Source organism: Phalaenopsis equestris, unplaced genomic scaffold, assembly GCF_001263595.1.
Source record: "Phalaenopsis equestris unplaced genomic scaffold, ASM126359v1 Scaffold000107, whole genome shotgun sequence".
Taxonomy (NCBI): Eukaryota; Viridiplantae; Streptophyta; class Magnoliopsida; order Asparagales; family Orchidaceae; genus Phalaenopsis; species Phalaenopsis equestris.
Window position 1 is genome coordinate 3,377,924 of NW_018164549.1, and position 72,089 is coordinate 3,450,012.

A 72,089-nucleotide genomic window follows, 5' to 3' on the forward strand; every position below is an offset into this window, starting at 1 on the left:
TCTTCTGTCGCGCGAGATGTAGTGACGTGATTTTATTGGCTACGCACGTACTCTACGTGCGCAGTAACACGGCTCGCATATAGCGCAATTTTGTTCGGCTTTTTAAGAAGCTCGTGTTCGGCTCGTTCGCTATGCCGGCCCGTTCGCTAGGTAAACGAGCCAAACTCAAACAAAACTAATTCGCTCGTGTTTGGATCGTTTTAACTCAAAGTACTACTCATTGATTATATATATATATAATTTATTTATAACTAGATGAGTACTATTTTTAAAAATTTTAATTGACTATAAGGTTACAAAGTTTTATAATGAATTAAAAACACTATTTAAGAAAATAGAATAAAAATTATTAAGGTAAATTCAAATGATGTTTTAATATAAACAATAATTTTTAAATATTGTCTCAACCTTTAGCATATTATGGCTACGCGATTAGGATTGTCAAAATGGCTCTTTATTTGTGAACAGCTCGAAATATAAGACAAACGAGCCGAACACGAACACACCTTTTGAGCTCGAAATATAAGACAAGATATAATTGATAAATTATTTAAGTTTTAGTTGAATTATATACATAACACAAAAAAACATTCGAATTTATATTTTCACACCTGAACTTCATCATTTACATATAAAACACTTTGTTGGCTATATTACCACCATCCATCACTATGACACTAAAGTCAGACTTTGAATAGTAATCTCGAGTTTGTGTCGGGCAGCGCAACGTATTTGTATAATTGAATCTAGCTATCGAAGCTTTGGATGGTGTCCTCAACGACGATAAGCTTCGTCAGAAACTGAGAAGGCAAGGATCAACCACTACTCTGGCTTTGAGATGCAAGATCAGCGAGATGTTCTCAAAAGAAAACCCCATTGTGGAAGGAACAAGTGGGAGATCATTTTTCATTGTTCGTCATTGGTTTCGATGGATTCAATGGGCGTAGATCACATTCATTGTCGGCGACAAGCCAGCTAAGCAACAAGATGTTGTAGAGGATCAGTATCTCCACCGCCTACATCATGTATTTGTTAGCGTCTCTTGGAGGTATGGTAGAGAGAGGTTGGAATAGGATATGGGAAAGAAAGTCATAAGAACAATCATTGCCCCCGCTAAGGTCATACCACAGAAAAATATTACATCAGAACTCCTAATGTAAAGCTACGTTTAGAGTCCACTGATATGCGGACACGTTGCTTCAAGGAACGCGCTTTCCTGTGATTCTACCCGACAACACAGGAGAATATTCCTCTTGTATTATTTTTCGTTATTCAAATGTTATTATGGTGGTATTGATGTGTTATTGTGAACACAATAACATATGAATACCACCACAATAACATCTGAATAATGTGGAAAGATACAGGAGGAATATTGTCCTGTGCTAAAATGATTTTTTTAAAATTTTTATGTCACCTCTATGTGTCCGTATATCAATGGACTCCAAACGTAGCTCTACATTTGGAGTCCTAATGTAATATTTTTCCCATTCTTAGGAGACACAATGACGAGAAGTGGGTCATCATTGGTAATAGAGTTAACAGAGAAGGGTTTGGCGGCAGAAGAAAGAGGCTCCAATGGGGGAATTTCTTTGACCATGGATGCTCCAATGGAGAAGAAGATGGCAAACCCAATGTGTGAAGGGATTGGGGGAGCTTTTGATGTGGTGGTTGGGTTCAAAAATGGTTTGACTTGACCCACCCATGAAGTGATTTGGGAGGCTTGGACATTGGTTCCATGTGGCAATCCCCCTTGATTAAAGGTTCATGCTTTGTCGTTTAGTGTTTGGATTAGGCTAAATTAGTTTAGTTTATTATTTTGTGTCACCCATGTGTCATGGTGGGTCATTAGGGTCAAATAATGTGGGCTCAAGTCATGAGTCTTATGGTTTGGGCTAAGGCCTCTCGTGATGGCTTGGGCTTTAGCTTGGGTTTAGGCTTTGGGATTTTTTGGTTAAGCTAAGCCTAAATGTCTTTAGGTTTAGCCCAAATGATTAGGTTTAATGGGCCCTTATAATTAGTCTAATTAAATAATTAGATTAATTATAAAAGGTTGCCTCCCTAATGATACTTTGATTCCTAAGTGGTTTTAGGTCTTAATCACCTTGAATTAAGTTAGGTTTTGTTTCAATGAGCTCAATCGTTCCATAATTAACTCAAGTTGATTTAGGTTCAATTCAATTTGGGTTACCCTAGGTGATTTCAATTTCTTAGGGCTGAGTTGATGGGTTTGGGGTTCATGTCAAATTTAGGGTTGATTGGTGTTGGGAAAGCATTAGGTTAGACCGGGGATTAACTTTGGTGAATCACTCCTCTCCCTTCAAATTTGGTTGTCATGGGATTTTTCAGGGCCTTTTTAGTGTAATGTGATAAGAACCTCTCATTGGCCTAGGCCTAAGCTCCTGTCTGATGGGCTCTTCCTAGGTCAATGAGAATCCCAGAGATATTCAAAGGGTCCTTAGGGGAATTCATAGGGTTTTGAGTTCCATAGGTAACCTAAGGCTTCTTCCACCTATAGAAAGTCAACTTGGGCTTTCATTAGGCTAGACCCTCAACCATCTCAACCAATGGTTGAGGATTTGGGCTTAACCTCAGTAAACCCTAAGTGAGTGAAAGACTCGTTAGAAGTCCTATATGGATGAGTTCCATCTTCAGTTATCTAAGAAGGTCACTAGGGAACACTAAGGCTAAATCCTAGGTTTCTATAGAGAGAGAAAGGAGGTCCTCACAAACATGAGGTCGATAATCTTTTAAATTTTATTATGTCATTGAAGTTAATCTTAACCACACCAATAACATAATTATATCACAAAGTACTTGCAATTTTTTAGTAATTTGCTATTTTTAATCTTGCTCACACCATTAATGTAATTATATATCAAAGTATTTGCAATTTGTTAGTAATTTCTTAATTTTCTTATGGAAGAATTACATACTACCACTCAATTCCTATGTATTTACATATACAACATCTCAACTTCATTTTTTTACATTCATATCAATTTACCTATACATGAAAATGTATGGTGGCAATTTTTATTTGATACCAAAGATTTGGATGATATAGAAAGCAAAATATTGGCCTTAAGTACATAAATACTTAAAAATTGAGCAGTTTGTTTGTAAAAGACCTTACTTAAAACATGCCCACACTGACTACTTAAATTGTTCAACATATGAAGCTCAACATCTGCATTTAATTTGATTTCATAAATTATAATCTGGCATAAACATAAATGATTGTGTCATGAAATTACAATTCCTCCCTCATCCAAAAGCTTATTTACACTTTTACCCCTTGACTTCATTAATGTGATGCATTTATAGCATAAACTTTCTCTATTAAGCTCTCATAGCAGACTCTCTTTAATTTCTAGCCCACGATCAGAAGTAAGCTTTGCCTAACAGCTGGTATTGAGCAAAGTAGGGAGCCTAATATTCCACTGAGCGAATAAGCAATCGCGCAGAATGGAAGAGCCTCTGGTTCTTTGGCTGATAAAGCTGCTGTCCCCAGTCCATGAGCACTGACCACAAACAAATAGTAAATCAAAAAAAACAAAAGCTCAAAGCAAAAGGTAGATTTATATATTCCTATGCATTTACATATTTATCACCTAAACTTCAGTTTTTACATACATACCGCTTACCCATGCATGAAAAGGTGTAATTCAACTTTTAAAAATTAGAAAAGTGGTAGTTTTTATGTGATAGGAATACCTTGGGTGGTATAAATGTAAACATCACAGTTTAGGTGTTGGATATGTCAATACATAGAAATTGGGAAGTATGCATGTAAATGTCACTACAAATAAAGCATGTGTTTTAGAAAGTAATGGTTTTATTGCCTCACATTTTGAACTTGAAAATGAAATCATTGTTATAAGAGAGTTTTTAGAAAGTTTGAGTTTGAAATTAATGTTAGAGTCTAAATACATCGAATAAAAAGAAGATGAATTTAACAAATTCCTTTGTTATTATTTTGAACTTCAAATTTGCTGTCTGCAGGCTTTTTTGCAATTTTGACATTGCTTTTTTTTTCGTTCTCTTTAACTAATTGCGTGTAAAAAAATGAAATATTTGTAGTTACGGATTTTGTGGAATTTAAGGCCATACTGAATTCTATCTACAATTGACAAAATGGTGGAATCTAGCAAAATTCATAAAAAAAAAAGCGCTTTATATCAACAAGCAACTAAATGGGAAATTAAATTTAACTTAAAAAATGACAATGGGAAAAAAATCATACCTAGAAGCTGTCGCTATTCCTCTAGCAATCGGATCATTCAAACCAAGCTTATCCATCATAGCCTGAACAAAATTAGCTCCAACCAGACCGGTGAGCACAACAACGGCAGCAGTAAGAGATGTATTTGCACCTAAACAAAACAAAAATAATGCATATGATATTCCATTTTAGTGTGGGTAACCCTTCATAATCAAATTAAAACCATTTCAGTCCTTCAGGGCATGTTTGGGAGCATTTTTTTTTGTTTTTTGTGGCATTTACATAAATACCACCCAGTTTCTATTTATTTACATATCTAACACCTAAACTTTAATTTTTTTACTTTTATACCAGCCAAATCTTTCATATCACATAAAAAAATATCACCATTTTAACTTTTAAAAAGTGAAATACACCTTTACAAGCATATGGTGTTATGTGTGTAAAAACTGATTTATGTATTAGATATGTAAATACATAAGAATTGAGTGCCATGTACGTGAATCTTCCTTTTATTTTTTGCTTTTGAAAACAAATTAACTTGTTTTTCAAAAGAGTCAAAAGAACATTTATATGTTTAGAGTCTTTTCAAAAACAACCACCATTAATAAACATGTTTTCAAAGTAAAACATAATCAAAATTATAAAATAAATAAATAAAAATAAAAGTAAAACAAAAAAAATAGAAGTGATCCCACACTGGCCCTTGGCTGTGATAAGAACAGTGGTTACAAAAGTATAGTATTTTACCTTCAAAGAAAGAAACAATGCTTAAGGCTAAAGCCACTGTAATGCATCTTGGCAAGATTGACACAGTTAAAGTTGGCTCAAGCCCAATAAGCCGCCCTATGGCAGCAGTAGAGTACAAAGAGAAGACTGTTGCGATGATCACTGATGAGAAAATCTCTGCTGCGTGCCGCTTAATAAGCTATAGATGAGAGAAAATAAGTCATATAGCTACATTTATGGATGCTCAACACAAAAAATTCAATGAGAACAAAAATGGGAAAATGATTATAAAGCCTGAAAATGCATGGACAACAAATTCCAGGATTGAAGAATTTATATGGTATGCATACCATGATTATAAAGACAAATTTTAAGTTACCTTTCTTTGTTTGAACATGGAAAAGGCAAATGTGATAATTACAGATCCTAGAAAACCCATGAGAATATCCCCAGCTCCAGGATTAGAAGACACTTTAGTAAGATAGTTACCTGCAAAGCAAGCATTGTAATTAATGATATGGGCATTTCCATAAATACAACTCAATTCTTATGTATTTTAATATTTAGAACCTGAACTTTAATTTTTAAATTTACAACTCCTAAATCACTCATATTTAAATATACAACTACTTTAACTTATAAAGTGAAATAGGCCTCTTTTAAAACAAGGTAACATGGCATATATGTAAAAAATGAAGTTTAAGTGTTCGATATGTAAATACATAAAAACTGAGTGGTAATGCATGTAAATCTTCCTTACTTATATATCCCCACCGGAAAGAACAGGAAGATGAGCAAAGTGTGCTGTGCAAAGACAAGTTCAGTAGCATGAGATGTAACATGGAAATACAGTTACATTGTCTAAAGAGTGTTCCACATCAGTTTCTTCTTGAAGTATCAATGCTTGCAGTGAGATACGCGAAATCTTATAAGCCAATAGCTTGACAGATTTATTACTAATAAGACTATATGCAGTGTTTCTAGCTTTCTGGCCAATAACTTGACAGCAACAAAAACTAGATTAATTCCAAAGATTCGATGAAAAAAAAACATTAAAAGCAAGGTTTTATGGTAGTTGCATACAATGTTTAAGTAAGGTCTAAAACTACCACCCATATAAGCGGGTTGTAACGTTATAACTTTCTTCAAGCTAATCGTGCAGCTTTAGCACTTTTTTTAGTGTTAAATCAACCTAACTTCCACACACCATGCTATACATTAAGAACACGAGAGAGAACAAGAATTCTAAAAGAGAAATTACAATTTCATTGCACTTAGGAGAAATCTACAACACTAAGAACTCCTGTGTTTTTCTTGGATGAATTGCAAATGAGAAGCAGTGGCTCATATTTATAGGACGCAATCTTTCGTATGGAAGATTCCGGATTACGATCTAATAATCATATGTATAGAGAATTAGAGAATACTTTAGACAGCTCCTAAGCATCCAAAATATTATAATGAGTTCCTGAGACTCCTAGAGTATTCCCGAAGCATCTATAGCACTTTGAGGCCTTCTAGATGTGTTTGAATTTTGATAGGCTCTTTTGGAACCTTCTAGAAGATGGCACCCTATTCTAAGCCATCCTCGATGAGTATGGACCATCTAGAATATTGTGGCTCTATTTCAAGCTGATTCTAGAAGATACTATTAATCACATCTGCCTTAACTTATTATGCTTAACCTCTTTGATCATCGGTGAAACGTGACAGTCTCCTAGCTTGTGATGCCCTCATGCATCTTCTTTCAGTGTAATATTTGATCTTATCATTGGATTGTCATATAACATCTTCAGACATCTAGCTAGCCTTAAAATTATGTAGACGATTCCCTCTAGCCCTTTTTGTCAGCAAACATCTGCTACTACTTTTGCGCCTCCTAGTGGCAGAAGCTCAATAAGCTCTATAAGTGGGATAACTTCGAGCAACTCAATAACTATCATTACACTCTCAGGCATGTCTACTTCAGTCTTTAGCTCCATATCTTTGTCAAGCAAAGCCAAGTGACCATCGCAGTCCTTCAAGGTGTTTTCCATGGGTTGTGATGTCCTTCCCTTGGGCTAGCTTAGCAAAGCCAACAATGTTTTGAAACTTTTTATTGTGGTTATAATCATGGGAATCAAACAAGCATTCTAAATGTTCATGACGCACAAGCTATTAAGGAAAAGTATAGGGGGCGTATTGGCTTGATCCAAGAAGTCCATCTCTAGGATGATTTGTCAGTTATGCATCAAGATGATGGACATATCCAACCAACTAACCACATACCCATGTTGGCTTTCACACCACTAGCTATGCTTTGGAAAGTTTTGTTGTTGATTTGACTGCCTTGGTGAAGCCCCCTTCATTATTTTCCCTAATACCCAACCTCTCTGCCTCTTCAATGGAGTGAAATTATTAGACACCAATATCCACAGTAGCTATCGTGGTGGTCTCCTTCCCCACTGTCATTTTCTCAAAAATTAACTCTTCAATGGAGATTGTATTAAGTATTTGTATTGCCCCTCACTTGTGCAACTTTTGCTTTCTCCTGGTTTGTAGCAAGGAGTGTGCTCAAAGCCCATTTATGAGAGCAGTCCCTCACCCAATAATGATTGTCGCAAAAGAAGCAGATAGTGGGGGGCGTACCTAGTTCTTTGCTATTTTTTGGCTAGTCCTTGCTCTTGATAAAGTCTTGCCGATGCTCATCCTTGCATTGACCTCTGTCTCCCCAGGAATTATTCCAGTCATCTTCCTTGGGTTTACTGCTAGAGCCCTTAGAGTAATCAACCAAGTTCTACACCATGGCTCTGGTGGTGACAAGATCTTGCACTCTACATCAACTTAATACCAACTTTGCCCAAGGTGGAACCATCCATGAAGTAGAAGAGAGGTTTCTTGTTAGATAAATTAGGGATATCTAAAACTAGACCAGTGAAATCCTTTATATATTGAAGGATTAATCTTGATTTCTTTAGTCTTGGCAAGCGAGCTTGAGCCTTTAGCATTCTCAAGATAGAATTGCCTTTTAAGTTCCCTTTTGAACTTGCTAAATGTATATATGGAGCACATACCCTTTTTAATGTCTCCCCTCTTTCTCTTCCACCATAACCTAGTGGTGTCAAAAAAATAAAGACCGTGAATTGAAGCTTAGCATCCTCCTCCGCAATGCCTCTGGCTCCAATGTATTTCTCCAGTTCCCACAAAATTGTCAACTTTTCGAGCATGGCATGCACCACTAGAACTCTTATGTTTTGAAACCTCAATGTGTCTAGCCTCAACTGCACACCAACTAGACCCTATCAATCATGTGAGCTTGCTTATAGTTATGACCCCACGCAAATCCTCGATATGTGTGAGCATATTATTTAGCTCTTTCTTGTGAGCTTGATGCATCATGTTGAGCTCCAATATAAATTCTTCATATAGCTTACCCATTTCGTCTCTCCAAAAATTCTTATAGTTGGGGTAGCTTGCCCCTTATCATAGAAAGGATAGCAATATCTTCCTCCTCTAAGCTATTAACTCATTTGCCTATATCTTTCATTTGGGCATACGTGCCACTGACAGCCTCCTCCACCTAAGTTTGGTGTGAGTCAAAACTATAGATCGCATCCTTGGAATTTGCTTGAGGTTTTGGTGTGATAGGATCTTGTTGTTCCTCATAACCTTGACTTTGTTGTGATATTTTCCATATTGGTGGTCTTAAATCCAACCACTTGATCCTCAACGCTCCTTTCATGCTTGAGACTAGCTCTAATATCAATTTTACAGAATAAATTTCCTCAGCCTAATCGTGTAGCCTTAGCACTTCTCTTAAGCGCTAAGTGAACTTCGCTTTCATGAACATTAGGCTCAACCCTTGGAGTAACATCGAGGGAAGAAGACATATACTGGTGGTAGTCACCGGAGAACTATCAAAGCCGTTAATCACTCTTCGTCGGAGGGATTCTTAGAAGAGGGTGAGAGTTTGTGAGAGTTATACCAAAAGAGAACAAGTGTGCATAATTGTTTGTACTCCAAGTGGCTGGAAACTCAAAAATTTTCTTGTAAATTCGTGTAATAGTAGAGAACACTGGTGAGATTGTTCTAACTCTTTTATTATTGAATCTATAATGAAATATTTGTGTTATCAATCTGTTATGTGTATGAATTAAATTTATTTCTCCCTAAATTAGATTTTATGCAAATTAGAATTGATTTTGCTATGTGATTGTGTAATTTGGATCTTAGGTTGATGGATTAACCTTTTGCTTATAATTTACTCATAAACTGATCACTTAGGAAGTTAAAATTGGTTGTGATATAGCATTATAGGAGTATGCTTAAAAAATAATTAGGTTAACCTATATTACTCTAAAAGATTAAAAATATTATTGTTATGGTGGTGCAATTGTATAGGGAATTTTGCAAACACTTGGATTGTATGGTTAGAGGACTGACTGTAATATGAAACCTTAATTTTCTTATGACTACTGGGTAGTACATAAGAAAATTATTTTTCTTAGTTGTCTAAATAAACTTGTAATTCTGCATGATTGCTTATGCACAAAACCAATTCAGGTTTTCTTTCACCGGTTCAAACTTAGAATAAGTTATAATTTTTTTCAAACTTAGAATAAGTTATAATTTTTTTACTTTTTGCAAGTATTAGAACTAAATACTTTAAAATTACTAAATTTTGAACATTAAAGGTGGACTTAAAACCAGTAGACTAGACCTTTTTTGGACTTTGGAAGTTCATTTGTTCCTCGTGGGACTGATACACTTCCTCAATTTCATATACTACTTGATTAACATACATAATTTTATACTCGTCGGTACTTCATAGCGTTTCAATCATATCAATTAGATGTGGAAGCGTGAAATTATTATATTCAATGTTGCTTCATCAAGTGGATTATGGAACTTTAGAATTGACTTTAATCCAAATTAGTTCGCGGTTTTAACAATGGCTCTATATCACTTACGAGATATAATTCCCCTTTTATTTTATTTAGAATAGCTTTATGTTAAACTGGCACTTATGACGTTTTCCGTCATGCTGAGACCATCAAATAATTTGAAGACTTATTTTGGGAGTGCTTAAAAGAGCAATTTAGTCATTTGTTATTTATAATTGCTTGGCATAAATAAGGTTTGATATGATTCGTGAATAGTATGTGATTGTTATATGGAGTCATAGGAGAGACTCGCCTACCTCACGAATTATAAGTCCATCTTTTATGTATTTGAGATTATATTGTTTTGTTTTGGTACTGGTGGAATAAAACTAATTATTTCTGCCCTAATTTCTGTGAAACCTGTCTCATTCCTATCAAATTGGTATCAGAACCATGCCTAGGAGTCCTAGCGGCCAAGAAATTTGATGTCATGGAGAAGAAATTAGATCAGCAATGGAGTGTTTCCCCTTCATGAAGATGTGGATCTCACCATGGAGGGGCGATTCATGACCTTTGAAGAAAGTCATGAAGAAGATCATGAATTTCCACACAAACCCTCCATTGCCTACCCCTGGATCAAACAACAACGTATGCAATGAACTTGAGCGGCAACAATCATAAGACATTGTGTGTATCAGGGATACACAATGGACCAAGTTGTTGTATTAGGCGGATCTAAGGCTGTGAGATTGAGTGAAGAAGTCAGAATTAGACTCGAGCTTTTGTACCTAAAAGAAAACATGTGATACCCAAACAGATGAAACAAGGCGGTCGACTGGAACGGGAGTGAAACTAAGTGACAATATATAAAAGGAAATGCATGAAGGAGTCGAGATTGAGTGATGTAGATAGAATGGGATAGATTTGGGCCCGGAGATGACCTTGTCGAAGAAATTTTACCGAGAAGGATAGCATGCCATCAAGAGGGCTGGAGCGAACTGTAGCAGGCAGAACAGGATGGTGGTGTGCGATTCGAGGCTGGACAAGATCAATTCGAAGGACTTTGGCTTGGAATAGGGAACCATGGTAGATGGAACCCCAACCGAGAGCTGCATCCAACCACGTTATTGCCTTCTGTTGCAGCAACTGTGGTAGCATCCCCGGTGAAAGGCGATTCAGTAGCCTATACGGAAGGACAAGCCAGATTTATGGAAGAAGATAAATCAATACGAGCCTAGGAAGAGAAATTAACCACATCTTCATGGGTGGAACGATCTTAGATCAAAGAATTTGGGGAGGAGACTCGCGCATAAGGAAGTTGAAGATGTTGATTTTGAAGGAGATGAGGACTATGATTAAGTTTATTGAGTGGAGAGATACTTTGTTATTAATGGGCCGATGGAGAAGAAAAATGATGGAGGCGGCCCTATGTTTGAAAGGAAAGGCTCTAATGTGGTTTCAATGGAGATAACAATGACAACCAATCAAAATATGAGAAGAATTTAATGATTGATTATTGAAGCATTTCATAACCACACAAGAAGAGGATTTGCATGAGCGCAATTTTTTGCATTGGTTCAAGAAGGATCAATAATAGATTATAGAGAGAAGTTTGAGATGTTATTCGGTCTTTTGAGAGAAAAATTGAAAACATAATTGGAAGGAAACTTCATGAAAGGGTTTGAGACTAGAAATTCAAGCAGTGCTTTGTTTGTTGAAACTATTAGGATTGGGAGAAAAAATGGAATAAGCGTGTCTGGTGTTGGGATGAAAACTTAATGATTTAATCGATTACAACTAAAACTACACCACGAAAAAAGTCACTAATTTGAGAGATCTAGAACAATAAATTGAACAGAAGCGTGTACCAATAAAATCAAGAAAAAACACACACAAAGATTTAACGTGAAAAAAAACCTGAGAACTAAAACCAATCAAGGAGCCACGCCACACCAAAAAATTTCACTATTAAAATAGAATAATACAGAATTACACCACTTAGATCCACTCCCTACTCTACTAAAACTTACATTAATTCACACTCCTTCCTCTCTTGGTCTCACAAGAGAGCACTCGCAGAAATCCACCTTCGACTCGCTCCACACAACTTCGCTCCTGTTACACGCCATTGAAAATACACAATGCAAGGGTTTGATCCTTCATGAAATGAGAGTTTAAATCCCTAACGACATAAAAACTGCTCCTGGCGCCTAGGCGCTACTCCCGGTGCTACCTTTGCAAGTGCTCTGGTTGAAGGCATGATTCAAGTGTTGTTGTGCCCTCTCCTAGGCGCTAGAATTGTAATCATTCTTTTTATGTCCCTGAAGATAGTAAAACCACGGTGCAGATTTCCTTTCACTGGGCGTTTATGCGCCTTACCTGGCACTTGGGCTCATTTTGGGTCGTAGGGGCACCCAGTTCTCTAAAATTGAGCACTAGGGTGCCCCCTGACACCTATGTGCCCCTTTGGGCGATTGACCACCCCCATTTGGGAAATGGTTCCTGTTGTACAACATTGATGTTGTTGTTGCAATATGTCAGGCTTCACAACAGTAATAATCTCTCACTTGAAAACTGATAGAACCCAAACATGCACTCTACATATGTAACATCTTTATGGTCATGTACCGCAGTGTGGCTCACCTTCGGTCTCAACCTTCGTGGAATCTTACTGAAGCCAAACATAGCTTCAGTTTTTCAAAAGTCATCACCTCAATTAACATATTTGCAAAATTTTGAGTTTTATGTATTTTCTCCAAAAATAATTGTCAATCTTCTTAAGAGAGAACAAATGAAGTGATACCTCAGCTGAATATATTTTGTCCTTACATGAAAAACAATATTCTTAACCAGATGAATAACACTCATATTGCCGCTATGAAGCTTTTCCATCTCCTCTTGTCAAGTTCTGTCATAAAGCTCTACGACCAAATGAACTTCTTGCTAGCCTCAGTGATAGTAATGTATTCGGCTTTTGTAATTGAAAGTTCAACAATCTTCTGCAATCTAGAAACTCAACTTACTGTTGTGTTTGCCAAAGTGAAGATATATTATGTTGTACTTCTTTTATCATCTATATCTTCTGCTATATTTGAATTGAAATATCCCTATAGATCAACCCCTACACTTCCAAAGCAAAGTGTCATGTCAACTGCTGTTCTCAAACATCTGAGAATTCACTTCACCGTCTCTGAATGATACTTATTAAGATTACACATGTATCTATTGATCACTCCCACTACATGTGCAATATCTGGTCTCATACATACAATAGTATATATTAGACTTCCAACTGTTGAAACATACAGAGTTCTCCTCATCTGTCATTGCTCTGCTTCAGACTTAGATGATAGTTCCTCAGATAGCTTGAAGTGATAGCCTAAGAGGGTGCAAATTGGTTTTGTCTCGCTTAAGTTGAAAATGTGTCAAGTCCACTCAGCACTCCGTCTGAGACAATTTCAATGTCCATGCACTCTAAACCCTACTGATTCTCAGCCCAAGAATCTTCTTGGTTGGACATAAATCTTTCATCTTAAACTCCATTGATAATTGCTCTTTTTAAGTCCCTAAATTTCTTCATATGTGCTTCTGCAATAATGTCATCCACATACAAAAAAACTAAAATATAACAATTACTAAAATTTTTTATAAAATAACATTGGTTTGTCTGACACTCATGTACTCACTCTCTGACATGAATCTCTAAAACCTCTTATTTATCTCGAGGCCAAAGTCAAGTCATGGAAACTCTTGTTCAACCTGCGGACCAAGTCTTCTTTATTGTAACTTTATACCCTTGTGGTTGCACCATATATGGTTCCTCTTCCAGATCTCTATGTAAGAAGATTGTCTTCAAATCAATCTACGACAGATATAGTTCTTCTGTTACTAAGCTCAACAAAATTTTGATAATTGTAATATTTATTACATGAGAGAAAATCTTAGTGTAGTCCCCTTCTTCCTTCTGTTGAAACCCTTTCACAACAACTTTTGCCTTATAGCGTTTGTTACCATTTGACTTCCCTTTCAGTCTGTAGACCCACTTATTGTGCAGTGCTCTTTTTCAACTGATAATTTTGGCAAATCCCAAGTCTAATAACCTCAATAACTGCATCTCATCATCTATGACAATATCTCACCCTCTTGAATCTTCAACTTGAGTAATCTCTTCATAGCACTTTAGTTCACCACTCTCAGTTAGCAATAAATAGGACAAAGGAGAATATATTCATGAAGGTCTATTGATTCTGTTAGACCTCATGACTTCAATTCCATGTGACCGAGAAACTTCTGCTTCATCAAATTGAGCAATTCTTCTTTCTTCATCTTCTTGATCACCAGTGTCTTCTATCTCAACATATTTGAACTCTTCAAGACTAAATGACGGGCAATCTAACATTTCTGTTCCTGATAAACTTTTGATTCTGATAATCCCAAAATTTTACCAAATTCATATAAACCATACTCAATGAAGGTGCACTTGATAGATTTCGAATTAAATTTACATATGGACCATGCATTAACATGAACATTTGCATAATAACAAAATACCTTCAAGTAGGATAGATTTATCTCTTTGTCACTCCATGCTTCTTCAGGTAAGACTTCTTTCAAAGATACTAAGGAATAAAAATTAATCAGATAAACAACAGTGTTCACTAGTTTGCCCAAAATTGTTTTAACAAGTATGCATGCAATCTTATACTCCTCGCATGCTTCGTGATGGTTATATTCATACGCCGATCACCAATGTCTTCTATCTCAACATATTTGGATTCTTCGGGACTAAATGACGGGCAATGTAGCATTTCTGCTCCTGATAAATTTCTGATTCTGATAATCCCAAAATTTATACCAAAATTCATCTGATCCACACCCAATGAAGGTGCATTTGATAGATTTCGAATTGAATTAACATTTGGACCCTGCATCAACATGAATACATGCAGAATAACAAAATACCTTCAGGTGAGATAGATTTATCTCTTTATCACTCCATGGTTCTTCATATAAGTCTTCTTTCAAAGATACTGCGGAACAATAATTGTTCAGATAAACAACAATGTTCACTACTTTTGCCTGGAATTATTTTAGCAAGTCTGCATGCAACCTTATACTTCTAGCATGCTTTGTGATGGTTCTATTCATACGCTCAACAAACCATTCTGTTGTGGTGTCTTTAGAACAGTGAACTCATGTCTGATCCCCTCTGAAGTCATTAACTCCTGAACCTCTTATCACGATAATCATCATCATTATATAATATGACACAATTCTACCTCAAGTCCGTCTCATTCTCTACTATGATATTCCACTTCATAGACACCTCAAATACATCAGATTTATGCTTTAAAAAGTAAGCTCATACATTTCTAGTGTGATCATATATGAATGTAATAAAATACTAGGAAGCACAAATGAAATGAACTAAAATAGAACTTCATAAATTTGTGTGCACTGACTCGAGCTTCTGGGACTTCACCATTGACCCACTTTTTGAGAAAAGAACCCTTTTTTTGTTTGTCATATACATAGCCTTCACAAAAATCTAACTCTATAGACTTCAAACCCTAAAACTAACTTTAGAAAGTATGGATTTTATATATTTTTCACTCATATGACCAAGTCTGCGGTACCAAAAAACTTTCATCAATCTTGGTTCCAGTCGCATCAATGGATTCTTTCATTTCATTGATCAGGTAAATGGTGCATTCAATGTTGCACCGAGCTATCACAATTGCCCTCTAATCACCTTCCATGAAAGTAGTCACATACACTGACTTTGTCAGCAAGCTCACTTAGACTAAATTTCTCTTCAAACTTAGAACTAACTTCATTGAGATTTTAGACAATTTCATTTAACAACCTGATATAAATATCATTCTTTACTATAATATTGTAGGGCTTGTTATCTTTCAAATATATCTTCCCTAAATCACTATAAGTGTAATTTTTAAACACCTCTTTGTTGGGGCATGCATCCTGAATCTAGAAAGATTCAATACTGACTACAGATTAAATCATAGTCGCCTTGGATTTCTCTTGTGGAGACAATTGTAGAGAGAACTCTATCTTGGCCTCCACCACTACCCTGCTTTGGAGCTTTGCAGCCCTTGAAATGACATTTCTTCCCACAATTCTAGCATTCACCTCTATTATTTCATTTTTTTGGCCTAGACTTTTCTCTTATGGATTTGAATCTATTTTGCATGTATTCCTATCTAGAATCATTTCTTTATTCTAATAATTTAACACGAAACTTGAAAATTCACGTTTGTTGCCTTCTCACAAACATCTTCATTTTACACTAAACTATGATGTCAAAGAAGTTTAACTTCATATTTTTCTAAAGAGTTGCTCACCGTAGTTAATTGCATAAGTGTCGCTGTGACATCCATCGTAGTTTTCTCATTCACTATATTGAAAGAAACAGACAAGAAAAGTGAAATATAAATCAAACCTAGGGTTGTTCAATAAAACACTTTCCATTCCTCCAGAGTCATTGATTCTGACTTCTTGGTGATTCTTTCTAGTGATAGATACAATTTCTTTTGATACATTAAATCTTCAACTTGCATTTTGCAGAATGCAAAGCTCAAACTATTGAATTTTTCCACCTTGTACCTTACTTTATCGGCCATTGCTCCCATTCGAGTCAATAATTTTTAGAAAATCTCGCTTTGATGCCACTTGTTAAGGTAGAAACTTGAAATGTGATCTATTGCAACCAAAGCTACACGAAAAAACAAGCAATTTGAGAGATCCGGAACAATAATTGAATAGAAGCACACAATAAAGAAATCCAAAAAAACACAAATATTTAACATGGAAAAAACCAAGAACAGTAAAAAATCATGAAGACGCACTACACCAAAAAATTATACTATGAAAGGAAAATAACCACTCAGATCAACTCTCTACATTACAATAATTCATGCATATTCCTCTTTCAATCTCATTAGAGAAAACCCTAGAAATAATCTACCCTTGACTAGTTCTATGCAACTTCTTTCCTATTATGTACTATCAAGAATACACCCGCAAAAGTTTGATTCTTTATGAAACGAGGGCTTAAATCTCTAACTATGTACAAAGCGCTCCTAGCGCCTAGGCGCAACTCCTGAGCACTACCTTACAAGCACTCAGGTTGAAGTCAAGATCCTGGTGCGCTGCACCCCCCTCCCCCGTGCGTTGGAATTTCAATCTCTATTTATGGACTTGAAATGAGCAAAATTGTGTCGCAGACTTCACTTCACTAGGCATCTATGTCGCCTATGCACCACTTTGGGGTTCAAAAGCACCCAATCCTCTGGATTGGAGAGTTGGGGCACCCCCATTGAGGAACTGGTTGATGTTTTACAGCATTGGTGGTGCTGCTGCTACTATGTATCAAGCTCTGCAACACTAACAACTGGTTGAAAATAAAAATGCAATTAAGAGACTAATAGGAGCAGCGCAAGTGGGGCATCATACATAAATACTACAACCACGACAATAACAAAAACTCAAACAGTGGGATTCCAAAAAAGGCTTCATGGGATAGGAATAATGGGCCACGATCAAGAGAAACATTTAAACACCTTACAGATATAGATCAAGGGTTATGTTTTCAATGTGATGAGAAGTTTGCTCAGGACACCGTTGCAAGGATCGAACTTTGTAGGTTCTCACAGTGTATCACAAGGGAGAAGGACATGAAGAAACATAGAAGGTTACGGTGGAGGAGAAACACACTTAGATGTCGCAGAAATCTCATTGAATTCAATGTTGGGGTTTACATTGAACCACACTAAAAAACTTCAGGGACATATTGAAGAGCAGGTCATAGTCGTGTTGGTAGATAGTGGGGCCACCCACAGCTTTATATTCGCTTAAGTAGAGAAGTAATTGAGGCATCAGATGGTTGATAGAAAATTTTTTTATGTAATGATGAGGATGTGATAGGTGGAGAAGAACAAGGGAGTTTGTAAAGAAGTAATTTTGATACTACAAAATATTTAAGTGACTGAGGATTTTCTTATCTTGGATTTAGGAAGGGCTGACGTAAATTGGGTATGAAATAACTACATCACTTACGGTAGACTAATATGAATTGAAAATTCAAACAATAGAATTTTAAGATGGAGACAAAACGATAGTGATCGATGTTTGTGCCCAAGATTGCACTTCAAGCTCATGAGGTTCACTATGAATTTCTAGTTATATTATTGGGGCTCACCAATGCATTGATTACATTTTAATCAATGATGAACAAGGTGTTTAAACATTTCAGAAGTGTGTTGGTATCCATTGAAGATATCCTAGCGTACAATCGTTCCTTGGAAGAACACATTTATCATTTAAAGAAGGTGTTGATAGCACTCAGTGAGTACCAACTCTACACTAACTAAAAGAAGTGTTCATTTGTCCAACTGAACGTAGAGTACTTTGGACATATGGTGTTTGTTGCAGGGGTGTCGGCAGATCCATCGAAGGAGGTGGCTATATTGGATTGGTCACACCTAAGAGCTTGAAGGGGCTAAGAGAATTTATGGGACTTACATGATACTACCAGAAGTTTGTGAAAGACGACAGCTTGATTGCGTAGTTATAGATGCAGTAATTGAAAAAGGATAACTTTCAGTGGGGTAATCAGTGACCCATACTTTTGAGAAGTTATGTATTCTAGAATGTTCCATTAGGTTTGGAGGAGGCTATAAATAGGAGCTCCTCCCCTCATTTGTAATCACCCATGCATTCAATCAAAGCTTCCAAGTATTCAAGTGTGAAGTATTTCTCTCATTTCTCTCTACTCTTCTTCTTAAGAGTGTTTGGTGCTCACAAATCCAAGCGTTGTGAGGATTAGGCTAATTTAGTGTTAAAGGAAAGCGCTAAAGCCGCATGGGTGACTTGGGGAAAGTTAGTCTGTGACATTTGGTATCAGAGCCTTGGTTCGAAGGAATGACGAAGAGTGTCAAAGAGCACGTGGAGTCAGAAGCCACGAATGTGGAGTCATCTCAAGGGCGAGGTCTCCAGGAGCAAAGAGATCACGTTGCACCCAAGCCACATGGGAGGTCCAAGGAGGTCATGCATGCCTTTGATTAGCGCCTTGCTCGGATGGAAGAGGCAATGAATAACATGGAGGGTCAAGTAGAGGATCTTGACCAAAGGGTTAATGGACTCGAGGAGGAGGACGTCACCATCCATTCAACGATCAGAGGTATGATGTTCCATTTTTCCAACTTGAGGAGACCTTAATGGGTCATATGGCTAAGTTGCAGAAGGATTTGTTGGAGAAGATCCAAGAGGTGTGAATAGCCTATGAGAAGGAGATGAGCGACATGCGTACTAGCTTGGAGGAGATGCGTGGAGACATTTTGTTTTGCAAGAGAGCACTAGCGACATCAACAAGCCATCCCACTTTTGAAGCCAAGAGAATTGAAGTTCGAAAACCTATGAGTTTTAGAGGGGTTCGCAACGCAAAGGAAGTAGACAACTTCTTTTGGGGAATAGAGCAATACTTTGGAGCGATGGGGATTGTCGATGAAGATGCAAAAATACAATTTGCCTCTCTTTATCTCTCGGGCATCACTATGTTTTGGTGGAGAAGAAGAAATGGAGATGTAGAGAAAAGTTTGTGCTCCATGTCTACTTTCAATGACTTCAAGAGAGCTAAAGAGGCAGTTTTACCCCGAAAATGTCGAGGATGAGGCTCGAGCCCAACTACGAAGGCTTAAGTAAGAGAGTTTGACTCAAGATTACATTAAGGTGTTTACGAGTCTGGTTCTTGAAATCCCAGATATGTCAGACAAGAATGCACTCTTCAACTTCATGGATGGGCTCCAAAATTGGGCAAAGACCGAGCTTAGGAGGCGAGGAGTGCAAGATCTTGCCACTGCCATCACGATTGTTGAAAGCTTGGTTGATTATTCAAAAGAGTCTAGAAAGCTTGAAGATAAGAAGAGTTGTGATGTCAAAGGTGGGGATGACAAGGGCAAAAATAAGGAGGAGAAACATCGCGAATCAACCCCAACAAAGGCGAGGGACAAGGGGAAGACTAACAAGCCATATCAAAACCGCAGCTTTCTTTGTGAAGGACCTCATTGGGCAAGGGATTGCCCTAAGAAGAAGTCCCTCAACTCTCTCCTTGCAAGCCATAAAAAGGAAGAAGAAAGTGATGGGGAAAATGACATGGAGGCACATGTGGGATCTCTTCAACTGCTAAATAAGATGCAAGCTCTGACAAAACCCTAAGGGAAGGGGTGACTCTTTGTGGAGATGGCAATAGGAGGAAAGACCACTAGGGCAATGGTGGATGCAGGTGCTTCCCACAACTTCATCTTCAGCGAGGAAGAAAAGAGGTTGGGGTTGCAAATGACTAAAGGAGGGGGCTCCATTAAAGTCGTCAACTCAGCAGAGATGACAATCGATGGAGTGGCTAAGGGAGTCAAGACCAATATTGGGGCATGGTTAGGTACTCTAGACTTCTTTGTCATTCCTTTGGATGATTACAAAGTTGTCCTAGAGATAAATTTCTTAGAGCAAGCAAGAGAATTTCCAATGTCATTCGCCAATAGTCTATGCATCATGGAAGGGAGTCAACCTTGCTCAGTACTAATAATGAGGTTAAGCAAGCAAGGATCCAAAACGCTATCAGCAATCCAGCTCAAGGAGGGCATTGACCAGAACAAGGGGAACAACTTGGCTATCCTTCACGATACCAATGAAGGAGAAAAGATCCAAGGAGATGAGATGCCAAGGAAAGTGGTGGAGGTTCTGCCAAGAAAGAAGAAAGATGGTTCAACAAGGTTAGAGGCAAGAAATAAGCCGCCAACCGAGAAGACTTGCTGCATGACACCCCTCTCCTGTAACACCAAGGAGAAACCAAACTTTGACAAGTCTGGGGGCAAACCAAGGAGGCAGTTTCAAAGGTGCAGGGGAAACCGCAATGAGGGCATTGTGAGTTTAAGTGGGGGAGAGTGCCACGCTCTACCACATAAGATAAATTGGCAAGACAATCATGGGATGGAAGATTCTCGAGAAGGCCAAAAGGTAGAGAGTCATCCAAGGGGTTCTAGAAAATTTCACCCAACTATAGAGAATAAGAGGAAAGTCTCCAAAGAGAAATTAAGAATAACCTAGAATGTTCTAGGGTTATGTATGTACATAAAAGAGAAATGTAGAACTCTCTAGAAGCTAGAATAATCTCATGTATTCTAGAATGTTCCATTAGGCTTGGAGGGGGCTATAAATAGGAGTCTCTCCCCTCATTTGTAATCATCCATGCATTCAATCAAAGTTCCAAGTATTCAAGTGTGAAGAATTCCTTTCTCTCTACTCTTCTTCTTAAGAGTGCTTGGTGTTCATAAGTCCAAGTGTTATGAGGATTAGATTGATTTAGTGCTAAAGAAGAGCGTTAAAGCCGCACGAGCGACTTTGGGAAAGTTAGTCTGTGACGGGGAGCTTATGAAAATTGCGTTTGCTATTCAAAATTGGCAACCTTATTTGTTGGGATGACCTTTTATAGTACCCACGGATCAACACAGCCTTAAATTTATGTTAAAATAATATATGGTGATCGAGGAACATCAGATGTTGCAATCTAAGACATTGGGGTAAGATTTTGATCTTCAATATCACCCGAGATTAGAGAATAAGGTTGTTGATGCCTTATTACGATGAATGGAGAAACCTCAATTATTGGTATTGTTGGTTCCTTTGGATTTAGATTAGGAGGTCCTAAGGCAAGAGAGTGAGGCAAATGAGAAATTGAGCAAAATCCAATCGGCTTTAGTGAATGGCGAGAACAATTATCCTAATTATTCACTGAATGACCAATATTTACTTTACCAGGGAAACTATGTATTACCTTGAAATTCAAGACATACCAAAATTATCACGGAAGTTTCACGGCAATACTAGTGAGGGTCACTACGTGCTCAAAACATATTCGAGAATAGCAGCAGAACTACATTGGGTAAGAATGAGAAAAAATGTGGAGCACATAATCTCAAGACGTGATGTGTGACGCATATGTTGCTAATGCCTAAAGGGTTGTTGCAACCTCTGGCATTACCGGAGAAGGTATGGATGGAGTTGAAGATGGATTTCATTGAGGGTATGCCCTTTTTAGAAGGATTTACGATCATCTTGTTGGTGGTGGACCAATTGAGTAATTACACTCACTTTATCACTCTACGTCACCCGTACACTGTTGTTTCGGTCACCCCTATTTTTATACAAAAGATTGTTCGTTTTCATGAGACTCAAGAATCGATGATGTTAGATTGAAACAAGGTCTCCTTGAGTCATTTCTAAAGGGAGCTATTTAGAATGCAAGAGACCTTATTGAAGAAAAGTACGTCTCACCCAAAAATTGATGGATAGTCCAAAATTATTAATCAAAGCGTGGAGACCTATTTGCATTGCTTTGTGTATGCACCCAAGCAGAGCAAATGGCTATCCCAGGCAAAATATTGGCACAACACTTAGTATCAAACAACTTCTCAGACTGCTCTATTTTAAATCTTGCATGGTCCTAATGCATCAAATTTGATATATTATGGACATAGTACTATGTCAATGTCTCAGATGGATCTATACTTAGAAGAGAGGTACAAGGTGCTGGCGAAACTAAAGGGGCATTTATTGAAGGCTCGACAATTTATGAATAAACAAATTGATGGGCATCAAAGAGATGTGCAATTTGCTATAAGAGATAGAGTGTATCTAAAACTTTAACCCTATCAACAAAAGACATTGGCGATACGTAGGAATGAAATGCTCTCCCCATGCTATTTTGGTCCTGATGAGATCACGGGGTGCATTGGTGAGGTGGCTTATTGTTTAAAATTTTCCACTTAGTCAACACTTCATCCTGTGTTCCACGTATCGCTACTAAGACGTGTTATTATTGATAATGTGCCTTCTTCTTCACTTTCCCCTACCTTGATTGAGGACATGAAAGTTCTCTTGGAATCACTGGAGTTAAACGGAGTGTGCCCAAGGATCGACAAGTAAGAAAGAAGTATTGATTAAGTGGAAAGCTTTGTCAAATCATAACGCCACGTGGGAGCCATACGACTTGATTTAGCAGCAGTTTCCTCCTTTATACCTTGAAGACATGGTATTATTAAGAGGGGAGTACTGTTAGATCGACACCTATGACATTTTCCACCACTCTGAGCCCGTCAAATAATTTGAACAATTATTTTAGACGCAAGGCTAAAAGAGCGATTTAATCATTTGCTAGTTATTATTCTTAGGTGTTAATAGGGCTTAATATGATTAGAGTTAGGGTATGTGATTTTTATCTGAAGTCTTAGGAGTTAGGGCTTGAGAAAGACTCACGTACCTCTCAAATTGTAGGTCTATCTTTTTATACATTCAGGATTGTATTGTTTTGTTTTGGTACCGGCAGAATAGAGTATTATTTTGCCCTATTTTCTGTGGAATCTTGTCTCATTCTTATCACTAGTTATTCAAACAAATGATCATATAAATAGGAGATTGTCAAAGCACACTTCTTGGCATTGCAATTTCCAACATGTTAAACTTTTTATTATTTCATTCATTCTCCCATGTTCCATTTGGTTGCACTTGAAATAGTCCTCTAGAATTCAATTCAATTATAACTCTGATATTTTATGCTTAACAAAGGATAATATATTATGAAATTTCTTAGTTATCATCCCTTTTTTATGCTCTTGATAGCAATATTTATTCCCAAGCTCAACGTAAATATAAAGTAGATAAAGTTAAATACATTTCGTTTCAGTGTTATATTTTTTTTTCATGTACAGTAATCTCATTTACATTTGTTCATGCAAATGCATAACCTTAACAATCATCTAACTCTACAATCCTAAAATCTAGAGAAACTTAATTAGACTGAATAGGAATAACAAACCATTCAGAAACTCCACATATTATCAAGAAAATCACACAAAAGTCAGCTATAAACCTAGGACAGCATCCAATCCAGACCGGGAAAGATACCCAAATGCTATTGCTGCCAAATCTGCAGAAAATGCACAGCAGACAATTGGATGGAAGACCGCCTTGACTGTTGATGGAAACCTGGAAGCACAAATAAAATGAAGGGGGTATTTAATTTGAATATTATACAATTTTATAGACAAGAACTATAAATGGTCAATTTATTCGGGGTATTTACATAAATAGAACGCAATTCTTATGTATTTACATATCTCACACCTAAACTTTTATATTGACACACACAGCACTCAAATCTTTAATATCACATCAAAAATAGCATTATTATCACTTTTTAAAAGTAGAAAACACCTTTTCATACACCAAAGTGTTATGTATGCAAATATGAAAGTTTAGGTTTGAGATATGTAAATACATAAGAGTTGTGTGCTACGTATGTAAATTTGCCAATTTATTTTTGCAGTCTGACAATTAGGGGAATGATGTTACCGGGAGCCAACCATGTAACCCAATACTGTTGCAGCAAGAAGGAAAGGAAGGTAAGTTCTGGCAGTTGTTCCCAGAGCTGTCGGATTAATGATTGAAAGAGAAAAGGAAGAAACAAAGATGGCAGTCCAGACCAAAATTTCAAGTGTTGAAAAAGGAGAAGGTTTGGTCATTGGCTCCGCGGGAATCATTTCTGTCTTTACAATTTTTCTTATTGTTAGTGCAGTATATCCAGCAACACTGAGAGATGCCGCCCAACCTGCCACTGGAAAAGGAAACAGAACAGGGTTAACTAAGGACAATAAATGGAAAAAAATGCAGGCCATTAACTGCTTTTATTTCAATTTCTTAATTATGTTAAGTATTCCTCTTAGCTTCTGCCTTCTTTTAAAATTACTGGCACAAGCCTTGCCAATTTTACCGAGTAAAGAAAACTTATAAAGTTCAAATGTTAACTGAAATACCTATACAAGACATTCAACATAAAAAATCTCATTTGTAGTAGCAGCCTTAAGAAAGTAAGTTAAGAATTTTCCTCGCAAGGAAATAGAACTCTAATGTTTCCAAATAAATGAATGAATATTTTAATTATCATTCAATTTCAAAAACGTAAGGTGATTCCTTTGAAGTATCAGTAACAACAGTTCTATATTCTATTCAAGAACTTAAAAGCATAAACCAGTCATAGCATTTCCCTGTTCCATCGGGGATTGAGCAAAATTGAAACTGATTAATAATAGATACTATCTTTAATTCTGTAATTATATAAATTAGTCTAAGATAATTTAGGATTAAGCATTGTTTAGGTGTTTATTCCTTTGAATTGATATATGTTTTCTGTTTAATGGAGGAATAGCTAATGAAACTTGGGTAATTTGCTTTAGGTGTAATTTATCTCTATGTTTTCTTCGATGCAATGTAATGTTTTTAATAAAAGAGATTAACTTCATGTAATCACTAATACTAAAATACTTCGAATAGCATTAGAGCCAAAACTGAGGTAAGTTAAATGGGAGCCAAATTTGATCCTATCTAAATTAAATCAATCTTGATGAATTAAAAAGGAAATATCTCACTTATCATTAATTAAATAACATTATATTTTTTTCATTAAAATGACATTAAAACAATCACATTAAATTTTAAGGAAAAAATAGTTATTTAGATGACGTTCAGTAAATAGCAATGAACTAAACAAATATTCAATACTAACAAACTCCCTCAAAATTCTGATTAGAGCTATAATAGGAGTCATGGGAGTAAGCTTCAACCCCTAAAACTCAAAGTTGAAACTACATTAAGACTTGTGCACAAAAAACAGGAATTAGCTTAATCTTGAGTAACTAAGGGCTTATTTGGGATCAACTTTGTTTTTTCTTTTTTGTTTTTGTTGTTGCTTTTACTTTAAAAATATGTTTGTTTAGTGCATTTGTTTAATGTTTTTATTATTTATTTTCAAAAACAAATTAACATGTTTTTAAAAATACTCTAAACATCTAAAAATTATTTTGTGTGATTTTAAAAACAACTAAACATGTTATAACATATCAAAAATATTCTATTTTAAGTATAAGCATAAAATAATAATAATAATAATAATAATAAAAGCAAAAATAAAAAATGATCCTAAAAGGCCCCTAAGTTTAAATACTATTGATTCTCACTTGAGTTATATGAGGCCAAAACATGGATTAGGGACTCCTGTGATTAATTTAGCTGAGGATGCAAGATATTTCTTGATTTTCTTCTTTGATTTCAAAATGCATCTTCAAAGTTATAAAATGGCAACCAAGACACTATAAAAAGTGACTGCAAAGACCAAAGATACTTTCAAAATAGAAATACTTGTTTCAAAAGCAGCTAAGTGTCTTATATCTTGGCTAAATTTAGCTAAGGGCATCCTGAAGAAATTTGTTACGTTCCAAGATCTTCATATATAATTTGAAGTACGAAAACAAAAGTTTTTGTTTCCCTAGATAAAACCTACAATATCATAGGCCAAGCTCTTAAATCGTAAATTGCTCTCCTTGATAGGGTTTCTCTGCATTCTTTAGCTTTCTCCAAACGATGGCCAATCAAACTAACGGTGTTTGAGTAATCATCCAGAGAAGAATGCAATTATCATGATACTTCCATTGAAACCACATACCTAAAATGAAGCAAATCTTGACCCCTGAAGCCGCAGGCACGTCTCTTACCGCAATCGGCAAAACAACGAGTGACGGTACATAGAACAATGGCAGCCACCTCTGTATGAAAAGAGTTGCTGGCTCAAAGAAGTTCATCACGTTAATGGCAGTAGAAGGAGCAAAATAATCCAGCACTAATAAAACCGAAAAAACGCAGAACATCCCGAAAAGCGCGCTCGGGAACTTGATTGCTGCCGCCGTAAAAACCTGCTTCAAAAGCTTATCGGCCGCAATAATTACAGCGAGAGAAACCGCCAGGTGAAGAATTTGGCCAACCTGAAGAACAATGAACGAAGTTCAGTAAAGCATTTCATCAAAAAAGAAAAGAGCACGTTAATTGTCAAATTTTACTTACATTCGGAAAACTGAAAGCAGTGGTTGCAGCATCGGAGCTGGATGATCTTGTCAAAACTTGGCGTTGGGGTTCATTATCGAACGGATTGGAGCTGAGGGGCAAAGTGAGTGAAGTCGAGCTCGAGGAGGGAGAGCAGGAGATGGGTTTCTTCGGAGGTGAAACCCATGGTCTTAAGGCAACAAGAGCTCGGCCTTTGAGGCCGAGTATGGCGAGACTGGTAGGTGGGTAGGGCAAGACAACAGACGTGGAAGCCATGGAAGCGGCCCGGGAAGGGAAGTGCGCCAATCAAGTTTTTGTCGATATTTCAGCTCCATGGCCGAATACAGACAACAGTGGATTGGAACAGAGAGAAGGAATGGTCGATGTTGAAATCTGCAATTCGAATCAACCGTTTTTTGTGCGTGGGAAATCGGATGAAAAAACGAGTCATGAAACGGCCTCACAAATATTTTCTGTCTCACACTTAGCTCTGCAATAGTATATCTCAATCTGTGTCTAAGAAAATATTAGAGTGAAATCACAGTGTTTATTGGTGGAATTGCGGTGGTTATTGTAGTAGAACCACGGTTATTAGAGGTTATTGGGGTATTAACTCTAATAATGCCGCAATAATCTCTCAATAACCCTTCAATAACAATCATAGATCCACTCAAACAAACCTCTGTAATAACCCACGTAGTAGCCCTCAAAAACCTCCAAATAACTCTCCAATAACCTCGATGGTTCCACTTCAACAACGCCCCGCAATAACCCCCTCAATAACCCTCCAATAATCTTCACGTTTCCACTTCAATAACCCCTGCATTAATCTCTGCAATAAACCCCTAATAACCCCCCAATAATCTCTTAAATAACTACCGCGGTTTCACTTCAATAACCCCTCATAACCTCTATGATGTAACACACGTGACAGCATATTACTAGAAGTTCGAATGTAGAGCTGTGTCCGGACTCCAGATGTAAAATTTTTCCCTTTGGCTCGGACATGTTTGGAAGAGTTAACAGTTCGGGCTCTGGAATATGCATATCAATTTTTGTTAAGGAGAATAATATAAGTAAAAAAAGGTTAATATATAATTTTAAGTTAAGGAATTTGATTGATTACAAAAGAGTTTAGTTGAAATAAAACCAATTTTATTTGAGTTAATTTTAAAGTTGAAATTTTGTTGGTATGATCAATTTCATGCTAAACTTGAGGACTCAAAAACATAAATTAATAAAATTTGTAATCAAAGTGGCAAAGTCCAATCAAATTTGGTGCTAGTTTCTCTTGGATCAATCTAATATCAATTTCAGATATATTGGTTTAGTTTATATATACATATTTTATGCATCTCATCTAAAAATCCATAAACAAGAAGCTGCAAATGAACCACTAGTTGCCCCCTACTGTAGGTGGAAGAGGCAACCTAGACAAATTTAGCAATATAGAAGTTACAGAAGCAGAGCAGACTTCCCTATATCTCATATCCAAGTGTGTACAATAGTTAAAGTTATATAAGCTCAGTTAGTTATGGAAGGCTTTCAAACAATTTGTATTTGGTTATACTGTTGTTAGGAATAACATATTCCAGGATCATATTAATCATATGAGGAGATTTTCATGGCCCGTCAAACTTGGTATCCTTTGGTTGGATAGCTAGTTGGTCCTTGAGAAAAAGAAACATATTAATGTATAAAGCATTCATGAATATATGTGCTAGTAGTTGTTGTGTCAAGATGTGTTGTACCATTAGAACCTCAGCTATATATTTGTTGCAAGCAAGGAAGAATGGATTATTGATTAAGGCAATTGTTGATGTGTTATCACAATGAATTGTTGTAGGTGTTGAGATATTAATCTATAATTCAGTTGCAAGTCATTGAAGCAAGTTAACCTCTATAGAAGTTGATGATAATGTCTTGTACTCAACTTCAGTGGAGGACCTAACAATTTTAGGTTGGTTTTTGAACTCTCTAGTATATTAGTTTATTGCCTGAGAAATTATTATCATGATGTGGATCTTTTAGTGATGAGGACACATGCTCGAGGTGAAATTGACTAGGACTATAAGGTGGCATATCCTTGTGTGAATTGAATGTCATGAGTCTAGGTGGTTTTAAGGTACATGAGTATCCCTTTGATAAGTTGAAAGAGACCAATTGTTGGGCCCTACATATGTTGGCATAGTTGATTATCAACATATGTTATATCAGGCTTTGTGATAATTAAATACCATAGAGAGCATGTGATGCTTATGTATTGTGTGATGTCTTGGAGTGGTTGTTATAGGAAGACTTTGGTGGGAGAGTGGAGGTTAGGGAGTAACAACTGATTTGCATTCTTGAAATCTAGTGTGCTTCGACAGATATGTATTGTATGAATTTGGCTTATGTGAATTCGTGATTTTGTGTGTTGAGACTGATGCTCAAGAATGTAAATTTATTCCTCATTTCTTTCATATGAAATATATTACATAGTTTCTTGATGAGAATAGTTGCATTTGAATCCTACGATATAATCAATATGTCATTATAAAAATGAGTTGAAATATTTAACAATTTTCTTTGTGTTATATTAGTAGAGAGTGATCTAGTTATCTGAGCCCAAAATCATGTTGCTTGAGGTAGGAGGAGAAGCTTGAGTGTCATAAGTTAGTGGTGTCTTTTAGTCCATAGATTACCTTTATTAGTTGACACACAAAATGTTGGTGTTGGGTATCTTGGAATCCTTGAAGTTGTGGCATGTATATTTCATCATCTAATGTTCAATACAAAAAGACATTTGGCACGTCATGTTTTAGGATGGCCCGGTGATTATTCAGAGCAAGTGTGAGCATTATTTTTTTTTATTGGCATCTTAGTTAGTTCTTGGACTGAAAGTCTCTTGATAATTTATGATATGAGGTGAAGGCATGAGAGGTAAATTCGCCCCTACCATCAATTCCTAGAGATTTTAGTTGTACTATTTTTTGTTCTTTTTAAAAACTCAAATCGTCAACTTGTCTATTTATATGTCATTTTCATTTGAATGCTCTTTTCAAATAAATCTCTTTCTTAAATCATATAAATGATTTAAAGAGGATGAGAATTGAAAAAGATAAAATATACAAAAAAAAATTGACAAACATACTTAAAAAGAAATATGGAAGGCTTATCTAAGGTTATTCTCGTGTGATAGGTATAGAGTATACATCCAAACAAGATTGGATTTAAATACCTCAAAACATGTTATCCAAAAAGAAAATCTCTACATAAATATATAGTGTTTTTAGGCACATTTTTATACCTATTTTGAGATATTGCGCTTTAATGGAAGGTATTTGTGTGTTTTTCTTTCAGGTACATGTAAAAAATGCTAAAAAAAGTTGAAAAATGCTAAAATGAGTGAAAAATGATCAAATTTGGAGCAAAAATGTTAAATTTATGCAAAAGTGTTTCCGCGCCTAAGCGTCAGATCCGGCGCTTACGCGCCAGTGAAACAAAGAAGGCTGCGCCAAAGGCCCCGCACTTAAGTGTCAGAGACAGTTATTTGACGGCTTTCTTCATTTAACAGAATTTTGAAGAGGTATTTGAGGCATCTATTGGCTAAAGAGGGTGGTTATTACTACTAGGAATGAAAATATTATCAAAAAACTTGTGAAAGGAGGAATCCCTTGGAGAATACATCGAATTTGGACAGAATTTGGACAATCCCTTGGAGAATACATCGAATTTGGACACATTTTGAAGAGTTTCCAATTGGGAAATTTATAAATGAAGGAAGTGTATACATTTGAAGGTGTGCTTGAAAGTCCTGGAAAGGGGGAGTTAAGAGAAGAGTTAGAGATAGTTTTGGAGAAGTTTTCAGGCACCACACAATTTTACTTTATCCTTTATGTTTTTAATTTTATTTTGAGAGTTTAGAGTGTTGAAAAGAGAGGATATTTAAAGGAACTTTATTCAAAGGAACTTCAAGAGTTTGGTGGAGGATTTGTGATAAGTATTTATCTTTGTTTTTAATCTATTTTTGGTTTTAATCGAGACTTCTTGTTGGTTTGACAATTATTTATTCTTTAAACTAAAATGTGGTTTTATTTTCTCCATAGATTGTTAGTAGTTTTCTTTATCTTTCTCCTTAAAACTATAAGTAATTAATATGTTGAATGGAAGTTGTGGAGAGTATTAATCTTTAATATTGGAAGAATTTGTGATGATTTAAATCCATGTACTTCATTTACTTCTTGATTTGGTTTATCTAGATGTTAAAATTTTTTATGAGAATATGTAAGAACTGGGCTGGTATTATCTCAGTCAACAATTGGAAAGAATCACATGAGGTTGTATGAATGAGAATGTAATTCATATGATTTAGTGTAAATAAATAAAGAAATAATCTTTGAAGGGTGTAAAGTTAGAGGATTTTAGAGTAACAGGCTAAAGCCCCCAACATGATTTATTATTTTAGGTTCTGATACGAGATTTTAGCCCTCAGATGGAGGGAATCAAAAGAACTCTAGAGTGAGAGCTGGTATCTTTCCTGCCTAGCCGGTCTTCAGAACCATTCAAACTTTAAATTAACCCATGTTCTTTATAGCATCTTTAGTAAGGGTAAAGCATAGTATTGCTCCTTTTTGACACAACACAATTTGCATACTTCCACAACAGAATTCTTATACTTATTACTGATTCATGAAAAGGAGAAATATATTTTCATATTCTGTGTTTTTCTTTTACATAAACTCAAGTTATCTAGAAGTTGTTACTATTTTGTCAAAATATCAAAAATAACAAAAATATTTAAATTTTTATTACTGTTAAATTATTTATAGTTTAAGTAATTATCTTTTTAGAATAGAAAGTTTGTTGTTCAATAGTGCATATTGCATAATTTCTATATGGGTTCGATGTTCGGGGCTTAATCAAAAAGTCATATATTACTTGATAATAATATGTATACTTGCTATACATATACTTTCGCAGTATTCCAATATATATAGATATATATATAAATTAAAGAGTTAAATTTTTATTTTCTTTAGGATCAAGTTTTTGAATCTATTGCAAAGTAAGAAAATATAAGTGAAAATTATAATTAAAGTTATTGTTATATTGTTGCATATAATCAGTTTCGGGATCAAAGAGCACTCTCAAAGAAACGTATCCCTTAGGTTAATTACATCTTGGGGCATACCATAGAATACTCTTGATAAAAATGGTCTTGCTTACATTATTGTGAAAACTGGTGAATAGATCACTGAAGGATGGTTATTTCAACCGGGAGAATCATGCCACTTAGAGAGCATATCTAAGCCACATAAAAGAGGGTGAATCCCTCATATCTACAAATGGATTATGGGATGTCGATGAGCGAGGCATTAGAAATAACCAAGTTAACTTTATAATAACATTCCTATGATTCAAGACCTAATTGGACCATAAGGACAGAGGGTGAATCACTATATCCATAATAGGGGGGAGTCTCTCGATAATTGAGGCAGTTAAGATGACATCAATGAAATAAAAAAAGGATGACAGGCTCAAATGATCTCAACTAAGGAGAGGTAGAATCCCTGGACTGATAGAGGTAGCCGGGTCATGATACCATGGATCTGTGTTCCTAAGCTATAGAGACTCTAAGTCTACCTGGTTGAGAAGGAAGTTGATCTAACCCGACCAGAGACTCCCTTGTCAGAAATCCATGAATTGCATCTTCTAAGGGAATCCTAGTAGCCTTAAAGTTAAAAGAAAAAAAACTCTAATTCTTTTGGCCCTATAAAGGTATAGCTTAAAAAAAGCAGGACTTATACTTGCCAAAATTACAAGGAAGCCATTGGAAAGAAGAAAAAAGAGAGATCCAGCTACAAAGCTGAGAACACTCTCACAAAGGACTTATACCCCGTATAGATCGGGAAGCCTTTGACGCCCTAAGCGTGCTAGACAACTACCTAAGTATAAAGACTTATGTTTGTTCAATTAGGTTGAAGAAGCACTGGTATTTCTCCTTGGGACATACAATATGATGCAATTATCTAAAGTCCTACACATAGAAGATCTATTAAATATGACTTGGGTAATAGTCATGCATGCAACCCATTTTAAACCCGACTCGAATGTCATGCAAAAAAATAAAGTGCAAGTTTTAAATAGTTAAAATATTTTAATCCTAAATTTTGATCTATCTTATTATTTTATTAGGATTTATAAAAAAAAATATTTTAAGTCTTTAAATAGCCTAAATTATATTTCATAAGATTTCACATAAATTAAAAAGATATCAGAGAGATGACAAATCACTAAACGTTGTCAATCTTAACTGTATGGGTTTTGGTATATCTAAGAAAATATACAATTTAGGTTTGAATTTTGTAATATGATCTTTAATGAATGATGAAAATTTCTATGGACAATTGGTGATCTGAGTGTTGTGACTTTTGAGTCCTCAAATGCAATTGGTAACACACCCAATAAACCTTATTATAAGATCTTTAATCCTACTTAGAAAATTCAACTTAATTTTAATTGGAATAACAACCGAAATGTAAGTCAATTATTCTTTCTGATTCATCTTAAACACTTAATTTAAAGAAATAATAATAATTTTGGAAGGCTTATTGTTGCAAGTGAGAAATCAACTACACATTCAAGCTGCAGTCATAAGGAACATAGAGACACAATTAGATCATTTAACTAATTTATTGTGTCATATGTGTCAACACTAAGGTGAATCTTAAGGAGCAAAGTGAAGAGTGATGTCAATTCTTTAAACTTAGGAGTGGGGATGAGTTAAAATGGATGGTCATAGAGAAAACTATGTTTTAAGAATCTAAGTCTCAGATACCTATTGAAAAACTTTCAAAAGATCTAAGAACAACACTCTCACATCTTAAGAAAGTACGTGAGAGACTTCCGCCACCTTTTACTTAGAGAATAATAAGGCAAGAACTGGATAAAAAATTTTCTAAATTCTTAGAAAAGTTCAAGAAGAACACTATTAACTTCTCATTTTAGAAGCTCTTGAACAAATGCCTAGTTACAAGAAATTTATGAATGAATTTTTAAATAAAAAAAATATAAATTTTAACACTTTAATATTGTGGTATTAAATGAGGATATAGTGATATAATTAAAAAAAAAACTCTCACAAAAATTGAAAGATCTCGGTAGTTTTATCATTCCTTGCATTATACAAGATCAATTTATAAGGAACCCATTATGTGACTTAGGAGCAAGCATAACTTTTTTTAAAAAAAGATATTGTTTGAGAGTATAGAATTAAGAAAGCTGAAACCTACCACTGTAACCCTTCAATTAGATGGTCGTTCTTTAACTTTTCCTAGAGGGCTTATAGAGGATGTCCTAGTTAAGGTTAATAAGTTCAATTTACAGTTAATTTTATTATTTTGGATGTGATCGAAGATATACAGATCTCTATTATAGTCATTCCTTCTAACTAATAAGGCAAATATTAAATTTTAGAAAGATTAACTAATAATACGAGGACAAGATGAAGAGTTAATTTACAACCCTCTATATTATCGTCTAGAAGATTGTTAAAGAATTGAGGTTGAGAAATTTAAAAAAATTATGAATAAATTCTTGGATAAGAATACTTATAATCAAGAAGATTTAAGTTTGACACTAAAGTTTAATGATTTAGGAGAGACTTTGAGGCATATAAAATATTGGGTGATTGATCAAGGAGAGTTATAATGGAAATTTGATCATAAAGGTTATATAAAAATAATGTTAATAAAAGTTACATTATTTTAATAGAGATTTCTAAGAAAATTTAAGCTTAAGAGAAGGTTTGTGCATGTTGAATTATTTGATCACGTCATTAATAATGAACACTTCAATCCTAATTTACATTCTATCATGATTTTTTTTTTAAAAAAAAAACTTACTTTTAGATATTGAATTACTTGAGGACAATAAATGCTTATGTTTAGTGAAATTTGATGTGCATCAAATACAAATATAATATTTATGTTATTGTTATCTTAATTTGTCTATTTTTATTTTTTATATGAGTATTTTAGTGTTTTATCTAGTACATAGGTGATTAGAAAACTTGAGGAGCAAATGAGTTGAAATATAGTGCATAAGAGCTGCTTGGGTGCCCCCTTTCTTAGTGTGGGTGCCCCTTGCTTGCCTTAGGCACATAGGCACTTTATTTGGGATCCTAGTTGTCTAAAGACAGAGCATAGGTGCCCAAGTGCCAATTATGGGTGTCGGCTAGACACTTGAAGACAGAGTCCCAAGAACCCAGGCATTAGTTTTGGGCACCTGGGCGCCCGAATCCTCATTTTGATAGTTGGTTTGCATAGTTTTACATTAAAAGAGTTAAATTAACTTGATGCAAAGTATAGAATAGAATTTAGAATACGGGAGATAGGATTTTTATTAAAAAAACACATTTAAAGAAGAGAGGAGAAGGTAGAAAACTTAAGAGAACACTCTATCACCGTTTAATGTAAGCTTTAAAAACATAGTGATTATGAGAGGAAAATTTTTTGTGAGTAAGTGATCGTGTTTAATGTATTAAGTTTGTGTGAGAGAGAAAAAAAGAGTAGATATCATTACAAAAGAGAAAAGGTTTAGCGAGGTGAAGTAATTTCTCTTTCTAGTGAGATTATTCTTATGTAAAATCTTTCTACTTTACTATTTCAAGGAAATCTATTTATTTCTCTCTAATAAAATTCAGCAGCTAAGTATTTTCATACTTCTATGTGTTGGATATGTGATGCATCATGTTCTCTTCATGAAATTTTTCTGGAATAGTTAAGAATTTATGAACAGTTAATGTGTTATCTTTTTTAGCTTGCTTTACTTTCAATCTAGCCAATTGAAATGTTAAAAACCCTTGTGATTGAGGACTTATGACAGTTGATTAGAGGAATAAACAGGATAATACATAGTCACCCAGTGGAATAGATATATGTATAGTAGGAGATTACAACCTAAATAAGAGACTAAGAGATTCCTAAGAAATTTTACAAGTTTAAGTCTCCTTAACTGTAACAAGCATTTCCAACTCTTTTTATGGCCTCGACAAAGGCCAAGGAGGATTTTTCTATGGTTATTAACGATAAATTAGGAAAATTCATAGGAAAAATATTGAGGATTTGCACGATCTGATTCACAAGAGTATGATCTTTCATATAATTAGAAAAATTAAAACAAATATACTTAAATTTATAAATGTTAGGACTTAGACATCTTCAAATCATTTGAATCTTTATGCTAGACTTAGGGGCTAGTAACTAGAACTTCAATCTGTTAAAAAAATTATCAAGTTTATGGTGAGATTGAAATCCATATATTGTTTTACTTGTGTGGTTAGCTGTGCTTCATAGTATTTTTTGGTGTATCAATATATAATATATGTGATCAAATATTAATATGAGAGGGACAAAGCATAAAATATGTGTTGTATTTATAATGGTTTGGTAATCCTATTGAGAGACTTAAGTTGTGATAATTTGTGACTTTTGGTAAACTTGTATCATTGTACAAACAAAATTGAATTATGTATGATGAGCGATGTTTTGGTTTTGGAGACGTGCTTGATGATTTTTGGATTTGGATGACCCAAACCAGTGCTAGTTGTTAAGAGGATGAAGATGGGTGTAAAGAGCTAAGTGAGTAAGATACACTCATTTGGGGCTTTGAGCCTTAAAGTAGGGTTTTGTTTATGGTTAGATCTTTGATTTGATATCAAATTGTGTAAAAAAAATGAAAGAATTATTGTCAAAGACTAAGTTATGTATATAAAGTAATTTATGAGAGAGACGTGGGATGAGTAGTAAGCTATTTAGGGTAAACATACAATTTGGGGTGGTTAGAATGCTCAAGTGCCTCTCCATTTCTAACTACAACCTATTCATTTTTTATATATATGTTGGGTTGTTAGATTTGCATTAATAGGTGTAAGGTGTGATGTGGTTATAATGTGAAGTTCCTATTCTAATGGAGCTGAACTAAAATCAACTATTAAAGTTATGGCAATTTGTTTCTTTGTGGTTTTGTATACATGATAGATTTGATCTATGATAACAGAAAAAGGCAGTCTGACTCAGTTTGTCATATATTTGACAAATAGTTGATGATTTGGATCTTATTAGTTGACATGGTAGTGAAGATCTCCCTCTACATCAGGATGACTTCCTTCCATCTTAGCCTCTTGTGGACAACAACAACAATAACAAAACCTTAATCCCACTACGTGGGTTCAGTTACATGTATCTTTTTTATCCATTGCATTTTATTTACTGTCATATTTTCATTTAATTCTAATAAATTAAGATCTTTTTTTATACAATGAGCCCAATTCTTCCTAGGTCTACCTTTGCCTTTCCTAACATAAGTTGAATCTAAAACATATACTCTCCAAGAGATCAAGTTGTAATCATGTTTTCTCTTTTGTTATTATAGTTTGAAGATGTATTTTTTCATCGCATAACAAAAAGTATATATCATTTAAGCTAATAGGATCCAATTTGGGTCCTATTACTTTTTTGAAGGAGTTATAAATAGATAGTAGTTTGTTTACGGTATAAAGAATAACATTCTTTTGGTATATAGTTGTTTATGTTGCTGCTTCATAATCCAAAAGTGAATTGATCTAAGTAAGATCTACGTCATTAAATTATTCTTTAAGTTGATGTGATTCAACTTATTCTTGAGTTGTATGACACATGATCTATTGGTGGATTGAATTTTTTTTATTGAGGGTAGAATAAATTGTTGTTTTAGAATTCAAATTTAACACATGTGTTAGGATAGATTGAGATATGATGGAGTAGAGATTTGCAAAAAGGTTTTGATCTATGAGTTTTCAAGTGAAATGGACATCTTCAGGATATAATGTACTTTAAGTGTCTGGGGAGAAGGGTGGAGGATAGGTTGGTTTGTCAAAGAGAAAGTTTTTTAAACCCATTTGATATAAATAGCTTGAAAACCAGAGAGCTACACAAGAGAAAAAAAATATTATCTACGATAAGTTGAGTGATGACCAACTTTTTTATGTTTTCCATGAGGAATTTGAGTGAGGATGGAATTTTTAGGGAGGGATTTCAGAAAGGAAGGCCTTCATTTGTAGAGTTTGTTGAACCCATTTTAGACAAGGACAATATGAAGAGAATTGAGTAGAGAACCAATATGGTTGTCTTACTCTCTGATACCATGTGGAAGAGGGAAAGTAAATAAATTCAATAATACAAAGATTACAAAATTAGAGCAGACTTCACTATATTTCCGTGAGTGTGTATAACAACTAAGGTTATATAAGCATACTTTGTTATGGAAGGATTCCTTTTACAATAGAAGGTAGTATAGAATTAGTATTTGGTTTTATTGTAGTTAGGAATAACATACCCTAAGACCACGGTAACCATAAGAGAAGATTGTTAGTAAAAAGGTCTATATGGCACTAGACAATGTGACTTCCATCTTGCAATTTTTCTCTCTTACTTTAACAACTTTCATTATAAGAGATTGTCAGTAAAAAGGTCTGCCTTATTAGAGCTTTTTTCTTCATTATTTATTTATTTTTTTCTTGTTTGATTTGTTTTTTACTATGATAACTCTTCACATAAGAGTTGAGAGTTTAATGTTAGCTCCGATCAAGCCAAAATAGCCTAGTTAAGAATGACTTTATTTTTTTGGCTCAATCTTATTTTTGAGGCTATTTTGAGAGTAGGTTATACTAGATCATGTATGTTCATGGTAGATTTTCTCTCCCTCTCTCTATCACTCTCTCTCTCCACACACACGCACACACACGCACGTGCACACTCACACGCGCACAAACACACACAAAATCAATATTCACTGACTTCAAGAAGTTGGGATAATGTTAATGTTCATGAGTTAGGGTTATAGTTGTGTTTTATTTTAAGGAATTTGGTGGTATATAAAAATATAATGTCTTTTTTAATAAATCTAATAGGAAAATTTATTGCTCCATGAAAAAAAATTTACATCAAGGTGGCCAAAAGTTCCACTACACCCCACCACATAACAACTCACACATAGAAATAAGAAACCTAGCAACTTAAGGCCACAATATAACTCACATAACAAAAAAAATCACTTATTAACATGAATGAAAGAAAGATCCAAATAATCACCATGAAGCATCTAAGACAACTCCTCCTGAATCTTGTTGGAAACATTAACCTTCAACGACTCCAATCTATTCTCAGCAGCCCAATTTGTTAATTGGTTACCCTCACGAGGAATAAAGGATCACTGAACTTGCAAAACACTTTGAAAGCAAAAATTTTCTTCAAATGATTAATTAGAAACCAAGGATACTCCTTACGTGAATTGCAAATATTCCAAAATACCAAAGAGTCCATATCAATCATAACTGTATTCCAACCACAATAAACAGCTAATATCATAGTGGTTAAAACCACATCTGCTTATCTAATTAAGGTACTAGCCACAAAAGTAGGAGCAGAAAACCACAATAAATAGGTACCATTAGAGTTCCTACAAAGGTCCACAATCCCTACAAACCCACTGATAGCCAAATACCTCTTCTAGCTACCTTTGATATTAAATTTAACAAAACCTTTGTTCAGTTTATTCCAAACTATAAGATTAACCTGCATGTTAACCTTACCAGCAAATGACACTTTAAATAATTGAAACAGATTCAACAACTTCTTAATAATAGGATACTTAAATTTACCAAACTTCAACATTTCACCAATATAACATCCAATATAATTAAAATACGAAAGTTCAGAAATCCGCTTATTTGTATGCTTGACATCATTTCTAGCAGTCCAAAGAAACCAAATAACAATAATCTACATAGAAGCATAAAACAGACCACCCTTACTTTTTTCAAAAGTTAATCATATCTTGAATAGATAATATAGAATTCCAATTCAACTTTATATCCAAAAGAAAGGACAATATTCCAGACACCATTACCAAAAGAGCAGTTGCAAAACAGGTGTTTGATCTCCTCTTCTTGAGCTTTACAAAGAGAGCATCTGGAAGACAATTTAATCCTTTTCAACTTCAAAATATTATAATAGGAATAATCCTATGAAGAAGCCTCCAAAAGAAAAAAAAGATTGTGAAGGTTTCAGAAAAGAATTCCAAACCCAATGTAAGTCCAAACCTCTAGAGTGCTGAAAAGAATTGGCAAAGGTGTAAGAAATAGATTTTCCCATAATATTTTTCACTTTAATTTGATCCCTAACATTATTAGTAGAAATCTTATTGATAGTAAAAGCATCTGCTTCATTCACCAAAACATTCAATTTAGAAAGATCCCAAGTATGATTATACCATATACATAAAATTTCAAGTTAATCTCAGAAGGACCACCATAGCAATCGGCCAAAGGGCATTCATGACCAATTATCATACCAAAAGCTACAAGAACCATCACCAATGTCTCATCAAATTAAATTCTCTGCATGTTTAGAAACAACAAAAGAATTACTAGAAATAACCAAAGGTTGAACATTATTGCAATATTTCTTCCTTATCATACGAGTCCAAAGAGATAAACCATTTCTGACATGCACTCAAAGCTTCATAAATTTGATTTTCATCGAATCAGATAATGATCTAAAACCTAAACCACCATAATTGGTAGGTTTACACATTTTAAACCACCTCATCCGATGAATTTTATGATCCTTATCAGCCCAAAGAAATCTATTAAAAATATTTTCTAACTTCATGCAAAGATTAGTAGGCGCTTTCATAAAAAAATAAAGTATAGAGAGGAACATAAGTGAGTGCACATTTTAATAAGAAGATAATATGTTTTTGAATGTTACTTAATAAATAACGATATATATCAATTATATTTGTGTGATTACTTGATTGATGAAGCTACTTTTAATATGAATTTTTGGAAGGTAAATCTATTCCCCTCGAATAAAAACCAGTAAAAAAATATTAAGGAGCTTTTATTTTTCTAATATTAGAAAAACATAATTGTCTTGCTAGAAAATTTGGGCTAATTTAGAATCAAGCTTTCTAGTGTTTATATGTTATGAATCTACAATCCCTTTCTTTATCAGTTAATGTTACACAGTATCAGCGAATTAATAAAAAAAACAAGTCAGAGAGCTCTTTTTTTTAAAAAAAATTTGAAGTAATTTATTTGTAAGGAAGCACAACATATATATAAGATATTGAATTCATACTAAAAAAACTACGAAGAAAAATTTACATACATACATACCACACAATTCTTATATATTTACATATTTAACACCTAAGATTTGATATTACACTTATAACACTTTGGTGCTAGATGAAGGCTTGCTGAATTTAGATTTCAAACGAGAAGCTAAATGTACGAGTATTTAAATGAAAAATTCTCAATATTCAGTAAGTACAGTGTAAGGGTATATATAGACATGAAGATATTATAAAGAATGTTCCTTAGAGAATTTAGTTAAGATGGTTATAAGATTGAGGCTCGGGTGTACTATGAATTGTTTGGTATGTATGTATGTATGTCAAACATGTTACATAGCTCTTCTTTCATATTTAGATGATCGTCTCATATAATACAAACATGTGATCATTACAGGTATTTCTCTGGGATCATTCAACACATTTAATAAATAAAAGTTAATCAAGACGACACATTTATGTTAAACTGATTTTACTTCAATTGATTTTGTGCTTATTGATAATCAATTGGAAACTTATATTATGAATATGTGATATGATGCAAAATTTTCATCTTTAAATGATATTGGATGTCTATTAGAAGTGGTTCAGACCCAAAAGGCTATGCTACATCATCTTTTTCTTAAACTATTGAAATAGCATTAGGTGGCAAAAGAGCTTTCTTTTGCTATGACTATTATAAAATAGACTATGAAATAGAATTGGAGTTTAGTAGATGATGATAATTTAGTACATTATATTGAGAAAAAAATATTAGATATTATTGACAATGATATATTTTTAGTGTTTTCAGAGTATAAAGGCAATACATTTTAAGTTCCACATTTTAGTATTATTATATATTTCATTTATTTTCTACAAAAAATATTTAATTAAATGAATTTTTAAAACTGCCAATATAAATCATAATCCTAAATGAAAAATGTTGAGAGAATTTTTCTAAAATATTATTATGCCAACGATCCAAATATTTTTTGGCTTCATCACTAATTGTCGCCACCAAATACAATTCTTGTAGTTCAATTATTGCTATTGTAGCCAAACTATTAATATAAATCTATGATCACAATTTATTTTAATCACAGCTTCCCTAATCTAGGTGAAGAGCAGATCTATATACTTCTGGTTACATAATGAATAATTTCAATTAGGTCATGCCCCATTATTTTTTCCCTTGCCTGATTTTTGCAAGTAAAAAATATTGGCATCTTATCCCGTAACTTTTTTTTTTTCAATCCATGTGTGCTGGATCTTTACGAAACACTAAAATACTAAATTATCACTCAGCTGTTGCAACTTTTCTAGCATACAAGTTTCATTTGTATGTTATACATTATATGATTGGCTTTAATTGATCTTGATCATATAAATTTTTAACTTCTGAAATCGTAAAAAATTTTGATGATCAATTCTAGTAGCGAAAATTCGCCAAATAAATCACTTTCATAGCATTGAATTTATATGTTTCAAAAATTAATTGAACGTTAATATGTATTCAAGACTTATTGCGCTTGGAAGAACTCCCGTAACAGGGAAGATATTTGCGTACATAAGATGTACGCAGTGCTGCGTACATCAGGGGTTATTCAGGTGGTACAGGGGGTTATATCCGGGTTATACCCATTGTAACATCCGTGTAATTCCCTTGTAATCTCCGTGTAACTTATTTGTACCCATGAAATTATAGAAGTGCGGAACTCATTTTTAGTTTACAAATAATTTACAAAGAAGTTACAGAGGAGTATAACCCAATATAAACGTCTCTACCCTTCATAACTCCTGTAAGTACACATAGGCAAATATTTTCCCGTTTACTGAGGTATTTTGGTGCTTGATGGCTATGGTTGTAAATATTAAAGTTTCGGTGTGAGATATGTAGAAACTTGAGGATCGTGTGGCGCTTAGTTGTTAGGATCTCACCATCTCTGGCAATCGGAGCAGACAAAGCTTCACTACTTCTTCTCACAGTTTGATCTTGATCCGCCACTCTTAATGGTGAGTCAACTCCTTTTTTGGTTCATTTTCTTCTCTGTCTTGCTCGATCCTCATTTATGTTTATTAGTTTTCCTGGACCTCACATCATATCTTACTACTCCAGGGCACAAGAAGTTTTTATACTACCACACACAACAGAGTCTTGCCCGCTCGCTCCAGCCATACCACTTTAGATCGCGAGTTGAGTTCGTTTTCTTCATTGTCTGTCTTGCTCGATTTCAAGTTATGTTTCTTCCTTTCGTAATGAATCTATTTTTTGCATGGGTTTTAAATGAAGTAGTAATTATTTACAGTTTCTAATGGAGTGTAGCTTCTTGCATACAAACTGTATGTTATGTTGCTCCAACAGCCAACCACCGGAAAAAGTAGACATTGGGCCTAGTGTTTGAATGTGTGATTTAATTCGTTAGTACTTGAAGATTTTAAAAAAAAAAAAAATTAGTTAAAATCTTCATCTATTAATATTTTGTTATAAATTTTTTTTAAGTTTTTTGTGCAAAAAAAATATAAGAATCGTAAGTTGTATTTGATGATGCCAAACTGTAACTCAGCTATGAAAAGCTTACATGAATGTCTTGATGTTTTATTTAGATAGCTGTCTTTGACATGAAAAATTAATCATAATCAATATATAATGATAAATAAATGTCTACTTCATTCACGTTTTGAAGGAAATCTGTATTCTCCTCATTCTTTTGTTAGTGTGCTTTTTATGCTAAGATTTAAGTTATTTGTCTTTTAATAATGCAGGCAGTAAGCATTGTATCTTTAGAAATGAGCATCGCCAGTCTATTGTCTTATAATGCACCTTGAGAGATTGTCAAGTGAATTATTGATGCAATTTACAATACTTCTTAATTACATTTTATAAACATTGGAAGCAAGTTTCTTAGATGTCCTCCTAACCATACAAAAGAGGATTGTTGTTATTTCATTTGGTAGAATGATGCGGATCATACAACATATGAAATGGAGAATTAATCATGAGCTTTCGAGGAGGGCACCAAAAAGAAGCTTGAGACTATCTCAATGCAGAAGAAAATTATAGTTGCTTGGTGTTTATTGTTATTACCATGATTTCTTTTTTATTAGGTTTTCTGTGTATTTAATGATCATGTAAAGATCATGGTTAATGTTTTTGTAGCTTAAATGTACTTTTAGACCGTATCATCAATGAACACAATTTAAATTTACTCCATATCATGACTCTTTAATTTTTGTAGTGGATGTGTAATTTTTGTTTCATATCATATCTCTATATTATCAATTAACCTGTATTTTTGTATCATATATTTCAATTATTTGAAAGTCGGCAGCAGAAGTTGGAATTTTAGTAAGTAGAAAATTCATAATGGCTGTTTAAATGCTTGCAAGAGAAATTAATCTTGTTGTTTTAGCTGGAATAGATGACTTCACAGATTTTTTTCTTGTTCATACAGGATGTATGATAAGTTGTTGACAAAATGTGCACTACTATGTTGAAGAACAAACAAGATAAGAATATGGATACCAAGCACGAGCTTTTAAGGAGAGCACATCCAAGATGCTCAAGGCCACTTTCATTGCTACGAAGTTCCTTCGTTTCTGAGAATTTAGTACATGTATGTTATCAATAAACCCCACTGCTTCCAAAACTAAAGCATTTATTTTCCCTACTTTCTTTCATCATTCTTTTCTTAAACTGTATTGAATCAATTTATACGAAATGAAAAAGAAGTAATATTGAATTAGTTTATTACAAATCAAAAAGAAAAGTTACTTCCGAATCACAATAAAAAAGCAAATTTATTTTTTATTAATTGCATCAACAAAAGAGGTTTTACTTCAACCAAAGCATCAACAGTTAAAATCTGCTCTGCATACACCCCTGTCACACACTAGTTTTAACTTAGCTTTGAATATTGATTACGGTCCTTAAATGACTATGGTGATGTCTTGTTGGAGAAGATTAAACTACATATAGTAAGTGAACATTAAACTCAAAATTTCATTATAACAAACACGTTGTTGGAGAAGGATAATCATAGGTAAAAAGAAAAAAAAAAGCAAGAAAAATCAAAATATCACTTTTTGCCAAAACGTAATTCAAATCTCAATGATTACTCACAAAAGACTAAAAATATGTTGTAGATAATATGATGATAATATTGTAGGCTCAAAATCATTTACATCCAGTGTTCCTAAGAACAACATATTGACGTGCCAAAACAATGGGTCGGTTATTCTTCCTAGATATTGCACATGCTTAGAAATCAGTAATTTAACACTATCATTGCCGGTCCCAAGTCCGGATGTGAAAAGTGGAGGACTGCGTTAGGTAGTTGACAACCAAGGTAAAACTTATTGAAAAAATTATGATCCTTTTGATCATTGTGTTAAGTGTTAGAGCGTCCCCCAGAAGCGACGCGCTGTATGATCTGAATACAGTGAAAAATATGTAAGGGTCGCTACATGACGCTTAGGTGTAGTGTCAAATAAGTAAGTGTTTACACATTACAGACGAATGCGGATAAAGAAGTTTGTCCAAGAAATTAATATTAGGATAAAATCTTAGAATATAGGTACTTTTACTGGTAAATTAATAAAATTAGTTGATATGATGATTAATAAAAAGATAAAAATCTTATGTGTTCAAGAAACTAAATGGGTTGGAGAAAAGCTTAAGGAGATTGATAACTAAGGTTTTAAACTTTAGTATTCAGGTAAGAGTTGCATTAGAGATGGGGTAGTTGTAATTATAGATAAGAGTTTGAAAGATAATGTTGTAAAAATTAATAGAGTTGGAGATAAAATTATAGCCCTTAAGATTATTGTTGATGCTAAGATTTTTAATATTATAAGTGCTTATACTCCTCAAGTAGGTTTAGATATAGGTTATAAAAATAAATTCTGGAATGTCTTCGAAGACTTAATACAAATGATACCTTTTAAAGAAAGAATTTTTATTGGAGGAGATTTAAATGAACATGTCGGTAGAGTGGTAGAAGATTTTAGAAATATTCATGGTGGCTACGGTTTTGGAGTGATTAATGAAGAATGTATAACTATATGAGATTTTGCTTTAGCATATGATTTTGTTATTGCTAATACTTTATTCAAGAAAAGAAATGAACATATTATTACTTATAAGAATGAATCTAATACAAGAGATCGTCGAGAATGTAATAATTGTGAGCTCATTCGAAGTGAGAATTTAAGTAGTGAACATCGATTATTAGTTTTAAATTTTAAGATGAAGATTTGTAAAGTAAAGAATATTAAGAATCATCGTCGTAGAATTAGATGTGGGTTTCTAAATGACACGAATAAAATTATTTTTATGAGTAAAATTCAATGTTTCAAAATTTAATATGTTTATGAAGAAGCAAATTCTTTGTGGGATAAAGTAACAAAAACCAAGTGACAAAAGTTGTACTTGGAGAATCAAAAGAAAAAGTTTTTGTAAATAAAAATGGTAGAATAATAATGTGCAAGAAAACTTAAAATATAAGAAAGTATGTTATAAAAATTGGTTTAAATAAAAAAAAGTTTAAAGAACTTGGAAAAATATCAAACAACCTGTAGGAAGTCTAAGATAATAATCTGACGCTAAGAATTTTGCTTTTAGTGATCTTTATAATAGATTAGATACTAAGGAGAGTGAAAAATATATTCATAAACTGACCAAGGATTTAACTCAATTAAAGTGTATTAAAGATGAAAATCAAAAACTGATTTTCTTAGAAAAATATATTCAAAATAGATGAGTATTATTTTGATAAACTTTTAATGAAGTTTCAAAAAATACGATCGACTTAAGTGATTTTAATATCGTTAATAACAATAAAATATTTCATTTTTCCGTCACATTACTAAAAAAGAAGCGAGGAGGCTTTAAAGAAAACTAATGGTGGAAAGTCTGTAGGATCTGATGATATCTCAATTGAAGTGTAGAAATATTTAGAGAAATATTTAATTGAAGTGTAGAAATATTTAGGAGATTTGAGAGTTTCTCGGCTCACTAAACTCTTTAATATTATTTTAAAATCTAAAAGATGCCTTAGGAGGGGAGGAAGAGTATTTTGGTCCCCATTTTTAAGAATAAAGAGGATGCACAAAAGTGTGCCAATTATAGAAGAATTAAGTTAATGTGTCATACTTTAAAATTATGGGAGAGGGTAATCGAACATAAGTTAAGTCGTATTACAAAAATTTCTCATAGTCAATTTGGATTTATGTCGAGTAGGTCTACCATGGAAGCTATACATTTATTGAGAGGTTTGATTGAGAAGCTCAGAGATAATAAGTAGGATCTACATATGATTTTTATTGATTTAGAATAAGCTTACGATAAGGTTCCAAGAGGTATCCTTTGGAGAGTTCTTGAGAAGAAAGGTGTTGATATGACTTATATTCTAGTCATTAAAGATATGTATACAAGAACTATTACTCGTGTTCGAAGAGAAGGAGAATTGACCAAATGTTTTTCTAGTTTTGTTGGTTTACATAAGGGATCGTCTTTATGCCCATATCTTTTTGGTTTAGTTATGGATGGTCTTACAGGACACTTACAGGAGGTTGTACCTTGGTGTATGTTTTTTGTTGATGATATTCTTCTCTTGATAAGACGAGAGAAAAAGCTCAGGAAAAACTTGAATTATGGAGGTCTACCTTGGAGTCTAAAGGCCTTCGTTTGAGTAGATCTAAAACTGAATTCATGAAATGTAGTTTTAGTAGTAGTTGCTCTAGTGAAATAAATGTAACTATGGCTGATCAAATTATTAAAGTGTGTGAACGCTTTAGATATCTCGGGTCTATTGGTCAAAGTGATGGTGATATTGATGGGGATGTTATTAGTAGATTTCAAGTTTTTCAAGTTGGTTGGAGGAATGCTTCAGGCCTATTGTGTGATAGAAAAGTGCCGCTTAGACTGAAAGGAAAATTTTTTAAGATGGTGGTGAGACCTTAAGATGGTTTTTAAGATGGTGGTGAGACCTGCAATGCTTTATGGCACTGAATGTTGGCCTTTAAAAGAGAAGCATAAAACGAAGTTAATTGTTGCCAAGATGAGAATGATTGAGTGGATGAGTGGCTTTACACTTAGAGACAAAATGCGAAATGGATATATCCGTGATAGGGTTGTTGTAGCTCCAGTGACAGACAAAATTAGAGAGTCATCTTAGATGGTTTGGTTACATTAAACGTCGACCATCTGTTGATCCGATTAGAATAGCAGATGTTTTAGATTTGACTTATGTTAGGAAAGATAGAGGTAGACCTACAATGACTTAGGCATATTATATAAAAAATGATTTAATTATTAGAATTAAATGAAAATATGACACTAAATAGGACGCAATGGAGAAAAATGATTCATGTAGCCAACCCCATTTTGTGGGATAAATTTGTTGTTGTTGTTGTTGTTTTTATGGTGTCCCCAAAAGCCGCATCTAATACATCTTTGAACATTTCTTATTTTTTAACTATTTATCTCTGAAAAATTCTTGAATCTCTCCTTCCTCGCTATTGCGCATGATTTGTTATGATAATTTTTGCAAGTTTTTCAGTGGTATTCCCAAAAGCCGCATCTACTACATTGGTGAATATTTTTTATTTTTAACTATTTCTCTCTAAAAAAATTCTTGAATCTCTCCTTCCTTGGTCTTCCATGTGGTCTTAAAATTTTGACATGCTAGTATTTAATTCAACATATGCTATTTTCCATTTGTCCTTTGATGGAAGACTTGCTTTCACTTCTTTATCTGCCATTCTATATCTAGAATAATTAAGAGTTTATTAACATCTTATTAGCCTATAATTAAGACATACTTGTTGATATTGTAATTATCATCGATATATATATGCTATAAAGAATGCCCCTTATTTTCGATGAGGGCCATTGCTTTAGTGTAAGGTAGCCCAATCATTTGTTAAAATTTGCAGCTACATTCTCTTTTTTTTATGTTCATCGATCTCATGTCTTTTGGAATGTTTCTCTACCTTGACCTTTGCACTGTGGACTACTTGATAATGAAATGCCACTTTTATAGTGGTTTTTTCTGGGACGTACTCTTTAATGTGAGGAGCTAAATTACCATACCATTCTATTGAGTCTATCATCTTTTGATCCATGATTGCTTGATTTGTTTTGAGTCCACCGCACAGATTTAAAATATTTTAATTTATTTGAATAATCAAATTTAACATTAAAAGTAATATTACTATCTCAGGATAGAAATATCACTTTAAGATGGACTTAATTATTCGAATAAAAAATTTCATTCAGAAGTTTGATGAGTTTGGGTTTAAAACCAACAAAATTTTCACTACTTAACCCAAAACTAGATAGGTTTTAGATTAATCTGAGTTATAAATTTTTTATAAAAGCAGACCTTATAGTTAATTATATCTGAAGAAACAAAATATCTTAATAAAATTCTCGATTAAGGTTGATGTCATGTCTTCAAGATTTTCTACATTTAAGCTTTCATGATTTTTCATTTGGCATTTCAAGCACGAAAGTTTAAATGAGAACAATTATTATCGAAACCCAAAAGAGAAAGCAGAAAGTGTTCATATACTGAGAAATTCAGTGCATTTCAACTATCACATGATTGAACTTCAATGATTTTGGAATTTAAAAATTAATGGTTTGAGTTAACTTTTTAGTAGAAACTTAGGGCTTATATCCTAAAATATCAGATTGTAGGAAAGCCTATGTCATAGCGAGACAAACAACCTTAGAACCTAAAATTGAAGGGGAGGTTTATTGAACAAGTAAAACCACTAATCTAGTCTTTAAAAATGCAGATGGGATGTCTTACCCACCATAGGTCATGATGTCCCCGATCAAGTTCTCATGGTTCCATTATTTTGAGTCATTAGTGCCCGTAATCTACTTAGTTCGGGGGTGATTGGAGAATCCTTATTAGCAACAATGAGTCACCTCATTGAAGAGTACCTCACAAATTAAGGCGGCGAGCCTAATCCTAAGCTGACAGACGAGACTTAAATTTCACTCCCATAAAATGGAGAAGCCTAAACCGAACTTATAACATCGTGTGTCATGGCGTATGCCTAGGTCAACACCGATCACCTAAGATTTTATGGGTAAAAAAGTACAAGATATATATGATATTGAAACTTATAACTTGATGGAATGGACTTTCGCTATATCACCTTACATAAGATGAGGGGACACATAAAGAGTTGAATTATCCTCCATATAATGTGAGGAAGAATCTAAATAAGAGAAAGGATGGGAGTTGACTTTGTACAATCAAGTTTACCTGGACACCGTCTTTGGGGGACAGAAAAGATGTTGAAGTAAACTTACAAATTAATCAAATATTACTAAGAGGGCACATATCTATCCTCTCTATGAGGTCAAGAAAATAGAAGTCTGGGCTTACATTCTGTTGGGGTGCCTCTCCTAAGCTTGTACGCGAAAGGGCTAGTCAGATACAAAAAGTGGCAAAGGGAGACACCTTAGTGACAAACTAAAGGATGCTAGTCTAAGTGCAGAATCAGGTATATCTACGTTATCTATCCTAAAAGAGGTCTAAACTAGGGAATGATTTTATTTTCTAATGTGTCAAAGTCAAATAGATAATCAAAATTGTTCTCACAAGTGTCCTAGTTGGGTGTATGTGCGACGTGCACCTATAACTAATCTTCTATCCTAGGTGATGTCGATTGTGCCATCTTGGAATGACAGTTGATGCGAGTGAACGTAGAACACAACCATACTAGTTCCTAAGCATGTCCTACGTTAGATGCCTTAGGGCTCCTTGTTAAGTGATTGTTAGTTTTGCACTGTAAGGTCTCAACTGAGGCATATGTCATATATCTGCTATCCTAAGATTTTTTTTTTCAAAGATAGTTGCTATGTATTAAAGAATCCTACCCTAGACATGTGTCATACATTTGATATTCTAGGATTCTCTTAAAAGGAAACATTAATATTATCATAATATTAAACATCACATACATAACAAAAATGTAATTGGATTCAGGAACGAGGTAAAAAAAATTGAAAACATACCCGCCATCTTGAGGTTTCTTATAATGAAGGTATGTTCTTCATGTAGATTGAGTTTATAGCACATAAAGAAATGTGTAATAATTATAAACCCAATATAATGCGAGAGAAAATCATAATTGTGCAATCCATTAAGGTATCATATGCCATCAACCTCTTATTTCTTCTCAACAAAAATTAGGACCACACATAGATGACATTAACGTTGCATATTCAAGGTTCTCACATGAGTATAAACACCATATAAAGCCACCAAGCATTTCAGCAAACCATCAAACAACCACTTTCTACTTTCCATCCAAAAAAAAAGGTTAACACCAAAACAAAAGAATGAATAACAATTGAAAAGAGAGAATGACCCCCTATGGACTTAAAAAAGTAAACTTATGGAAATGACTTTGCGAAGCTCACAAAAATCTGAATATTGACTATTTTCCATCCCAAAAGCATTAACCAGTAAAAAATGAATAACAATTATAATAAGAAGAAAAAGCACATGTGGATTCCACAAAATCTCACAAAAATTACTTGCCAAGACTCATAAAATATTCGCTAGGGAAATGTACTTTGCATGTGTATGAACTATTTTCCTTTCCAACAACATCAACCATCCAAAGAGAACGGACAACGATCATAGAGAAGTGAACAAACCACATGAGTTTCATGAAACTCTCCCAAAAGAATTTGCAAATCTCATGAAATTTTATTAGGGAAAGCCCCCTTGCATGTATATTAAATTATATTTCCCCCAAATGATATCCATCATCAAAAGAAAAAAATGAATAACAATTATAAAGAGGAAGATCCCATATGACTCTCACAAAACCAAGTAAAACAACTTGCATAGCTCATGAAACTCTCTAGAAGAAATCATATTCATGTTGACATGCGTCAATTTTTCATATTTTTTTATGATTTAATTCTAGAAATTTTTTTCTTTAAATTCATTATTTTATGCTTTTGAAAGGTTATTATTGTATTTTCCGGGTTATAGGATGATTAACACGCAAATCGGGGCCAAAGAATGACTTTGGGAAAAAATCAAGCTAGCGTTGCCACGCTTGGATCTAGCATGGCCACTCCAGTTTCGGGTGTAGTCACGCCCAATTTCGTCTCTTCATACAAAACACTGAGGGTGAGGGTTGGAAATGTAGCTGTCTGCGATGCTTTTAGTTGGTCGTTACTACGACCATACACTAAAATTTTAAATTTTGACATCTTCTAGTCTGCGTGATCTTTATATGTTTCAAGAAAAAGTTCTCCATCTTCTAGGAGAATAGAAACTACAATCTCATAAAAAATCGCATGTTCCTTTTGATCACATGGAGGAAAGACATAAGGGAGTTACATGGGGGAAGACTTCATTAGATGAAAATTCTCGTTCTAACTGCATTTCAGTGTCTGCGGTGCCTTTACCTAACTTTTCAATGATGCACTGCTCGGTGAAGTAGATCACTCCTCTGATTGTGCATTCTTCTTCCACATGTCCAAATCCGTGGCACTTGCAACAATTTTTGGATGTGATAGACTTGCGGTTGGTTTCACTGGATAGAAGCAAGGGAGGTCACTTAGTGATGCGGTTTCTTCACTTCAGAAGCTAGAGTTTGCAACCTTTGGCGGTAGTAGGTTAGCAGGAACTAACGTTGTGTTCCTGCTTCAGTTCCTGCTTTATTTTCATATTTTCTTGTTCTTCCTTTCGATCTTTCGGATTACAGTTGAGGGTAATCTCCCACTAGATTTGGTCTTCAATATCCGTAGGCCTTCGCTGAAGACGATGGAGCTCTCGCCATATCTCATCTTGGGTAGACTTTGGCGTAGATCTCCTTGTTGGCATGATTAAGGTTTATGAAAAGGAAGGAAATTTTTTTTTGGAGAGTGAAAGAGAGTAAAAATAATTGGATCAAGGTTGCAGATTTTAAAAATCAGCAAAGGGAATTAGGTTTAGGAACATGTGTCAGTGGAAAGGGTATTAGGGGATAGGAAGGAAATTTTGTGGGTTATGGCGGACGCTATGAAAGCTTATAATAGAGCTAGAGTTGAGCTAGCTCTGATATCAAATGATACTGGAGAAAACTCACAACCCAATCCAAAACCATTATTATTATTGTACTGAAAAAGGTTCCAGACATGACACTTGAAAAGCAGGAAATACCTGACAAACAAACACGAAAACCAAACAAATAAAGACGTCGACAGGTGACGATGAGGATGGAGGCTGCGAGACGGTGGTGTCGGGAGGGGCGATCGACCACATAGAGTAGGCTGCAGTGGCTGGAGGTGGCCTGAAAGGTGGCAGATGGTTGTAGGAGAGGGCCTTTGATGTCTGGTTGTAATAGGAGAGGACTACGGTGGGTGGAGTGTAGGACGGCTGCTGGGAGAGCAAGAGAGACTGCTGGGAGGTGGTTGACGAGGAAGACAGCTACTGGAAGGAGTCCTGAGGGAAGCAGTAGGACTAACAGTTGTGGATGAGGGGTTGCGGTGGCTGGATGAGAGCAGACATGTGACTGACAATGGGAGGGAAGGGGTAGCGGTGGCTGGAGGATGGAACGACAACAAACGTCATTAGTATGGTAAGATAAATGCCTCGTCGGGGTCGACCTACAGCCGTTGCAAAATTCGGACCCTTGGAGATAGTCACCACCATGGAAGAGGGATAGCCGAAGCACTTCCTCACCTTCAGATAAAACCCTCAATGGGAACAACATTGGTGGCGACAATCTGAATTCAGAAATCAATTAAATACCCCAACCTAGGCAAGCAAACACACATTTATAATTGAAATTAGTAGATAAAAGAGGCAAGACTTGGAGGAGGAAAGAATTATGGAGGTAAGGGATGCAAAATAGGAAGGAGTTCCTCTATGACAAGGCTCAAATAGGAAGAGGAGAGAAGCTAGTTAAAGGAAAAGAATGCCGTGTTGAGGACTTACACTAGACCCAAAAAATTTGTGATATGACCTGAATACAACAGGATGAAAATAATTGTGATTCACATCCAACATAATAGGTGAATATCAAGATGAAAAATTTAGTGCTCACATCTAATTCGAGAGCTAGTCTAAGGAAAATAATGCTGTGTCAATAAATTACACCTGACCTAAAAGATTTTTGGTATGACTTGAACACATTAAAATGGAAAACAATGAGATTCACATCGAACCCAAGAGGTAAACAAGTTGACTAGATCGGAATTGAAAATGTTGGAACTCACATCTAACCTGAGATTTAGTTGAAGGGAAATGCTGCCGTATCAAGGACTTATGCTAGAACCAAGATTTGTCGTATGTGTGTTTTGTGTGTGGTGTATATGAAGTGACAAGGTGTGCTTTTAAACAAATAAGACCAGTTAAACCCTATCATTGAAAGGAAAAACAAAGGACTTGTATGAGGAGACAACCTTAGCCTAACAAAGACAAAGGGCTTCTCAAAGGAAACGGTCTCAATCAAGAGGGGAGTAAGCAAAGGGGAACTTAAGAGTTCAATCCACCTAAGTTTAAGGATTCTAAGAATGTTGATTTGGATTTACAATTGGTGTTTTGAATTTTCATTTAGAATTCATGTTCTTTTTAATGTTTTGATGTCCTTTTGTTCAATTTGTTTTACAAAACCACAACTAGGTTCTTCGTTGGGGATGGTATATTGTGTTTTGTTTATCTCGCGTGAGTGTAGGACATATCAAAATCTCTTGATTGAACTATTTGAATTAAGTACTTTGATTTACTCCTAAGACAACCCTACAAGATAATACCCCTTACACTTGACAAGCAAAAAGGGTGATCACGTGTATTTTAACATGGTATTTCAATCAATCACGTAATCTTAATATTATGTTTAGTAAACTTCCTTCACTAGACTATCTACTCTTATTTGCCCCATATGTCGCTCATTCCTCATCAAATTGTTAGTCTTTACCATGAACTCCAATTAAGGCTGTGAATTTAGCTCGAAGATCGTTAATTGCTTGAAAATTGATTCGAATTTTAGCTCGGATCGAGATTGGATCAAAATGAACAAGCCGAGCTACGAGCCAAAATTTTGGATTTCATTTTTTTGAAGCCAACCCCAGCTCAACTCGAAATTGGATTGTGAACAATCCTAACGATATTAAGGCTGTGAATTTAGCGATTTTAGCTATTAATTGTTCAAAAATTGATTTAAAATTTGGCTCAGATTGAAATAAATGAGTCGAGCTACGAGCCAACATTTTGGATCAAAATTTTTTTTAGCTGACCCCAGCTCGGCTCAAAATTAGATCGTTAACAAACCTAACTCCAATGCGTGCTTCTTGTCCTGTATTTTTTCCTGACTTGCTATACTTAGAGACGACCCATCATAGAGCAATATGGACAGTTGCTCCTCTGGACAGTTGCTCCTCATTTAACATGAGATTTATACCATCATTAAATGAAAAGACCAATCTCCTTGCTTATATCAGCCTCTAATTTGAAAATCACACGCATAACATCAGTAGGATGAAGTGAAAATAACTTGCATTAAATTAGTTTGCAATGATGATGTTTTTTTTGTTTTATTTTATTTTGATTTTTTATTGTGATTCAACTTAGGAAGATAAAAATCAAGAGCGATAGAGCATCCTAAACCTAGAAAGAGATTGATTAAGGATCAACTCGGATGATTAAAGGAAACTTTGATTTCGATGTAGATTCATTATTTTTTTATTAAAATTTGGATCCAGCTACAGACAAGTCATGTATGCGTGTTATGGAACAAAATTTTATTTCTAAACTATGCTCTCAAATACTAGGATGCATAATATTCCTTCAAGTAGCGTCTATTGATTGGAAGCATAGGACTTTTCCTCTTATAGTCCACCAATTGGTATGACCCTCCATAATATACTTTCTCAATCACTAAAGGTTCTTCTCAAGTTGATTCAAACTTTCCACCTATATACGGTGAGTTAAGGTCGACCTTCGGAGAACCAAGACCAAGTCTTCCACTTCGAAAGCTCTGGGGTGAACTGATTTGTCATAGGCTTGAATCATTTTGACATGGTTTAACTCTAGGTTTTGTTGAGCCAGACGACGTTTACCTTCAAACCTTCGAGTTCTTTCAAGCGAAGTCTAACATTTTCTTCTGTCGTGATCTTGCCCTTAGCTGCTATCCTTATTGAGAAGAGTTGCACTTTCAGAGGAAGCATAACTTCGAGCAAGTTGGTGTTTTGTATGTAGTTTGGTAGGCCTATAGCGCTTCTATTAACTATTTGTGCCACCGTCTCTTATTGTCATCTAATTTTTTTTTTCAAAATTTGTACTAAATTTTTATTGAAGCCCTCTACTAATCCATTTGTCTTTGGGTAGTATATAGTCGAATATCTTCAATCTGTTTCGTGCCGCCTGACGAAATTATGGATCTTTGTACTTCTAAGGGCCAAATCATTATCAAATATTATTCAATTGTTAATGCCGAACCTAATATACAATCTGATTCTTGAAATATTGAGGACGTGATGTTCTTTGAGTTCCCTCAACGATACTGCCTCTACTCACTTGGAGGAAGGGGGATTTATGACACCCACTATATCCGTACCCCACACTCGAAAAACTAGGAAATAATTGTCGGATGCATAATGTTTGACGACTGGTGGAGCATGACTTGTTCTTGATAGTGGTGGCATTTTATGGCTACTTTTGTGCAATATGTAATCATATATGACTAATAGTATCTAAGTCTTGATCTTCACTTTTATTTTCGACCCTAACTAATAAGCTCCACACAGACCAGAGTGTACTTCATTAACCACTCTCTATGCTCTAGACTTATCTAGGCATCTCAGCCACATCTGATCAAACGATCTCCTGTAGAGAACACCTTCAATCAAAACATAAAATAAGGCTCTTCTCTTGATCTTATGAGTCAAGGACGTATTTAGGGGTAATTTGCCCGTCTGTAAATAATCGTCAAGTGTTGTTGCCAGTCATTCATTTTCTCTTCATCGATGAGGGATACCTGTTCTTCTCTTGAAAATTTATGTAGGTATTCCATGACGGGAGACAACATTTGACGTCCTTGTATCTTGATAGGAATACAATCTTCTTCAGGGCAGACAAACTCCCTAGCAAGGTTAGCCAGAGCGTCCGCCATGGAATTTTTATTACTGGGAACTCAATGTAGCATCACATCTAGAATTTGCTTGAGAATCATCATCTTACACTAATGATAATGGCCGAGTCTTGGCTTAAAGATCTTATATTATCTAGTGATCTGATTAATAATCAATTGAGAGTCCCCATAGTCTTGATTTTTGCTATCTCCATTAGAATAGACAACTCCAAACTGTTAATTAAAGCTTCATGTTTTGCTTTGTTATTTCTACATGGCTCTAACAACTGGTAGAAAAAGCGCACCATTTCCTGATATAGAGTAACAAAAATGAGATTGATCTTGCTTTCTCGAGGATGATGGTATTAGGTTCTTCACATTTCTGGGAAGATGAAGCTCCATCAAGGCACATCTCCCAACAACTATCCCTTTGTCCCTAAATTCATGTCTTATTTATTGGGTAAGTGATCATTTAGAGGAAAATCGACAAGAGGAGGATGTGCTGTTAGGAAGTTGGTTATGGCCTGACCTTTCACAACACATAGGGGTACAAATGTTATATTTAATTGTAATAGGATCATCAACTACCTTGCTAGTCTCCCAAATAGTGATGGTCGAGTTTTCAAGTTTTGCAACGAATTAAAAATCAAAATAAGGTCGACTATGCAAGAAAACATGTAGTGCTGAAGCTTCTGGATTGCAAAAATCAGGGCGACAGTTCATCTCCATAGGAATGAGTCGACGAATTAAATGATATAAAACATTTTCTTTTCCATCGTCATTTGATTTGGGCTAGCAGAGCTTCGAAGGAGTCATCTAATGTTGCAGTGTAAAATGTCAAAAGTCTACCTGTGATAGGGGCTGCTAGTACAGGCGGTGTCATTAAGTACTACTTTATGATTTCAAAAACATGTTGACATTTATCATCCCAAGTAAAGTTGATGTCCTTTTTTGTTAATGCAGTGAAAGACTGACACCTTCTAGAGAGATTGGATAGCTCCTGAGATATATCAGTCCCCCTTGAATTGATCTTAATTGTGCCAAGGACTTCGAAGGTAGAATAACTTTAACCTTTGGGGATTCATTTCGATTTCACGATGTCGAACAAAAAATCTCAAGAATTTTCCTGAAGTACCCTAAAGGCGCATATTAATGGATTTATTTTGAGGTCCTATCAACTCTACTACTTGAAAATAATTCTTAGATTAAGTAAATGATCTTTATTTTTTTGCTTTTAATGACTAAATCATCAACACAACACTCGACTTAGTTACAGATGAGTTCATTGACCATACCTGCTGATATGCAACACCAATTTTTTGAGGCCGAAAAACGTGACCTTTTAACAGTAAAAATCGATGAGCGTTCAAAATACAGTGTACTTATCATCATTAGACACCATTTTAATCTGGTTATAACCAAATGATCCATGCATGATCGAAAAGCTTGCATGAAATGAAGTGATTTCACCATAAGTTTCGACATAGGCAACGTGAATTCATCTTTGGGACATGCTTTGTTCAAATCTTTAAAGTCGACGCATACATGAATTTGAACATTTTTCTTTTAAGAGGTACTACACTAGCTAGCTAAGATATATATTGTTTCTCTCGGACAAAGCTCGCGTCGATCAATTTCTTGACTTCAGTATTACTTTTTGTTCAATTTCCAAGCGCATGCATCGAGAAGCTTGTTTTATAAGAATGGTGTTTGGATCTATTTTGAGTGGATTTATTTTACTAGGGAGCTTGTTTCATAAGAATGGTGTTTGCATCGAGGCACTTGTTTTATGTATCACAATTTTAGGAACTAATCTGGGCATTTCATCATAACTCCATGCGAAACGATCTTTAAACTCATAAAGTAGCCAAGAACATGTGTTTCTGCTGCACCCAACAAATGTTCTTATGAAAGTAGGTTGAGATCCTCTAATGTTCTCAATTTATTTCCTTCAGCTTGTTAACAATAGATTTGATTTCTTTTTCCAATTCCGGGGTGCATCCTCGATTGGAAGGTTTTCTGGACCATCCATTGTTTCTAGACAGCCATCACTGAAAGTTGCAGTGTTGTCCATGAAGATCTTGTCGGGTTCCAAATGATTAGTGGTGACTAAGCAGTACTTAGCGTTGTCAACCCCTGAATTTAACCCCTGATTGGAATGTCCAGTGACTCTGAATTTAACACTTACATTCGACTTGAATTTCTGATGCTTATTGTCATATAGTTTTTTGAAGCTGTGTGATTTGTCTTTAGACCAGTGACGTGGTATCAGACTCTGTTTAGCAAGATTTCGAACACAAGAAAATACCGGTCAATGGGGAGTTCCATTAATCCCTGGGATGTGTCTTCCTCTAGTTGTACATATGGTTCGAAACTAGAGGAAGAAGATTAATATAAAACTTGATCTGCTTGTCGTCGCCTCTGTGTGCTTCTTTGACCTCCAACCCCTCGAACTTTTCCGAAGATAGTGAGGTCAGAGTCAAAGCCTACATATATTGATTATCTTCTCGTACATCGTCTTATTTTCATCTTTTTCTTTATCCTCATTTTCAAGGGATATTTCAAACTTTGGCATTTTTCTGTCAATCATTAGTGCACAATCGACCCATAAACACATTGAAAGAAATCCCTGAATCTATAATGTGGAATTTGTGCTGGACGCCAAGTACATTTCTTCAACAAACAGGTTATAGACCAACAACGCTTTTGCCCTTTTCATTAAAGGCACATGACATCATTTTGTCAGAAGTCAGCATAGAAGCATCGATGTCAAGGTATGACAGAGCTCTCAAATTCATTATGATGATCGAGGCACCCAAATCAACAAAAACTCTAGACAACATAAACTTGTCTTCCTTTACATGGATGTAAAGTGGACGGTTATAATCTGACATACTAAGTAGTAAGTTTTCTTCCAAAAACATCATCTTGTGAATTTCCTTGAAGTAGCGTGCCTCATCCGAGGAAGTATAAGCTAATTGGGTCAGTAGATCTTAGGATATAATAAGAATTTCACTAATGACTTGCCCATTTTCTTTGAAAAGATCAGGGCATAGTAAATAAGAGTGTAAATGAGTCGAGCTCGAGCCACCCTTGGCTTGAGCATGAGTTGATTAATTTTATCGAGCTCAAGCTTAAGTCTATGAGTTTGAGTCGGCTCACGAGCCTACTTGTTTATTATAAAATAGAGAAAATAATATTAATTTAAGCCCGTGTTATACTAAAATGACTAATTAAACGAGCAATTATGAGAAAAATAATAAGAAATCGCTTAATATTAAATAGAAAATATTACTTTTAAAACTTTTTAATTACTTTAAAGATAAAATTTTCAAAATTAATAAAATTTGGTATGTTTTATATTAATATTTTTTTTAACGAGCCAGTTCACAAGCTAACGAGTCGAGTTGGGGTTAGCTTGAGCTTGACTTGTTAGCGAGTTCAGTTCACATGCCACCTATCAAGCCAAGCTTTAGCCGGCTTAACTTACCCGTAATCATAAATACTGAGTTTAGTTGGTTGTTTCCTCAAATGATTGAACACATTGTAGTCCACTTTGGATTGTAACTCCACATATTCTTTTTGAGAAGTAATGTCACTTGTAGAGGGAACTGGATCATGTGAAGCCATGACCTGTTTTGCATATCCTTAGGTGTCATTCAAAGGGTAGTTTCTTGCCACTGCAAAAGTTAACTTTGGTTATCTTCTACACATCTACCGGCTCTTTAGTAGCACCAAAAGCTTACTTAATAGATCCTTCACAATCTGTGAGTTCCAGTTCAATTGCGATAGAAGCACCTTAAAAATGAAAGATAAGGGCATTACTATCAGAACTAGAATCATCTTCCTCGATCTACCCATTGCGAGCAGAGGTAGTTTGAGAATTGTTTTCAAGGCTGAGATTTCGATTAAAATTGAGTTGAATGTTATCGACGTCATCAATAACATTTTTATCAGAAATAGACAAGACAAGTCCAAAATCGAGACTCTTAGCATTATTGATTTCAGGAGGAACGAAACATAAATCATACAGAACCAGCGGAATGAGAGGCTACACACCTTCGTCCGATACAATTGATGCACTAGCAGTCCCCAATCAATCGTTCTCCTTGTTAAGGTCTTTAGGTGTTTCCTTCAGCTCTACCAATGAGCTCTCCTCTAGAACAATCAAGATAACCTACTTGGTAGGCTCTTGAGCTTTATTAGATGCTCATGGTAGAAGGCCTCGAAGTTTACGAAGGACTCTCTTAGATGTATTGGACAACACCAGGTCCTAGCTGTTGTCGATCTTGAAGGGATCAAATGGAGCTGTTGTATCAACCGAAATTACTCTAATAGACCCTGGAAACTATAATAGATCCTTGTCCAGGTTTATTAAGTATTCTTTCAGGAATATATCAGATGATCCTTTATCCTGTCTTCTATTAGGTTCTAGTAACTTAAATTATGATTTTTTTATCAGACTTTTGAACATCTTCCCCACTGCTTTTGTCTTTTTGGGTAGATGTGGTTGAGTCTGTCCTTGAGAGGGATACATTGCACCCCTTCGGGTCTCTGATGTCATGTTTGTAACTGGGAATAATATTGTGTGGGTTGCTGGCATTACTGAAATTATTGTTGATACTATTTAGGTGGTTGATATGGCTTATAATTTTGATGCAGTTGCAGTTGATACTCTTGAGGTGACTAAGGGTGTTGTTTGGGTTGTATCTTCATTGGATGCTTTCCTTTATCTACTGTCAACACTGTCCTTGATTTGTTCTTGGATATCTTCTGGGGATTTGGCTTCTTGGACTCATCAGACTTGTCTCGAAATGTCAGTTTTTTGCCTCCTCCTTGCTAAGTAACTTTTTAAATGTCTTCATGGTAAATCCTTTTAGTAAAAAAATTATTGGTCCGTGGATACTATTGAGGGTTTGGATCATATGTTGTTCTTGAAGCCGTGACTCACATTTCTTGCCTAAATTTTTCTATCGTAGAATGTGATCGACCAATGTCTCATTAGGTTTATGTTTCTCAACGACCATATCACCATCGGTAATATGATGTTGGGCACCAGCAAACCTTTTGATTAATAGACTTTCCAGTTATGTGAATGTCTTAGCAGAGCCATTCGATAACTCTGCATACTAGTCAAATGCCACCTCGGACTAGCTACTGACAGACTGTTTGAAGAGAAGAGTATCACTTTCTTCGACATTGTAACTTGCCATAAAGTGTGAAATTTGTTGTCGAGTATTGCTCGTTCCATCTAAAAGCTTTAAAAGGAGGAACAAATCCTTTAAGATATTGCACGACAATAAACTCTTCGAGATAAGGCCTACCTTTTAGAATTGATGCCCCACCCTTGGACTGGGCCAAAACCTCCCTAACTTGTTGTTTCATCTTCTGCTTAATGTTCTTTTCTTGAACTATAATAACTTCAATAATTTTCTTTGTGGGTTGATTGTCTTCACTGTCGGTTGCGGGTTTCTTATTCTCAACAATCTAAATGACTCGGGCTGATTCACCTCTATCGGCTGTACTCGCGGGGACAGAGGTTGACTATGCAATGTCGACAATACAATAATTGTTTATTCCATCTTTTCCAATCGAATAATTTGTTCATATTTTTGTTTCATCTATTGCAAGAAGTGTTGCATTGATTCCCCTTGATTTTCTTCCTCGTTGACCACCTTTTGTTGCTCTCGTTAGGTAGATGAAGTGCGAGTTTCCACGATGTTGACTGTCACATACTCTTCATCCATAATGTCATTGTACGGTCCTCCTTAAGTCTCCCCCATAATTTTCTTGTTCTCTGATTACTTACCTTTTCTTTTCAACAAATTGTTCTTCTTTGATTTCCCTTATATTTGCCCTGAGCTAATCCAAAATCTCTTCCATGGGGAGTCTCCACACTCTCTGGGCATTGACATACCATATTGCCTTGTGCTGTCCGCACTAACACCGACAGTCTCTTGTTTCTCAAACATCATCTATGGGTTGTCTTTCTGGTGATGGGACCGCTGCCTTGGGTCTCCACTCTCGCCTCCTAGATAATGATACTGGATGGAGTAAGGTCTTCACCACAACATCATGTGTGGAGGGAGCGTAGTTCTCAGGTCACAGTTTGATCACAAAACCAGATGATCCCTTGATATTATACGATTTATATTTGTCAGTACTTAACTTTTGGTTTGAACAATCAATTGGTCATGGAGGTGTCGGATGCAGAGATTTGGAAAGCTCTTACGCAAATGAGTCATAACAAAGTGCCTGGGTTTCATGGCATCACCCCTTCTTTCTACAAGAATTTTTGGGTGATTATTTCCAAATAGGTTCTACAAGAGATTCATGAATTCTTCTCCACCCCAATCAATGGAAGCATTCATTCATTGTGATAATTCCCAAATTTGAGAATGTCGATGTTCAAAAACTTTTTCGTCCTAATAGTTTGTGTCAAATTATATATAAAGTGGTTGTCAAGATTTTGGTCAATCGTCTTAAAGGTGCACTCCCGCTTCTTATTTCTCCTAAATAAGGTGCCTTTGTTCCGAATCGCTCCATTTCAGATCATTGCCTTCTTTCCCAAGAGATGATTAACAAGCTTAAGCATTTTACTGCAAATTCGGGCCTTATGACCATCAAGATTGATATGGAGAAGGCTATGAGTTGGCAAACTCTCAAGAAGGCGCTCTATAGATGGGGGCTTCCCGGAGGTCTTTGTTAAATGAGTGCTGAGTTGTGTTGAACATCCTTGCTTTACGCTTTTGATAAATGGCAAACAATTGCCACATATGGCCGGTTGTGGGTTTTGGCAAGGATGTCCGCTATCACCACATCTTTTTATTATTTGCTCGGAAATGCTCTCCCTTGTTCTGGCTCAATGGGCACACCATATTGGAGTGACACTTGCCAGCAACTTCCCCGTATTTCTAATCTGCCATATGGAGATGATATTATTCTTTTTTCAAAGTGTTTGCTATAGCTGCTAAACTCTTATCCAATATTCTTGCCGGTTATTGTGAGAGGACCGAGCAAAGGATTAATAAGATGAAGTTTGCCATTCTCTTCAGTAGAGCTACAATTCCTTGGAAAAGAAGGATTACTAAAATTTTAAGAGGTCGAGGAGCTAGAAAATCTGTGTTTGTTTGGCCTTGCGTCAACTTTACAAGAAAGATTTTGATAGATTGCTACATAAAGCTAATTCCAAAATCGTTCCCATGATTGTGCTGCAGGAGTTTCAATGTAGTTGCAAAAGTTTTCTTTAGCGAAAGAACCCAAACCGAAAATTTTTGCACTATGTTGCGTGGGAAAAGATGTGCCAACCGACGCTGCTTGGAGGTTGCACTTTCATGCCATCTAGAGATGGAAGGGACCTTTATCGTTTGGCATTTTTTCAAAGATCAAGTTTCTCTTCTACAGCAATGCCCTGAGTGCAAGTATGGAAGAAATATTTGGCAACTAAACTATAAAGGAACTACTTTTGCTTGGAAGGTGATTTGCGATGGAGCTGCTGCTCTTAAGACCATTACCCGGTGGAAAATTAAATATGTGGAGAGTACCGGTATACATGATGATGTTTGGATATATGATAGGCCCCTTGCCAAATGGCCTTCCTTTCTTAATGTTAATATTTTCGAAAATCTTCAACTTGCTGCTTTAATTGCTGATGGGCAATGGAAGCAGGATTTTGTTAAAGACTGTTTTGGCGAGGAAATGGCAGCGCGCATCCTGCCGATCCCAATTTTTAGGGAGCTAAGAGGATATTTTAAAGCTGATTTCGGAACATTACGGGAATAATATCACTGTTCTAGCTTATGAAACCAGATTTGCGGTTAGTAGTGAGGATTTTAACTTGCTCAAGAAACTCTATTTGCACCCTCGGGAAAGAATGTTTTGGTGGTGGATGGTTCATAATGCGATTCCAACCAAAAGTGGCTTGTGAAGGGTGGGCTTGCGGAGATTTTACTCAGCCCCTGGGGCTGCCAAGAGCTTGAAAATAGATCCCATATCGTGTCTAATTGTTTGTTGCTCAGTTCGGTGACACAATTACTTTCTGTTTGGGGATTCTCTTTACAACACTATGCTAGTATAACAGATGCTCTGCAAGGGCTTTCTCAGGTTTGCCACACTGATATCTCCCTTGCTCGTTTGTTTTGTTATGCTGTTCACCATTGTTGGAGAGCTAGGAATGCAAAGGTTCATGGACAAGCGCATGAAACCCCGACTAATATGCTGTCTCAATCCTTAAAGCCCTCAGCAATGCACATATTTTTCCATTCTGGAGGCAGTGGGATGCGAGGCAACCTAACCAGTTGTTTTCTTCCTCCTTTTGGCATCCCTTCTTCTCCTGGATGGATTAAGATTAATGTTGATGGTATGCTTTCATCTTCCGGTATTGTTGGTACAGGTGCTATTATCGGAGATGAACAAGGCAACTGCCTTGCTGCTATGGGCCGCAATTTTGAGCATTAGGACGTTGCTAGGGTCAAGCTACAGGCTCTTCTTGCCCTCCAACAAATCATGAAGCCACGGATGTTTGAATGTAAGGGTGCTATTATTGAAAGCGGAACTATCAATATCATCCAGCTTTTGAGTAACTCGGCAACTAGGAAATTTTGGGAAGGTTACCCCAGCCTTAGCCAGGAAATTGCCTCTTTGGCCTCTTTCAAACTGGTGCCTTTTCTTCACATCAAGAGTGACGGCAACAGGGAAGCTCACTTTTGTGTTTCTTTAGCCTTAGAAAATTTTCTTTGAAACTTGTAAATGATTATAGTGATCCTGTTCCTATTCTTAGAAATGATAAGGCTCGTTTTGTACATGCATAGTTGTATACTTTGCATTCTTTTGTAATTTTTTTTATTTTTAGTGCGAAATGCAATATTTCAAGAAAAAAATAATTTCACTTTTAGAAGTCAAAGAAGTGATGTGAAGGATTTAGGTGATCTAAATGTAAAAAATACAGGTGTTACATATGTAAATAGTTAAAAATTGGGTGGTATGTATGTAATTGCCCCCTTTTTTTGTCTCATGCACGATCATTTCATATTAAGCATATTAAGTCCAATCAATTTTTAGAACTTGCTTGCCTTTTTTCTAAAACCAATATTGCATGGCTGTAAATCATAACTGCTCCGAACAAAGATCATCAATCTTTTCCTTTTGAACTCAGGATCCATTCTGTTTTGCTCTTCTTGAGCTCGGTGGACAGAAGTGAGAGTCCATTATAATGGAAAAGGACAGGCACTGGTTATTGTTTTAACAATGTGCAGAGTAGATTAGGATATTGATGATGAGGTGAATGTGCCATTGCACGGGGAACTATTACTGTGAGTTGCGTCTTCTCCCTCACATATGGTTTATGAGTGAGTGCATGGGAAAAAAATGGGGCATTTATATTCATGCCACCCTATTCCTATATATTTACATATCTAGCACCTAAATTACTTTTTTCACATTTATACCACCCTAATGTTTCATATCACATCAAAAATACTTAAATATGGTCATTTTAATTTTTAAAAAGTAAAATACACATTTTCATGAATAGCTAAGGTGGTTTGTATGTCAAGATTAACCTTGGTGTTTGATATGTAAATACGTAGGAATTGAGTGGAATGTAAGGGGCCGTTTGGCACAACGGTAGGGCTGCGGCGCGTTCGCTAAATGCTGTTTCAAATGTTCGTTTCGTGCAGCGCAGATGCATTTTATTAAACATGCCTCATAAGTTCAGACGTGCTGCTTCCTTCGGTTTGCTATTACACCCGTGTCCTCACTCGGCCTCATCCCGCATTTGCTGCTTCCTTCGTGGTGCCTAAGGTTTATTCTCCTCTCTTGCTTTTCTTCGTTCCTTGGCACCCGTGACGGGGAAACCCGGCGTTTGGTTTCTTCTTCCTCTGATATCTTCTTCACCCTCTCTATTTTCGGTAGCTTTGTTATGTTAGGAATATGGTTTGCACCGTAAACTGTTCGTTTTGGTTTTTTACATACATAGCACTAGAAATATCTCTTTTTTTTTTTCTATTCTATTTTCCAGTGGCTTCGCTCTGGTTCAGTTTGTGTTTTGCGTTTTTAGTTTGGTTTTGGTATTATTAGCTTCTCGGTGGCTTTGGTATGTTCTGTTTGAGGCTCTGCTTTGTTCGTTTTGATATTATTGGGATAATTACGTACCAAGCACAACCACACCAAGCAGTGCTTCCTGGTTTCTTTGCTCTGTATGGCAGGTGGCTTGCGCCTCTTTTTTGTTTTGTGATGATTACATACATAGCTTCCAAAATATTGCTTCTTGGCAGCTTTGCCTTATTCGGTTTCTAGTACTGGAATTGTTATTGAAAGATATGAGTAGAGATTTTATCATGAATTTTGATATTTGAGTGGGAATTTGATAACTGGATGAAAGTAGATTGCTTTCTTGGTTAATAGCATTGTTTCAGGTGCTGTGAATGCAATGCCCATGGGGATGGGATTTTATTTTGAATTTTCATATTTGAGTGGGAATTTGAGAAATGGGTGAAAGTAGGTGCTGAATTTGTTAATAGCAATATTTCGGGTGTTGTGAATGTAAAGTAATGTACATGGTGGACTAGAATTTTATTATTAATTTTGATATTTTAATGAGAATTTAAAAAATGGTGGAAAAAAGGTGCTGGATTTGTTAATAGCATTGTTTCAGGTGCTGTATGTTTTGAATATGGGTTGGGATTTTATCATGAATTTTGATATGACAGCAAGAGTTTGAAAAATAGATGAAAAATGGTGCTGGATTTGTTCATGGCAATGTTTCGGGTGCTGTGTATGTTTTGCTAAAGCTCATGAAGTAGATGGTTGCTATGACCTTAGGTTAATAACAACACCAAAGCCTTTTGATTTCTTGGGTTGCTTTGGCATTCGAACTGTCTGTAGTTATGGCCTTGGATTAATATTACTTTGGTGACAAAGCTTATGAAGTAGATGTTCCTATGACCTTCGAATTTCATTTCTTATTTATGATTTCTGCATTATTTATTTTCTTATATTCTTATGTGGAGTTTGATTGTGATGCCACGGGCAATGCAGCATTTCCTCTTTATGGTTTAAGGTTTACTGAAATGAAAGGCGTTTGGACCGAATATTTTTGTAATTGTAAAGCACAAAACTTGGTGCCATTGCTTATGTTCATGGTTACTAAAATCCATAGTTAAGAATGCTCATGTGACATGGTGAGCTTTCCATAGTTCAGCTTCCAATTTCATATTAGAGTTTATCTTTTGCTTTCAGAATTTGCTGCCACTACTTGTTCAAATGTTGAGAAAGGGATGGGGGGTTGTGGATTGATTTTTTGGTTGATTCATGTTTTGATGAGTTCAAATTATTGTTTGATAAATGCATTTCAGAGTAACTATTTGTTTTGTGAAAGTATGTTCATTGGTTCTTTTCATACTAGTAGTTTAAATGGGTAAGTCAAAGAAATCAGATTGTCCGCTATGTGGGATAAAGAAGTGAAGTTAATCTTCTGCGATCTATGCCTGAGAGAGGTTAAACTGGAAAATAGGCCAAACAGCTATTTTGATAAGGAAGAATGACAGAATATTAGAATAAAATTTAAGTACTGGAAAAGAATATGGTAAAATGCAACTGAAAAATAAATCAATTAAAAAAGGTTTAAAAAATATGAAAAGAGTTAAAGCGAGACTCCACAGGCTTAGGTTGAGCTCTCATAAAGAGAACCATTGATGCCTAAGAATAATGATGGGCTGAGAGATTGGAGATAAAAAAAATTATGCAAAGTTTGTTGCTTTCCAATTTTGTTAAACTTTTTTGATGTCATATTAATTAATATCAATTAGCAATTAACTTGTAGGTCATGCCAAATGCCAAAATTTCAAGTTTAGTGGCATTAACTCTAAGCTTAAGGAGAAGTTGGATCTAATGTTTGGTTGAGTCATGACCACAAATGATCATGCATGGGCACCTAGTGAGAGAGTACATGCCAGCAGAGCTGAGCCTATAGATGCCGAACAAACTGTTGACTGGAATGTAGGATCCAATCCCAACTTAAATAAAGTTGGATCCACCACTCGTTCAAAACATCCTAGAACTGATATGACTAAAAAAGATTGCATGGTATTCTTAAGAAGCCAGATTTCACAGTTGGTTGCTTCTTTCACAAACGAGTCTGACACATTGCATGCAACTTCTATTAATACTGTAAGAAACTCCAAAAATATATGAGGACGTGTCATTTTATTTATTCTGAATGAAATTGTTATAAGATCTGACTATGCAAGACTTTTTTGTGTCGATGACACCTGATCGTAGAGTTAATTATCTATGTTACTTTTATGAGAATCAGGATGTATAAACAATATTTTATTTTGGGTGTTTTTTCTATGTTAGATTGATCTTGGTTTAGGAATTTCTATTATATCTTTTAGTATTGTTGGACTTACCATTGTCTTGGTCTTATTTAGCTTAGTACTTGCTATTATATCTTATAGTATTACTTCGCAGAAATATCTTTTTATCATAAACAGCTGCTGCTCAACTGCAAAAATAAATAAACACAACTTCCCTACAACAACTTCTGCGCAACAGCTTCCTAACACAATTTTTGCGCAACAGCTTTTTAATGTGTTGCAGCTGCCCCAAATAAACCATAAAGCTTTCCAAAAAAATTGGCTTGAACCATCCCCGAAAAAAATCCTATTAAAAAGGACAAAATCACCATTAAAGACACTTCAGGATTAGTGAATTATATGAAGATAAGTGTAGCATCAATTAATACTTGCATTTAATTAATCTTTCAGTATTTATTATACCTTTCTGAGCGAATTTTCTTTGGGCATTTACATGCATATCACCTAATTCCTATGTATTTACATATCTAACATCTAAACTTTACTCTTTCCATTTATACCATCAAAATCTTTCATCACATAAAAAAAAAACTCACCATTTTTAATTTTTTAAAAAATAAAATACAGCTTTTCATGCATAATAAATTGAAGTTTAGCTGTTAGATATGTAATTACATACGAAAAGAGGGGTATATATGTAAATCTTCCAATTATTTTTCAAGTGCATGGCCATGCATTGCTTGCCAAAACCTATCATTTCAACAGAGAAGCTGGTAATGAAAGTGAGAGCCAGAGTGTCCTTTAGCTTTTGGTATCTAGTGGTTGAGTTGTCTGCCATACTAGATTCTGCTCTAGGCATAAAAGGATGGAGGAGGGAGTTGTCTTTTTCTTTTCCTAAAGCTTTTCTTTTTTTTTTTTTGCTCTTGATACATCTTATCAGATCCGTTCAGTCAAGATCATGCGTGTTATCACAGGTGTTTGGTGGCTATGAGATGTGATTGTATTTGTGGAGGTGGGGCAATTGATTGAGGCTCCACATGGCTGCTTCCGTGCTCCCCAAACCTTCTTTTGATGTGATTTTCTTCTGTTTAAGTTTGTAAAAGCTTGATAGAAAATCCAGGCTATTGTTCTGTTCTGTTCTGTTTTCTTTTCTTTTATTTTTCTGTATGATTTGATCGTTCTTTTTTGTTGGTATTTAGGTGGAGGGGATTTCTTTGGCTGCAAACTCTGGGAAGAAAAGTTGAATGCAGGTACAATGTATTTTGCTTTATTTATGGGTTACTTTATTATTGTCATTTAGTTGGATGAGAATGAAATGTAATATAAAGTTTTTGTAAATTTGAAATTTATTATATAGTTCAAAACTGATTTATTCCGAATTTGTTATATTTGAACAATTGTCAAATACACTTCAAATTGCAATCTATTGTTATTGATTGCCCGCCGCCGCCGCCGCCGCCGCCGCCGATGCAGGCTTCGTGGCTTCTGGTCATCACCGTTGCTATCATCGAACATGTTTTACGTTGATTTTAATTTTTTTTGAACATGTACGAAAATGTAAATGCCTACATTTAGTTTACTACATTATCAAAGAACATTGAAGTATTTCAAATACAATGCATTTTAAGTACGTTGTTTTTCTTTTACATTACATTTGTTTCTGGCTGTTGAGAATTTTAGGGCAAAAAAAAACAAGAATCGACACAAATCCAGAAAGGAACACAGAGAATTAACGAGGTTTAGCAAACATGCCTACGTTATCAGGAGCAGAGGGGCGGCTTTTCCTTTCAATTTCAGAAAAAGATTATAAGATCCTTTTAGGGTTACAATACATCATATATATATATATAAACTCTCGCACTCCCAACTCACCTAACGAAAACTCTCCCGATTGGACCAGATGCTTCCGCTCCACTCCAACATCTGTCCCTTTTCTGGCATATGAGGCATAGCTAACACCAGCAAATCAAACGGCCTTTTACTAGAGTTACTGTAGTTAATTTGTACTAAAATACTTAGACTACAAAACAAAATGATGCAGAACAAGTGTGGTGCAAATAATGTGGTAAGAATTTAGTTTATGTTTCAATATATGAATAGTTTTGGTCTATATGGAAGGCTAAAATTTGAAGTTATAATCACATATTATGTGATAAATTTGATTAAATATTAATTTTAGCTACTTTTTTTCTAATCTGACTTTAATTTTGATCATTATGGTGAGACTTTTTATGAGTGGTGTGACTGTTGTTTATGAGTAGAAGCTCATCACTGGATTTAATAGAATGTGGCTAATAAATTGATTTATATGATAATGATGATCTTCATTGAATTTGTAAATGGTGGCGAAGGCAATGGTAGCCAAATATCAAAAGAAAATGGGTGGTGATGGCCGGCTGATGGTCAGTCCCAGTAGGGATGGTGATGCTTATTTTTAAAAAGACTCAAAATATCTAAAATTTATTTCTCTAATCTCCTTATATGTTTGATCCCATAGTTTTTACTAGTTTTTTTCTGAACGATTAACAATTATTAAATAGGGAGTGATTATACAATCTGTATCTAATCTAATAATTGAATCTATATTGCTAGTCGGTTGATTTCCTGATAATATTAAATAGACTTGTCGTGGGTGGCCTATATTGTCGGAGAGAATTTTACATCCAGAGTCAGGACAGTGTTCTGTGTGCGGATTTTCAATAATATGTTGCCACGTGTGTTACATTACGGAGGTTATTTAGGGATTATTGAAGTAAAATCGCGGAAGTTATAGGA

The 72,089-nt window shown here is 35.1% G+C and overlaps 1 protein-coding gene and 1 long non-coding RNA gene across 8 annotated transcripts; one reads left to right on the forward strand and one right to left on the reverse strand.

Moving 5' to 3' along the window:
- Positions 1 to 3,138: 3,138 nt before the first annotated feature.
- Positions 3,139 to 27,056, reverse strand: LOC110020750 (plastidal glycolate/glycerate translocator 1, chloroplastic). The gene is made up of 8 exons (XM_020718957.1): positions 26,782 to 27,056; positions 26,387 to 26,702; positions 24,241 to 24,502; positions 23,759 to 23,874; positions 5,334 to 5,443; positions 4,976 to 5,153; positions 4,247 to 4,376; positions 3,139 to 3,524 (listed from the first exon to the last, which is right to left on the reverse strand). Exons 1-8 carry the CDS (start codon positions 27,034 to 27,036, stop codon positions 3,374 to 3,376), a joined length of 1,518 nt encoding a protein of 505 aa, XP_020574616.1. The 5' UTR covers positions 27,037 to 27,056; the 3' UTR covers positions 3,139 to 3,373.
- A 15,666-nt stretch (positions 27,057 to 42,722) lies between these two features.
- On the forward strand, positions 42,723 to 70,693 carry LOC110020771. Of its 7 annotated transcripts, none has more exons than XR_002293559.1 (5): positions 42,723 to 42,915; positions 43,019 to 43,095; positions 44,355 to 44,516; positions 70,289 to 70,387; positions 70,514 to 70,693. It is a non-coding gene; the product is annotated as an uncharacterized LOC110020771 (long non-coding RNA). The 7 variants fall into 7 exon arrangements; XR_002293558.1 differs by lacking the exons at positions 70,289 to 70,387; positions 70,514 to 70,693 and adding exons at positions 64,215 to 65,100; positions 65,390 to 65,759; XR_002293562.1 differs by lacking the exon at positions 70,289 to 70,387 and having other exon boundaries at positions 43,019 to 43,137.
- The last annotated feature ends 1,396 nt before the right edge of the window (positions 70,694 to 72,089 follow it).

Bases quoted from the DNA above. Each gene is read 5' to 3' on its own strand.
- LOC110020750 (XM_020718957.1), bottom strand. From the start codon at position 27,036: ATGGCTTCCACGTCTGTTGTCTTGCCCTACCCACCTACCAGTCTCGCC. The intron at 23,875-24,240 runs GTAACATCATTC...TTGTGCTTCCAG, and splicing joins GGTTACATGGTTGGCTCCCG to GTTTCCATCAACAGTCAAGG. The intron at 5,444-23,758 runs GTTTATAGCTGA...CTTGCTTTGCAG, and splicing joins TGGATTGGATGCTGTCCTAG to GTAACTATCTTACTAAAGTG.